At 39.9% G+C, this 72,089-nt stretch overlaps 1 protein-coding gene across 2 annotated transcripts; it reads right to left on the bottom strand.

Annotated features, from left to right (window-relative positions):
• Positions 1-237: 237 nt before the first annotated feature.
• tbc1d24 (TBC1 domain family, member 24) lies at positions 238-52,584 on the bottom strand. 2 transcript variants are annotated; one of them, XM_080747838.1, is made up of 8 exons: positions 52,516-52,575; positions 19,731-19,776; positions 17,751-18,875; positions 10,131-10,289; positions 9,074-9,137; positions 8,116-8,211; positions 4,109-4,358; positions 238-965 (listed from the first exon to the last, which is right to left on the bottom strand). In XM_080747838.1, the coding sequence occupies exons 3-8, from the start codon at positions 18,743-18,745 to the stop codon at positions 808-810; spliced, it is 1,722 nt and encodes a 573-aa protein (XP_080603964.1). In that variant the 5' UTR covers positions 18,746-18,875; positions 19,731-19,776; positions 52,516-52,575; the 3' UTR covers positions 238-807. The 2 variants fall into 2 exon arrangements, with proteins under 2 accessions (XP_080603964.1, XP_080603965.1); XM_080747839.1 differs by lacking the exon at positions 19,731-19,776 and having other exon boundaries at positions 52,516-52,584.
• Positions 52,585-72,089: the final 19,505 nt, after the last annotated feature.

Raw genomic sequence — 72,089 nt, forward strand, 5'->3', positions numbered from 1 at the left:
TGACCACCAGTCTTCACCAAATTCTACAGGAGCCCCGACACAAACCTGTATTGTCTGCATTTTAAAAGCAAGCTTCACCACACTTGACATTATTTAAACACCACCAACCATCACAAACATCACTTTATCAACATGACCTGACATGTTGTTGAGACATGAAGTCTAGATGATAAAAAGTGCCTCAGACATACTGCATTATTAGCGTCCCCCCCCCCCCCCCCCAACAAAGATGGCACAAGCTAGCTACAGTTTTGCAGACGTTTGCTGAACCAATCTGCACATTTGAACAAGTATCAGGAATTTCAAAGGTTTCCTATGGAAAGCTGATCACAATGTATGAACAGAGGACAAAGGGTTAATAGTTGAGTAGCTGAATCATGTGTATAGCGAAAAACTTGAATAGTTAAACATGAATGTACATTAGCATATCTCCTAGACCCTTACAAAGAGGCTTAACAAAAATATGAATACATAAACCACAATTAAAAATATTTAATACAAAAGAAAGATCACAAAGATATATTCAAATTATAATAAGTGCATCAATAAATAAAATACTCAACTTTAACAATTATGTTTTCAACATGACTTAACTGGATGGAAGTGGTTTTCTTTACTCGTCTTTGCTCTTTTTTTTTAATGCAGTAGATGGACGTTTCATATGGTGACGTACTGTGTACGAGTAGAACCTTATGTGTTTCAAAACTGAATGTATATTGTATGTGCAAATGTTATGTATTGCATGATTGTATGCGTTTCATGAATCTGTAATTGTTTTGCTGCATACTCCAATATTTACTTGTCCCATTATGAGGCCATGGAGTCCTGGAAGCCCCATACCTCCAGCAGAGCGACCTGGAAGGTCTCTGCACACAGCGGCGGGTTGTCAAAGGTGGTGCAGCTGGCTGTGCGCCCATGGTTCAGCTCAGCATCTATGAAGAGAGCATTGCCGTCGCCTCCCCCTCCTGGTCAGAAAGAGAACAGCATTGGTGTGTAGGTAGTGTGTGTGGCAGCAGTTGGCAAATAGGGCTACAGTACAACATGCTACAAAGATAACAAGCGTTAATGTTCATTATTGACGATGAATTAGGGTACACATTTCCTTGATGCACTCTTGCATTTTACAGTATAGTAATATCTTAACTATCTTCCAACCACAGTTGTGAACAATCAAATTTAAAAGATATCGAGTATCTTGTTCATCCAATAGACGAAAACGTCTATTGAAGTCCACTGGGTTGCTGTCCCCAGCCCCTCCCACCTGAGCGTATCCGATGGAGGTTTCACGAGGGCAGACGCTTTCTCTCTTTTTTTTCCTCTTCTTCATGGCATACTACCTATACCTCATATCACGGTAGAACACACCACTGATTTACACCCATATGGATGACAGCAACAAGACAACACTACTAGTGGATACGGTGAGTTTAATTGGTCTAGTGAGTGACAGACAGTAAAGTGAATCTCATTGGACTTTGTCACAGCTCAGTGTGTTTGGTCCGTTTACTGCATAATGTTGCAGTAAAATATGCACTGCCATCATAAAAGTGATGTGTTTATTACAGTATTTTCTGGACTATAAGGCGCACCTGACTATAAGGCGCACTGTCAATGAATGGTCTATTTTCAAACTGTTTTCATATATAAGGCGCACGGTGCGCGCACCTGACTATAAGGCGCACATAATAGACGCTACCGTTGCGTTATGCATCCAACAGATGGAGCTGTGCTAAAGGGAATGTCAATGTCAATGAATGATCCATATATAAGGCGCACTGGACTATAAGGCGCACTGTCGTTTTTTGAGAAAATTAAAGGCTTTTAAGTGCGCCTTATAGTCCGGAAAATACGGTATATACACAGCCCGTGCTTCCTTATCACGATTACCTGAGATGACTGATATAGACTAGTGGTTCTCAACCTGTGGGTCGGGACCCCCATGGGGGTCGACACAATTATTTCGGGGGGTCCCCAGATGATAGCTTAAGGTGCAACATTGTTTTCCCTCTCAACAGTAAATAAACATGCGCATTTCTAAAGTGACAATTTAAAGGGCCTACACCAGGGGTCCTCAAATACAAATCTTGAAGGTCCACAAATATGTTTTTGAAACAGGTCCGGGTCCGGGGAAAAATAAATTATATATATATATATATATATATATATATATATATATATATATATAGGTCTATATATATATATATATATATATATATATGCCCGTCTGGCAAGTACAGTTCATGTCCTACTTGCCCTCAGGTCATGGCCACTTGCCCTCATAAATTAATTAGGGATCCCTTTCATACATTATTTTACATTGGCTAATGTTTTTTTTTAGTAGTTTGTTGATGCAGTAATGGTCTTTTTCTGTTTCTTTTGTATTAAAAGGGTGTTAAGTCCTTAATTATGACTTCACTTTCATCTGGCCTGGGGACTCCTCCAAAATCATTTGGGGTCTTATTTGACCCACAAGTTGACTCACTTGACTAAAGAGTAACAACCCGTTGAAGGGAGAACAGAATGTAATAAATCAAGGTGGAGCAGAGATATTTATTTTACGAAAATGATTTGTTTGCGCCAGTATTTGTTTCTTTTAGCAAACTGGGATAATCTTCGAATGATTTATGCTTGTGTCGCAACGTGAATATCGATCCGAAAACGAGGTGTCGCGCGTCGGAGACGATGCGGAACGTGGCTCACTCCTATACCAAGTAATGCGTGTGGCTCGCAGTTGGCTTTGCTGCATGGCTCGCTGGCTGCAAATCCATGGAGAAAGAGAGAGGCAGCCATGGCTGTGGCACCTCGCGAAAACTCTCTGGAGAGAAGATTATAATCCTCATCCTGCAAACGTATTCACGTTGATGTTGTGCTTGTGCGCGAATGAAACCCACAACTAGTTTACAGTCTGCAGCTAATCGCTGCTGCTGCGTGCTCCCTGCCTCGAAAGCTTCCGCACTCCGCCGTCTGTGAAATGAACAGAGGCAGCGCGTCGTTGTCATAGAGATGACAACCCATAATAGTTTATGCCCCGGCATCAGCCAATCAGCGTGGCGTTCTCTCTCTCTCTCGCACACAGACTTCAGAGCGCATGCAATGAAGTGGAATACAATGAGAAGTGGAAACAAAACGGAGATTTCTTTTTCTTTTTTATAATTCGTCCTGGGTCCGGTCGGCGGTGCCTCGCGGTCCGGACGTGGACCGCGGTCCGCCTATTGAGGACCCCTGGCCTACACCATGCTTTTAAAACTATATTTTTTGTATAAATATATGCTCAAAATTGAGTCTTAGACAGGTTTTAACCCTCAAAAAACACTCTGACCATTCTTTTTGTTTGTTCTAGCTCTACTATAATGAGGCTCTCCAGCTGCAATACCAAAACGGCCTCTGTTTGCTCAGGGGCGCATCTAGTGGGGTTTTTCCAGAAAAAAAAAAAGTTATTTGAAAAAGAAAGTTTTTTGAAAAAAAAAAAGTTTTTGAAAAAGAAAAAGTTTTTTGAAAAAAAAGTTTTTGAAAAAAAAAAGTTTTTTGAAAATAAAGTTTTTTGAAAAAAAAGTTTTTGAAAAAAAAAATTTGAAAAAAAATTTTTTTTGAAAAAAAAGAAATTTGAAAAAAAGAAATTGAAAAAGTTTTGAAAAAAAAATTTTTTTTTTCTTTGACTGAAAAAAAAAACGGGAATCCGTGTGACGTCACACGGATCAACTCTCAGAACAGCACTGTTCTGAGAACCTGTGGAAAGCTTTTCATCTCTGTCTTCCCAAAACCAGAGAAAGACACAATGTACAGAATTAGGACTTTGTGAGGATAGAAGGTGCCAGTGGGACCCCAAAAAAAGGTTTTAAAATAGAAAAAGTGAAAATTCATGGTGTAGGTCCTTTAAGGACTTTTTAATACCTCTAAAATGGCAAATTAAACATTGGCCAAATTGTCAAATATTAGAGGCAGAAATTGTGAAAATAGCTGATCTACATGCTCACAACGCCTCGCGGCATGTAGATATTTTCACAATGGAACTGTGTTATACAAAATGTAATGCCTCACCTCTTAGCGCTCGCCAGGGTGGGGGTCCCCAGTTCAAATATGACTATTTTGGGAGTCTTTTCCCACTCACCCACTATGATGGAGTCAAAGTTGCCAGCCATGAACATGGAAGTGTTCCTGGAGTTGAGTTTGAAGTGGCGGGCAGAGAGGAAGGGGGACAGGTCTCCGGCAGGCCTCTCGGGCTGCTGCAGACTGTTGGTAGCTGGGTCTTGGCCTTCTGAGGACGCAGTGCTGTCGTCCTGGCCTTGATCCTTGATGGATGAAGCCAGCTCGGGGTGGCGAATCACCACCCACTCATAGCGCTCCATCTCTGGCTTCAGCTACAATCAGAGACAAAACGGTGTCAAAATGCCGTCAGGAGTTTGTCAATGACATTACATTATCCAGGCATTCACACTAAGGCTTGCCCACCTGCCCCCGGCAGGTAAATAAAACTGTCGGGCAGGTGAAGTTTGCTTTCAGGTTGCTCGACTGGGCAAGTGCTCATTTGAGAGGGGACGCAATCTTTTATAAATACAACACAAGATATCTGTCTAAACACCTGAACATGGCCAGCGCGCTCTGTCTTCTGGTCTGTGGAATGTAAAATAAGAGCACTGTTTACCTATAATGTGCTGTTTTTACTGTTGCTACACTTAAAAATATGGAATAACAACTGTGAAACCATATTCAATCATAGCTATGTAGGTATTTGGATTTGGAGGTAAGGAGGTAAGACTTTTTATTTATTTATCGCACAGCCCCAGAAAGTAAATAAATAATGTGTGTTAAATTGAGCTGTATTTAAAATCTTACCTATCATTTTATAATGGACAATTAAATTTCGGGCAAGTGGGCATGACCTTTGGGCAAGTAGAACATGACCTGTACTTGCCCGACGGTCAACCCCTGATTATAGTTAGGGCTGTCACAATTATGACATTTTACATGGCGATTGTTTGTCACTCAAATAATTGCGATTAACGATTTAATTGTGTTTTTGTCGTTGCACACTGCAGATACATAACCTAGTAAATATACAAAGAAATTACTGACATATTTGACAACTTTATACTGAAAAAATAACACTGATAGTGGAACTAACCGATCTATAAGCTCACAACGAGATGTGATGCGTTGTGAGCTTGTAGATCTGCTATTTCCACTACTTTTTGATAGTGTATATATTAACATTTCTCAACGTGGAAATGATTATGACGATGCAAAATAATTGTGATTACCTCAAATAATTGCGATTAGATGATTATGTAATAATTGTGTCTCATTATAGGTAGCATTAAATTAACTACATTACAGATACCAGATCCTTACAGGGCAACATATGGTACCACATTTCGTGCCTAAGACGGATCTCTGTTTTGATAAAATGTGCGGTTCCGTGCCGAGGTCGGAGATCTCCGTCTTGATATCTTTTTTAATGCAAGCATATTAATATCGCCATTGGCTACTGTAAGAGCGATCGGCGGTTGCTAAGAGACCGCATGCATGCTAAGATAACCCGGGAAATGAAAATCACATCCGGTTCAACTTCTTCTACTGCAGGGAAATGGGTTCATCTCTGGTTTTAGGTTTCCACAGTGCCCATAGTCCATTCACACGCTGTTTAGTGGACACTAGGGCATTCACGAATAGTGATTTTTAGTATTCGAATTATTCGACCTCGAAGTATTCGAATAGTCGAATATTCGACAGGACTGGCCAAACTGTCAAATATTAAGTAAGCAAGAGGCGAACATTGTGAAAATAGCCGATCTACATGCTCACAACGCATCTGCTATTTTCACAATGTTTATCTGTGGAACCGAGTCACATTAAATGTAATACCTACAATTCCAAGTGCTTGTCAGGGTGGGGGTCCCCAGTTCAAATATGTTTATTTTGGGGGTCACAGCCTAAAAAGGTTTGAGAAGCCCTGGTAAAGAGCATTAACACATTCATCCACCAGGGGCATTGACAGCTCATTCTTATGAACTTCCTATCGAGCCAAGTTTTATAAACTATATATTTTTTAAAGAGAAAAAAATAAAATAAATGAATATTTGACTTCGGTGAACAACGTTGAATAGTGACTTTGATATTCGAATGGATTCAAATGCTTATGTTATGTGCACTGTTCCCTGCAATATACAACTGTCTTGTTTACTGCAATATACAACTGTCTTGTTCACTGCTACTTCTTCATGCTCAACTCTTTCAATAAAAAAACACTATGAAACATTACCTGTTGTATCTTTCTTATTATTGCTGTGTTCAGCCCTTACTCTTTCTCTATAAACTGTTCACAATCCCGGACTTTATAACCCACCATTTCACCTGCATAAATATTCTCTGGGTCATTTCTTATTGGCTATTATGTGAATGTTTGACGGATGGTTGGGTACACTCTGACCTAAATGATCTTTGACAAGAAACAACGCCACAAAACCTTTATATTGAATATTATTCAATTCTTGTTTAAAGTAAGGGTGGGCGATATGGAAAAATACAATATCACGATATTTTCGCAAGCTGTATCACGATACACGATTTTATCAAGATTCTTTTTCACATTGGTTTTTATGGTTATTTTTCAAGTTACTTGAAAAGACTCTCTGGGTTCCTTTTGGGAGGTCTAAATTGAACTTTACAAGTATCTAACTCTGACAGTATACAAATGAAACCAAATGGACCCTTAGGTTTCAATTGTATACTGTCAGAGTTAAGTGGAGACCTTGACATTTTAAAGTTTGAGAACTACTGATTTAGACCAAAATGCAGGTTTTAATCGAATTCTGCATCTCTGTATTAACGATTAAACAGGATTTATTTTTACAAGGCTCCCTCAATTGTATCACGATATATACGATACCTCTGAAAAGGCATATCGTGAAGACATTGTATCGTCTCAACGATAATTATCACCATATCGCCCACCCCTAGTTTAAAGAGAAAACAATAAAAAAAAAAAAAAAAATGAATATTCGACTTTGGTGAACAACGTCGAATAGTGACTTTGATATTCTAATATTCTAATATTTGGTGAATGCCCTAGTAAGAGGTATAACTTGACAAAGTTCTCCATGTCAATCCACTCGTCTATGCTTATCCGATAGCCGTCAATGGCTGCTCTCAGTCTCTGTATCAGCTGGTGTCGGATGAGGCCCTAATCAGATACTATTAGGTCAGGTTACTGGAGTTTCTGATCTGTGCATTTGTGCGCGTGCCGATTTGTGTGTGTGTGTGTGTGTGTGTGTGTGTGTGTGTGTGTGTGTGTGTGTGTGCGACTGCGTGTGTGTGTGTGTGTGTGTGTGTGTGTGTGTGTGTGTGTGCGTGTGTGTGTGTGATGGCAGCAGCGTTTTCTGGTGAGTCGAGAGCTCACATCAACATGGATAGGCAGTTTAATAATTCATTCAGAAGGCATCAGAGGCCCCAGTCTGCATGCTATTTCTAGCCCAGGTGCAACAATGGATGTTACTCCTTAATGTAGCACCACCTGCCAAAACCAAGAAACATGATATGTGGTTGTTTGTCGCCAAGAAAGACATGTATATGAGGAACACCTTGTGACTTTTGCCCTGTAAATATGGGTTCTCCTTTGGGAGCAGAAAGTGGATATGAACCAGGAGAGCCATGTGAAACAGTTCTGTCACCAGCAAGTGAATGGCGCCCCCTGGTGACGATATTCTGCCACTTGTTACTAAAGTCATGGCTAGCAGAATTGAACAGAGTTCACAGATCTAACCTCAACCTAGCTCTCCAAAAATAAACACTTAAGTCAGCAGATCACAATGTCAGAATGAATTCACTCAGATAAGGCAGTGGTTCTCAATCAGGCCACGACCCAGGCCACGACCCCCAAAATAATCATATTTTAACTGACGAGCACTGAGAGTTGAGGCATTACATTTAGTAAAACACGGTTCTATTCTGAAAATCAGATCTACATGCTCACAACGCCTCCCAACGCAACAATTTCTGCCTCTGATATTTTGAACCAATGTTTAATTTGTCATGTTAGAAAATAATTTGGGGACCCAGCTAGGGGTCCCGACCCACAGGTTGAGAACCACTGAGATAAGGTATTATGAATGGACTAACTCTGAAGACGAAGCACTCCCCCGTGCCAAAGAAGCTGAGTTTGTTGCCTCCCCTCTTCCGCTCCTCCCAGTCCGTGGAGAGGAAAGCGCCGCACACCTTGACAAACATTCAGGAAAAACGGAACAGACTTTATGACAGGATATGTCAGGAAAACACTGGCCATTCTTTTTTTTTTTCTTACAAACTGTGATGGTCTTTTCTATCCTTTTCCGTGTGTGTGTGTGTGTGTGTGTGTGTGTGTGTGTGTGTGTGTGTGTGTGTGTGTGTGTGTGTGTGTGTGTAACGTGCCAAACAGAGAGTGCAACTAGGTGTTTAACGATATAACTGAATTGAAAAATCTATTTTAATTTGCAATGATCTACTTACTATATCGATATGCAAAAGCAAAATAAAAAAGGGGTCTAATTACTTTTATTTTTACTAATTCCATTCCATATAGCTACTCTTGGTCCATTGATAAATTGTGTAATCTCTGTGTTTGTGCAGGTTTGTCCATGTGTTAAAATATATTGTCCTTGTATTTTCTAGAGAATCACAGTGTTTACTTATTTATCTCCATTATAATAGATTTTCCCTTAAAAAAAAAACTGCACTATTGACATGTTTGACACATCATTTCTCTGCTAAATAGTTACTATATCGATTTTAAATCATTGAATCAAATCATATCGCCATGAATGAACCAATATCGTCCATGTATCGTATCGTGATACGTATCGTATCGTTATTAAATGTATCGTTAAAACCCCTAAGTGCAGCAGCGCACAAAGCATGTGATGAACTGCTGGGGCCTCATGGTCAACATAATCTATCCAGAAAAGAAAGGGCCTTGTCAAAGCTCTGGTGTCTATAAAGTCTTAATTCAGCCCTGTCTACTACATAACATATAATGTTCAATTAACTATATATGAAAACACAAATATAATGCATAAGACAGCGTGATGTGTATAGTGCTTACATCACCATCGGTGGTCCGGATTAGGAGAAGGGTGGGTTCATAGCCTTCACAATGGGAGTAGAACCTGGAGAAAGAAGAGGAAACCATAACACTGAGGATCACACAGTTTCTAAGACCGGGAACGCATTATTACGCATTATTGTATGCTTTAACTGTTAAAAAATAGCAGATAATATAGATTATCTGTAGATCTGCTATTTTTGAAAATGTGTGCAACTCTTTGAATATTTGGACCCGATTCTATAAGTGTCTTCTAAATCCTAAAAAAGTTTTTTTTGAAAAACCTATGTTTCTATGTCAGTGGTCGTCAAACGCTTTCATGTCAAGGATCCACAAAATTAGATGATTTTGGCCACAGACCCGCCCCCCCTCAAAATATTTATTCCAGGGACCACCCAGAAGCAAAATTTGAGTTACAAATGTTTTCTCTAAAAATGCATTATATCCAAAGATTTGCACACATTTTCACGACTTTTCAAAAATAGCAGATCTATAAGCTCGCAATATGTGCTGTGAGCTTGTATATCTGCTATTTTTTCAATAGCTAAAGGCCCCTCCACCTTGGGCCCTAGAAACTCAGTCCCACTTATCCCCCCCTTGTGACGCCCCTGATAGCAGGGTGGTAGGGCTGTCACGATATGACATTTTACATGACGATTAATTGTCACTCAAATAATTGCGATTAACGATTTAATTGTGTTTTTGTCGTTGACAATTACATTTCTGTTTGGCTTTTAGGCTTTGAAGTTGCACATGGCAGATATGACACATAACTTAAACATACAATGAAATTACTGACATATTTATCAACTTTCTACTTAAAAAATAACATTGATAGTGGAAATAGCCGATCTACAAGCTCACAACGCGTCGCGATGCGACGCGTTGTGAGCTTGTAGATCTGCTATTTCCACTATTTCTGAAAATGTTTGTCAATGTATGAACATTTTTCAACATTCACGATTATGACGATTATGACAAAATACTTGCGATTATGTCAAATAATTATGATTAGACGATTATGTAATAATTGTGACAGTCCTACAGGGTGGTGTACCTGTTGATGCTGCAGCCGTGAGTTGAGGTGGTGAAGAGGAGCTGGGGTTGGCAGAGGGCAAAGCGCTCAGGGATCCATGACCAGATGTCGTGCATCTCCTTGGCGCTGACTATCTCTGATGAGAAGGTGTCGGGATTCAGCGCCAGCTGCACGTTCCCCCTGGACACCCCCCAGAAAGGAACGTAAGGATGGGACCATATGAAAATCTCATGTCACGATTATTGTGACAAAAGAAAATGCGATTTATGATATTATTGCGATATTCAAAATCCATTATCCTGAGGCGGAACATTTGCCAACAAATAGCAGATCTACAAGCTCACAACACGTCGCAGCTTGTAGATCGGATATTCTTTTGGCAAAGACATTTGATAGAGAGTGAAAAAAATACTGTATCAAGTATGTGTATTATAAGTAACTTTTACCAGTGGTACCGGATATGCAGTTCGGCAAATAAAAGGTGAATTGATCCCAGTGCATGACAGAGGACGATATCACGATAAATAAAATCTCCACGATACAATTATCGTGAGTGTTTTTTTTATCACGATAAACGATAACATCGCTTATCGTCCCATGCCTAAAGGGACGCTCAAATAGTTAATAGTGTCTTTTAGTAGATGTCTTTTCTCCAATAAAAAAGGAGAGCAGATGTGATCGTGTGGAGAGATAGGATTGCTGATGAACTTTCTGTTCGACTTCTACGTCACAGTCTAGGGCAGTGGATCTCAACCTTTTCAGGCCGCAACCCCTCAAAATAGTCAGATTTAGGGCGGTGGGGGTCCCCAGTTCAAATGTGACTGTTTTGGAATTGTAGGAGACGAGGCATTACATTGTTTTGAGGTTGTGAGCTTGTTAGATCAATTATTTTCACAATTGTTGCCTCTTGATTATGTTATTTGACAACGTTTGACCGGTTTTCACACGTTATAGTTTAGTTTGTTGATTACTTTTGATGCAGTAATGGTCTTTTCTTCTTTTGGAGGTATTAAACACATCTTAAATGTCCTTATATTGTCACTTCACCATCATCTTAGGACCCCCCCCCCCCCCCCCAATTGGTCCTGACCCACAGGTTGAGAACCACGGGCTTGACTAAAGAACTATAAAGAACTTCTCCAACTTTATTGGAGTAGTTCACCCCCAAAATGGCTTTTGTTCTATTGATTACTTATCCCATGGAGACTTGAGTTCAATAAGATCTTTTTGTATTTGCCGCATTCCTAAGACAATAATTTGATTATAGTGAATTTACCCTCATTGATTCCGGATGGGGACCAAAATGCGTTTGGGTCCCCATCCGGAATCAATGGGGGTACATTAATTGCAATCATATTATTTTCTTAGGAATGTGACAAAAAGCCAAAATAATGATTGATCTCAATAGAAGAAAAGTCATTTTGGGGGTGAACATTAATTCACAAACGAGACTAAATGAAATAAATAAATAAAAAGAATAGACGTTGAAAAGAAAAGAGGTTTAGATGGAACAGAATAAAATGGAATGCAATAAGAAACCCACCTAATAGCACTGTAAAAGAACCAAGGCACAGGGAGTGGTGGGATGTGCATGTGTAGGAGAGCAGATGAGAAGAGACAGTGGATGGAAAAATGTGGGAAACCCAGAGAAAAGAGAAACAGAATGGTGAGACAAAAGAATGTACTTAAAAAAACAGAAACCACTGCATGCCAGAACGCATTATCTAACACAGGGGTTTTCAAAGTGGGTGACGGGGCACCCTGGGGTGCCGTGATGCCAGTCCAGGGGTGCCGCGAGATAATTTGATAATATTTGGAATTCATCAATATCATCACATCAATATCACTTCACTATGGTTAGTAAAACAGACCTGATTTGCACTGTACTTGATGAGTTATTTTTCCATCTACAACCACTCTCTTTAACAAAAATAGCAGATCTACAAGCTCACAACGCGTCACGTAACTCACGTTGTGACGCGTTGTGAGCTTGTAGATCGGCCATTTTTGGTGAACCTTCCCCCCAGAATAGGCATGCTGGGGTTCAAGTACTTAAACGTCAAGTATAAAGTTATTTTCAGTCAGTTCTGATGGAAATGGATATTTACCCAATATGATGTCAGATTCTTAAAATTAACTGTGTAATTCAGGGGTGCCGTGGATGAAAATGTTATTTACAGGGGTGCCCGAGTCAAAAAAGTTTGAAAACCCCTGATCTAACAAGACAGTCTAATAACGGCATTGCTTCTCTGCACTCTGTGGGTAGGACTGTAAGTCACTATGGTGGTCAGGTTCACCACCTTAAGCTGGTTGCGTTTTTTCATTGCAAAATGCGTTTCTCAGGGCAAGGAGAGAGAGAGAGCAAGGGACCCAGTGGTCCGAAAATAAACGAAACGGGCAGCAGTGTGCAAACACTATGATTGACATAATGTGAGGTTGATTTCTTTATTTACGTGCTCCGAAATTCGCCCCTATATTCGGCAGAAAAAACAGCAGTGTGCAACACCAACAAACTTGACACCAACTTCAAACTTAGCCTAGTTACAGCGTAAATGGAAGTTAACACTTAAGGCAACTAAATATTTACACAGGCCAGATCTGCTTCGAAAAAAATCGACAAATCCACCATGTAGCAGCAAGCGTATCAGCAATTTCACAAACTCAAGTTATATATACTAGTCCTTACCCGTTCAAAGATATGAGCTCCGAAATGATGTGCAGTGTGTGGGTTATGGGGTGTGCACTGTGCACACAGTATATGAGGGATGGAAAGTAACTTTCTGGTGCTTGCATGATAATATGTAGGAGCATCAATGTAAGAAATACCCGTTTCGTTTAAAAGCTACAGAGATACTGTGTACCGATCTACATGACAACATCTGAAAGAGGGCCAGCCAACACCCCCCCCCCCGCCCACCCCCACACACACACACACACACACACACACGCACACACACACAGAGCTGGTTAAACATGTTGCCCCATGCTAGATGCAGAATAGATATGCCTCATGCTAGATGCAGAATAGATAGTAGTTACACCATAAAAATGCTAATATACAGCATATGATTTGTGAAAGTGACAAACAGGCTTCACAGTTATGTCAGGTGTGTTCATATGCTAATGGTGATGCGATTTCAGCTCAATTGCTCCAGCCACTGAGGAGAAACGCTGCGACAGACAGACAGACAGACAGACAGACAGACAGACAGACACTCACTCAGACAGACATTCGCAAAATTATAGTATAGATAGGATATAACCTACATGACACACGGAATGAATGCATGGAGTGGTAGGGCTAGAAGTATCTGTGATGCACTTTTTCGTCTCCCATAAAGAGATAGGATAGGTACGGTTGTCGGTTGTGCTCAAAATTATTCAACCCCCCTCTGCAAATCTTGTTGGTTTATTGGCTAAATTCACAAACTGACAACTGAATGAAATAAATAAATCATACAAGAACAATGAAAATAGCTTAAAAGTAAAATGTGTGAGTGTTTATCTTTTTCAAATTCAATGCTAAATGCCACTTTCACTTTCAATTATTAATTTGTAATTACACCTGAAAACATCTGTAATCAACTGCAATCTACTAATCAAGGGCTTAAATAGTTGCATCAGATGTGCAATCTCGACCGAGTAGAAGTGTGTTGACTTGTTGACTGTGATTAGAGCAGTTAGAAACATGGCTAAGTCTAGGGAATGGTCAGAAAAGTTCAGAGAAGAGATAATTGCTTTGTAAAAAAAAAGGAAAGGGATATAAAACAATTGCAAAGACACTGAATGTTCCAAAAAGTACAGTTTTGAGCATAGTTCACAAGTTCTAAGTCAAAGGAACATTGGCTAAACTAATGAACAAATCTGTCAGAGGGGGTTGAATAATTTCGGAAACAACTGTGTGTGTGTGTGTGTGTGTGTGTGTGTGTGTGTGTGTGTGTGTGTGTGTGTGAGAGAGTGAGTGAGTGAGTGAGTGAGTGAGTGAGTGAGTGAGTGAGTGAGTGAGTGAGTGAGTGAGTGAGTGAGTGAGTGAGTGAGTGAGAGAGAGAGAGCGCGCGTGTGAGCGCACTCATGTGTGTGCTTGTGTGTTCAGCAGCACACATCAAAACATTATAGTAGTTGTGCAATGTTTGCACATAAAGCGCACTTTGTGAATCGAGCGCTCTGTTTTCTCTTTGGGTTCGGTCATTAAGCACTGGGCGATACTAGTGGTTTTAACATTTATGCCAGTATTCGGATTTGATGTCATTTTATGAGACTACACATTACTTTCACGCCAGGTTATGCCATAAATAATCAGCCTATTTGTGGTATAAGTTATAAGTTATGGCTAAGCCGTGGGTGCAACAGAATGAAGCACCAGTGCCATACTTTTGTGGGGACATGCATACAGACCAACACTATTCTATCTATACGTCTGGGCCCCTTCAGCCATACCGTAAAAAGACTGGACCCCCTGACCAATTGAAATAGCCTGCTACAGATGGACCTGCTTAAGATAGTAACGGGTCCTGTGCAATTTTAAGAAGGCATAACTGTCATTCCTAGCATACCACCTGCAATTGGATTTTACAGTCTCTCTCTTTATCGAATAATCTTTATTTATGCTAGCATTACCAGAGGAACTTTACGTGTCACAATGGCCTAAACTGCTTATCTGGAGTCTCCCTAGACTTTCTTAATTCCTGATAAGAGATACAGAATGTTATTTATGTAGTTATTTATTTGAACAAATGTAGAAATCTAGTTTCAAATTGTCCCAAAGATATAGTGTCAGGCTAGGCACCAAATACACAAACTGTACCGGGTAGGGTAGTAAAAGCTGCTCTGCACATGGCCCATAAATTGGTAATTACTTTTTGTACAGATCAATCAGCCAAAGTGCAGTTAGAAGTCATCCTGACATAAGACAGCAGTGCGAAGCATTGGGTAATGGGTATGGCAGGCATTGACACTAAGGCTTGCCCACCTGCCCCTGGCATATAAATAAAACTTTAGGGCAGGTTTGCTTTCAGGTTGCCCATCCTGGCAAGTGCTTGCTTGAGAGGGGACGCAACCGCCTACAAACACAACGCGAGATATCTGTCTAGAAATGCCTCAACGTGGCCAGAACGATCTGTCAATAAGAGCACCGTTTACCTATGATGTGCCGTTTTCACTGTTGCTACACTTGAAAATATGAAATAGGTGTATCATATTCAATCATAGATATGTAGGTATTTGGATAAAAATGTAGCTATGACATTATTTTAATCTCACAGCCCCAGAAAGTAAAAAAAAAAAAAAGTAAAGAAAAGAAAAGAAAAAAAATTGAACTGTAATTCAAATCATACCTATCATTTTATAACAGACAATTTACTTTTCGTGCCTCTGTGACCTTAGTGTCAACCCCTGGGTATGGGATATGGTCAGCAGAATTTACAGAGCAGGGGCGGTGCCACGGTTGTTTCAACATATCTGTTAACCCATTTAGACCTGAACGCAAATCTGTGTCACTTTAGATTTGAACCACTTTAACCATTATTTTATGCTTTAACTATTAAAAAATAGCAGATCAACAAGCTCGCAGCGCAGCACTCGGTGCCACGCTATGAGCTTGTAGATCTGCCATTTTTTTAAGCGATTTTTGAAAAATCGTGAACATTTGTGCATGTTTTTGAATATTTTTGACAGGATTCTATAAATGTCTTCTAAATCCTTCTTCTAAATCAGTGGTTCTCAAACCTTTTCATGTCAAGGACCCCCGAAATTACATGTATTTGGCCGCGGACCCCCATCTCAAAATATGTTGTTCCAGGGACCACCCAGAAGCAAGTATTTACTTACAAATGTTCACTTTAAAAAATATATATTCAAAGACTTGCCCAAAAAAAATAACATGATTTAAAAAAAAATAGCAGATCTACAAGCTCACAGCGTGGCACTCGGTGCTGCGCTGTGAGCTTGTATATCTGCTATTTTTCAATAGTTAAAGCATTAGATAATTCGAGGCCTAAATGTGGAAGGTCGAGGAGGCCAACACCAAGACTAATGCCTCATTCACACTACAGATATATAGTTGAACGTTTTGCTTGGTAATTCAATGTAATCTCAATGGAAACCAGCTTTAAAGGCTGGGCGTGTCGGCTGTCCTTGGAATCCAGCCTTTAAAGCTGGTTTCCATTGAGATTACATTGAATTACCAAGCAAAACGTTCAACTATATATCTGTAGTGTGAATGAGGCATTAGGCCAGATTTTGACAACACACTTTAGAAAGGAGAAAAGGGAAAAAGCTAAACCTGCCAAACAACATGGACAGCCAGTAGATATTGTTCGTTAGCGTTGCATCTCGTCATGGAGAATGTTATTTTCAGGCTACGTGACTAACATGAAACACACTGCACAACAATGCAGCTTTACAGTGTGTATGACCCCGTCAACTGAAATCATCCTGTGCAGATGATTTAACCCAACAAGGTGTGTGATGCATATATATGAACGCATGCTACACTCAGAAAATGATACGAACTATCAGCATTCTATTCTCAATCATGACCTCGGAGAGACCAGATCCCTTGCTTTGCCAGCACAGAATATAGCGCAACCTCACCCGCCATGGCGTGTACACATTAAATGACCATATGCAAGTTAAAGTGTTAGTTCACCTATTTTTGACATAAAGCTGTGTGAAATACTTGCCATTAAAACAGTGGTTAAAAATGTATTAATTGATTACCAGAGTCTCGTGGTCAGAGTTCTGGTCAGTTTCTAATGAATATTAAGTAGTTCCAATGGGGTGGGGGCCATTCGGCGTCATTGAAAATAGATGAATCCACAAAACTAGCGTAATTTGTATTGTTGGCCTATTTCTACCATATAGAGCGAGGTTTCGTTTGATCAGCTGACTGCAGTGCAAAGCACCTTGTTTTGGGGAAATACGTTGCAGCGGCGTAGTGATACTGGACACAAAAAATAGTACCATGTGACAGAGGGGTCAAAGTTGAACGAAAGTTGATCTATTTGGTAGAAATAGGTCAACAATACAAATGACGCTAGTTTTGTGGATTCATCTATTTTTAATGATTGAGCCATGAGCCCCTGCCAAATCACCGGAACTACTTTATATTCATCTAAAACTGACCAGAACTCTCACCACGGGTAATGAATTAATACATTTGTAACCACTATTTTAATGGCAAGTATTTCACACAGCTTTATGTAAAAAATAGGTGAACTAACACTTTAAGCATAAATGTCATGTTTGTGGCATCGACTAAGGAATTACTATTTCTGGAAGAAGTTCGAGAATGTGGGCTTCAAATCTTACTCAATAAACAGATGAGGCTTAAAGAGATACGAAGAATCTAAGGAGTAGTTCATCCCCAAATTGGCTTTTTTTCCCCTCTAGCAATTACTCGCACCATGGAGACTTGAATTCATGGATATTGTTTTGTTTTTGTCACATTCCTAAGCCAATAATTTGATTACCCCCAGTGGTTCCGGTAGGAGACAAAGAGTCTACTTTGTCTCTCAATGATACATTGGGGTCTTGGTCTTCATGGGGTGAGTAATCGATAGCAACAAAAGGCATTTTGGGGATGAACTACTCCTTAACAATCCTCCCAGTGCAGTGCATACAATACACATGTGAAAACCATACCGCTTCTGTTTGACAGTGATGCCCTTCTGCTGCAGGGACTTTTCGTTGGTGAGCTGCAGAAGGGTGATCTCCTTGCGGCTAAACAGGCGAATGGAGAAGGCCTTCTCCAGTAACTTCTCTGGGCTGACAGTGGAGGCGATGCCTTTGACGAAGGCCTGAATGTCTTTCCTGACTCCGCCCGAGTCCTGCTTCTCCTGCTGGCCCGCCTGGCCGCCCCCCTGAGCAGCCACCTTGTGCTTGCGGTAGAACTTGATGAGGGCCAGGGCCACCCGGAAGAGGACCTTGTAACCTTCCACCAGGTAGACGTCAAGGACTCTGGCAACATGGCTGAAGGGAAGGTCCCCCAGCACCCAGCGCTGCCAGTCTACATAGACCTCCATCACATCCTGAGCCGTGGCCACGATCAGCTTGTGGGCCGCCTGGCAATACTTGTTGGCCAGGTCGCCGAAGGTCATACAGCTGGACTCGAAGGCCAGATAGGTTTGATCCAGTAGCCGCTTGCCTGGCTCGTTGCAGGAGAGCATGCGGCCGACATGCTCAAAACACTGTGCCTCGTCTGCGCTGAAGTGCAGGAGCAACGCCGTGATGGCAGGCAGCGCCGGGCAGTAGGAAATGTCCGGAAACTGTCCGGCCACACAGGAGATGATCCGGTGAGCGGATGCTACGGCCTCGGACTTCAGGCAGTAACGTGGGACGGGGCTGCCATCCACAAAGTCGGGTAGCGGCATGGCAGAGGAGGGCTTCTTGGTGGCCGCATTTCCCATGAGGTCGCGGTAGACCTCCGCATCTGGGGTTACCGTGCGACAGGGAATGGCCTTTATGAGCTGCTGAAAGACCTGTGCACGCAGTTTGTGGTTCTTGGCCCAGTGACCCTGCCGAGCCATCTGCTTGAACTCCTTCAGGTCCTTACAGTCCACTTTGGTGGGGCCGCTGCTTTTAGCCAGCTCCCCCATCGTATCCCAGTCGACAAAGCTGCCATAGTCTTCCTCAGCCATTGTACCAGAAGCTGGAGCTATGGCCACAGTGGGAGGGGGTTCAGGGACTGGTGTATGCCAAGCCTTTCGTCCTCCACGCAATGGACTAGTTAACTAGTTATCCTTTAGCTGCCCATGATGTGGCCCGCCCCTGAAATGCAGACAAAAGAGAATGAATGATAATATATTATTCTGAAAATGTTCAGACAATTGTGCCGGCATTGTCTGTATTTCAGACTCAGATAAAAGTCTCTGGACTCAGGAAGGTCAACTTCTTGTTCTTCCTAGCTTCTCAGTTCCAATTTAATTGGCCAGCTTGGTGAACTGTATTCATTATCTAAATAGAAGACCAAGACATACAATTTGCAGGTGTGTTTACCCATATCTGTTCTGCCACTGGATTTCAGTTCATGCAAAATAAGGAGGTGGTACAGTATGTCAAGATATGGGTTTACCATATAAGTTCAAAGCAAAGTGGAGACCTGGACATTGTGTATGTCACACATCTAGAGATTAAACATTCAAGCAAAATCACTGTTGCATAGCCTTAATAGAATACTATGTGTGGTTTCCTAGTCGTGCCATGTGATAAGAAAACAGACCGCAGAAGTTGACCTTTGATGCAGAAATATGACTTACGCAGGGTTTATAGGCAGAGAGTGTCATTCATCTTTGGCCTTATGATATGCTCTAACAATCCGTAGGCCTATATAGTGTACACTCATGCTGACCTGTATGATATTTATTATGAGTACAGCATATACAGAGGTTTATAAACATGGGCTTGTCTCTTTCAGGTTGGAACTATTTAACCACATTGTTGGTTTGTGTGTGCATGCGTGCGTGCGTGCGTGCGTGTGTAAGCAGTGGAAGGATGGGGCAAGGGGCGGTACAATACTTAGTATATCTGTTTTGTTCAGAATGTGTTGTGAACTTGTGCAAAGCAGTAAAGCACACTGAAATAAGAAATGTGCTAGGCTAGGCCTAGTAAAGAGTTCAGTCTCACCAAAGCAACGCCCTCATGTAAGCTGTTGTCTTCCGGTGTAGACTATCTATAAAATGAACACATGTATGGTATGGTTTAGAAAAAGCTTTCAAGGAGGCATGCACAAAAACCCCAATGGTTTCTAAAAGTGGTTTTCAACATTTTCATATCAAGGTCCATTATTGGGCATTTGAGCCACGGACCACCATGTGATGAGATTTAGCCTCTCAGACCCAAAACGTAGAATATTTTGTTCACAATTCCAAGCTGTATTTATTTTTGGTATCATAGGAGAGATAACAGGCAAACATTGAACAAAATAGCAATTCTTCTACATTCTCGAATTGTGTAGACCTCTTGTAAATTAAGTAATGCATATGTTTAACAATAATTTAACTCTTGAGACAGGTTTCATTTTACACTCGAGATCGATAAGGGGGTCCATTGGGTTACCAACTCTCTGTCATTTAGCTGGGGACCACCTGGAACCCCCTCAAGGACCACTGGTTGAAAACCACTGGTTTATAAACAACCAGCCTCAAGCATTCACTTCAAACTTAAAGCATGAATGGAAGTTACACAACCAAACAAGTCTGTGAGCTCTCATCAAATATTGTATCTGCACAGTCAGCATTGACAAATATTAACTTAGCATGATGGCTATGGTCATGTGACAGACATTAGCATCATTTTGGACTGGAGTAGGAAAACTTATGTCCACATTGTCCACCTGGTGGCTATTTTGAATCCGTAGGAGACGCTTGTGGAAGGAGCGCTTGTTTTCGGTGGCCACGGCGGAGGCGCGCCGTCTCTGGCGACCCTGAACCACGTGAGACACCGCCGAGCAAGCGGTAGCGAGTGCGAAGGTCGCATGAGCCGACTCAGCGCCGTCCGAGTTACATATACTGGGGTACAGAATAGTAAATCTTCATAACCCCGACTTTCGGCACGTTCGCACCGTACAAGTGAACACAGCGGAGCGCTCCTGACCTCCGTTCAGCCAATCACAAGCCGCGGCTTCCAATTTATTGAGCCCCGTATCCTACGGATTCCATTATCGCCACCTGGTGAGCTAGACCAAACAGGTTCACAACAGCATGAGACCTGCACACTACACTTGTGCCCTTATGATTATGAAGGGGAAATGTGTTTACTTTAATGCACAACTTTCAAACCTATACGTTGGTCTCCTAGTACGAGCTTGTTTTGGGCCAAAACCAGCTGAGACTTCCATCATAGTTTTAATAAGATACGGTCACTCAGGCGGATGCTCATCGTAGTTGTGCTTCTTATGAATAGGGGCGTGAAGCTTATTGCCACCGCAGGCCAAGGGCTGCGTCACCGGTTAATTAGTGTAGCAGGATAATAAAGCTTGGGAGGTTTTAACTAACACAAGCTAAGCAGGGAACTCTGTCAACTCTGTCAGTGCAGGAGTAAAGAACTGAACCCAGCACAGCCATTGCAAAATAGTACAAACCAGAATATGCAGTTTACAACAGCTGTCAATGCGTGTAAGTAGTTCACAGTACACTGGGATAAGATGGGGGAGCAGTACAGCACAGTACTACTGCAGCAATCTTGTACACCGACACTTAAATGGAAAGCTTCATATTAGAGTATTGGTGTACTTTATATTATAGCGTTAAAAACTGAAGTATCCCTTTAATTCGCTTTTTCAATGTCAAAAGGACCCCCAAATTGACAAGGACCCCCATTTGAAAAGATATGCCAGGGACCCCCCATAAGAGCAGATGTTTACATCTCTAGCAATGATTCTCAACCATTTAAATTTCAAGGACCCCCAGTTTGACATGCTTGCATTAGGCTACCCCCATTTATTGGCATTTCTATCTCCAAAACCCCAATTGATATTGTAAAATCAATGTTAATGTAACTCTGAGAGTGTACACTCAGAGTTACAGACCAACAAGGGTCCATTTGGTTCCCATCTATGCTTTAGCTGGGGACCCCCTGGAACTCCCTCAAGGACCCATGGGGGTCCCCGGACCCCACTTTGAGAATCACTGCTTTAACTAACCAATGAAACCAACTGTCTAAACTGGCAAGTTATGAGCATGCCATATTTAAAACACTAGTGGTTCTCAAAGTGGATTCCAGTGACTCTGTGAGTACCTTCACATGGGGGTCTACATTGACCCATACAAGTCTAACTCTGACAGTGTACACATGGAACTAAATGAACCCGTTTAGGGGAGACCTTAACGGTGTATTTAATACACGGTGTCCAAACTAGGGAGGATGCACCAACCAGACTAGCCGTTTCCAGTCATACCTGTCATATGTACCCAAGTTAGCAAGCTAGCTAACCAAGAACAACCCATACATCAGCGCATTAAACCACACAGCAGCAAGCACACAGTCCGCACCAGCAGAGATATGTTGTTACCCGACTAAAAGTCAAGAACATGCAAAAACACATGCACACATCACCTCACACCACTTAGGTGTGTTGGCTGCAGCGACCATGTAGACTGTTAACGTAATCTCAATCTCTGCTGCTAGCTAACATAAACATGCCAACAACCACTGGAGTGAAGCCATCCGACTTTGCCAAACGGGAGGTGAAGTGAGCCGACGTCCAAAGTTCGCTGCGCATCATGTAGTAATTACCGTAGGAGCTCGCTGGGGCTGTGACGAAAGCAGGCAATGGTCCTGAAAGATACATAACGTATCTTTTGAGTCTGTTTTATCAACACAAAGCAGCTCTACGTTTTACCCTATAACTCTATGGGTTTACCCAGAGGAAAGTAACTAATTATTTACTCAAGTACTTTTAATTTACCAGAGTATTTTCTTTTTTTCTCAGCTTGTAGATCTGCTATTTTCAAACATTAGTAGGCCTATTTTTACTTTTTCTACTTTTACTTTTATTCCAATACTTTTGTACTTTTACTCAAGTACATTTTGAATTTTTACTTGTAACAGAGTATTTCTATATTGCAGTATTTATACTTTTACTCAAGTAATGAATGTGAGTACCACTGGTTTTACCTCATACTATAATCCAACAATAATAGTAGGCCTAATAATAATAATAATAATAATAATAAATTGGCTAATCATTGACAGCAACTTAAAAAAAAAATAAAAAAAAAATCAGTGACCTCATTTTGATTGAATAGTCATGATATTTGAATATTCATGATATTTGACATCTATCTATCTATCTATCTATCTATCTATCTATCTATCTATCTAACCATTACGGCCAAGACCCTTGCAAATTAATGCTGTCCTTTGCCGCAGCGTGATTCACACTTGCAAGGGAATTCCGTCCTTGTCCCTTTTATGCACATATATGAAGTACCCTGGTGTCATAAATATTAAGCCCAAATCTGGGAATGCCCATATATGGACTTATTGTGTCAATCTCATGTGGTCTATGACATCAGACATCTATGATGTGAGAACATCAGTCATCTCCATATTTAGGAAAATATGGACAGATTTTGGCCAACTTAAACAACCAACCAGGCATTGTCTGTCTGTCTGTCTGTCTGTCTGTCTGTCTGTCTGTCTGTCTGTCTGTCTGTCTGTCTGTCTGTCTGTCTGTCTGTCTGTCTGTCATATATTACTTAGACAATTTATCTGAAAATAAAATAAAAAAAGACTCCACAATAGGTTTGTTCACAATTCCAATTGGAATCAACTCACATTATCCAACTGTACATGTGATAACAATTTTTTAAGGTTTTATTGTAGAAAGTGCCTACAGGTAATATAGTAATAATATAGTAATATAGACTTTCTATGGAAAACTTCCTTCATAGGTTTGTTCACCATTCCAATGGGAATCAACTAACAATGTCCCAATATACCTCTGATAATAGTTTTGTAAGGTTTTACAGTGGAAATGTGGAGTAATATAGCTCCAAAGTGGCCTACAATTACATATTTTAGACGATTTCTCTAGACTTTGAGCATTAACCAAAAAACTTCCTTCATAGGTTTGTTCACCATTCCAATTGGATTCAACTAACAATGTCCCACTGTACCTCTGACAATAGTTTCGTAAGGTTTTACAGTAGAAAAGTGGAGAAATATAGCTTCAAAGTGGCCTACAACGCATATATTACTTTGGCTATTTCTCTGGACTTTGAGCTTTAACCAAAAACCTTCCTTCATAGGTTTGTTCACCATTCCAATTTGTATCAACTAACAATGTCCCACTCTACCTCTGATAATAGTTTTGTAAGGTTTTACAGTAGAAATGTGGAGTAATATAGCTCCAAAGTGGCCTACAACGCACATATTTTAGACACTTTCTCTGGACTTTGTGCATTAACCAAAAAACCTCCTTCATAGGTTTGTTCACCAATCCAATGGGACTCAACTAACAATGTCCCAATGTACCTCTGATAATAGTTCTGTAAGGTTTTACAGTAGAAAAGTGGAGAAATATAGCTTCAAAGTTGCCTACAACGCACATATTTTAGACACTTTCTCTGGACTTTGTGCATTAACCAAAAAACTTCCTTCATAGGTTTGTTCACCATTCCAATTTGTATCAACTAACAATGTCCCACTGTACCTCTGATAATAGTTTTGAATGGTTTTACAGTGGAAATGTGGAGTAATATAGCTCCAAAGTTGCCTACAACGCACATATTTTAGACACTTTCTCTGGACTTTGTGCATTAACCAAAAAACTTCCTTCATAGGTTTGTTCACCATTCCAATTGGTATCAACTAACAATGTCCCACTCTACCTCTGATAATAGTTTTGTAAGGTTTTACAGTGGAAATGTGGAGTAATATAGCTCCAAAGTTGCCTACAACGCACATATTTTAGACACTTTCTCTGGACTTTGTGCATTAACCAAAAAACTTCCTTCATAGGTTTGTTCACCATTCCAATTGGTATCAACTAACAATGTCCCACTCTACCTCTGATACTAGTTTTGTAAGGTTTTGCAGTGGAAATGTGGAGTAATATAGCTCCAAAGTTGCCTACAACGCACATATTTTAGACACTTTCTCTGGACTTTGTGCATTAACCAAAAACCTTCCTTCATAGGTTTGTTCACCATTCCAATTGGTATCAACTAACAATGTCCCACTCTACCTCTGACAATAGTTTTGTAAGGTTTTACAGTAGAAAAGTGGAGAAATATAGCTTCAAAGTGGCCTACAACGCATATATTACTTTGGCTATTTCTCTGGACTTTGAGCTTTAACCAAAAAACTTCCTTCATAGGTTTGTTCACCATTCCAATTTGTATCAACTAACAATGTCCCACTCTACCTCTGATAATAGTTTTGTAAGGTTTTACAGTAGAAATGTGGAGTAATATAGCTCCAAAGTTGCCTACAACGCACATATTTTAGACACTTTCTCTGGACTTTGTGCATTAACCAAAAAACTTCCTTCATAGGTTTGTTCACCATTCCAATTGGTATCAACTAACAATGTCCCACTCTACCTCTGATAATAGTTTTGTAAGGTTTTACAGTAGAAAAGTGGAGAAATATAGCTTCAAAGTGGCCTACAACGCACATATTTTAGACACTTTCTCTGGACTTTGTGCATTAACCAAAAAACCTCCTTCATAGGTTTGTTCACCAATCCAATGGGACTCAACTAACAATGTCCCAATGTACCTCTGATAATAGTTTTGTAAGGTTTTACAGTAGAAAAGTGGAGAAATATAGCTTCAAAGTGGCCTACAACGCACATATTTTAGACACTTTCTCTGGACTTTGTGCATTAACCAAAAAACTTCCTTCATAGGTTTGTTCACCATTCCAATTGGTATCAACTAACAATGTCCCACTCTACCTCTGATAATAGTTTTGTAAGGTTTTACAGTAGAAAAGTGGAGAAATATAGCTTCAAAGTGGCCTACAACGCACATATTTTAGACACTTTCTCTGGACTTTGTGCATTAACCAAAAAACCTCCTTCATAGGTTTGTTCACCAATCCAATGGGACTCAACTAACAATGTCCCAATGTACCTCTGATAATAGTTTTGTAAGGTTTTACAGTAGAAAAGTGGAGAAATATAGCTTCAAAGTTGCCTACAACGCACATATTTTAGACACTTTCTCTGGACTTTGTGCATTAACCAAAAAACTTCCTTCATAGGTTTGTTCACCATTCCCAATTGGTATCAACTAACAATGTCCCACTCTACCTCTGATAATAGCTTTGTAAGGTTTTACAGTGGAAATGTGGAGTAATATAGCTCCAAAGTGGCCTACAAGTACATATTTTAGACGATTTCTCTAGACTTTGAGCAATAAACAAAAAACTTCCTTCATAGGTTTGTTCACCATTCCAATTGGTATCAACTAACAATGTCCCACTCTACCTCTGATAATAGTTTTGTAAGGTTTTACAGTAGAAAAGTGGAGAAATATAGCTTCAAAGTTGCCTACAACGCACATATTTTAGACACTTTCTCTGGACTTTGTGCATTAACCAAAAAATTTCCTTCATAGGTTTGTTCACCATTCCAATTGGTATCAACTAACAATGTCCCACTCTACCTCTGATAATAGTTTTGTAAGGTTTTACAGTGGAAATGTGGAGTAATATAGCTCCAAAGTTGCCTACAACGCACATATTTTAGACACTTTCTCTGGACTTTGTGCATTAACCAAAAAACTTCCTTCATAGGTTTGTTCACCATTCCAATGGGACTCAACTAACAATGTCCCAATGTACCACTGATTATAGTTTTGTAAGGTTTTACAGTAGAAAAGTGGAGAAATATAGCTTCAAAGTTGCCTACAACGCACATATTTTAGACACTTTCTCTGGACTTTGTGCATTAACCAAAAAACTTCCTTCATAGGTTTGTTCACCATTCCAATTGGTATCAACTAACAATGTCCCACTCTACCTCTGACAATAGTTTTGTAAGATTTTACAGTAGAAAAGAGGAGAAATATAGCTTCAAAGTGGCCTACAACGCATATATTACTTTGGCTATTTCTCTGGACTTTGAGCTTTAACCAAAAAACTTCCTTCATAGGTTTGTTCACCATTCCAATTTGTTTCAACTAACAATGTCCCACTCTACCTCTGATAATAGTTTTGTAAGGTTTTACAGTAGAAATGTGGAGTAATATAGCTCCAAAGTTGCCTACAACGCACATATTTTAGACACTTTCTCTGGACTTTGTGCATTAACCAAAAAACTTCCTTCATAGGTTTGTTCACCATTCCAATTGGTATCAACTAACAATGTCCCACTCTACCTCTGATAATAGTTTTGTAAGGTTTTACAGTGGAAATGTGGAGTAATATAGCTCCAAAGTTGCCTACAACGCACATATTTTAGACACTTTCTCTGGACTTTGTGCATTAACCAAAAAACTTCCTTCATAGGTTTGTTCACCATTCCAATGGGACTCAACTAACAATGTCCCAATGTACCACTGATAATAGGTTTGTAAGGTTTTACAGTAGAAAAGTGGAGAAATATAGCTTCAAAGTTGCCTACAACGCACATATTTTAGACACTTTCTCTGGACTTTGTGCATTAACCAAAAAACTTCCTTCATAGGTTTGTTCACCATTCCCAATTGGTATCAACTAACAATGTCCCACTCTACCTCTGATAATAGCTTTGTAAGATTTTACAGTGGAAATGTGGAGTAATATAGCTCCAAAGTTGCCTACAACGCACATATTTTAGACACTTTCTCTGGACTTTGTGCATTAACCAAAAAACTTCCTTCATAGGTTTGTTCACCATTCCAATTTGTATCAACTAACAATGTCCCACTCTACCTCTGATAATAGTTTTGTAAGGTTTTACAGTAGAAATGTGGAGTAATATAGCTCCAAAGTTGCCTACAACGCACATATTTTAGACACTTTCTCTGGACTTTGTGCATTAACCAAAAAACTTCCTTCATAGGTTTGTTCACCATTCCAATTGGTATCAACTAACAATGTCCCACTCTACCTCTGATAATAGTTTTGTAAGGTTTTACAGTAGAAAAGTGGAGAAATATAGCTTCAAAGTGGCCTACAACGCACATATTTTAGACACTTTCTCTGGACTTTGTGCATTAACCAAAAAACCTCCTTCATAGGTTTGTTCACCAATCCAATGGGACTCAACTAACAATGTCCCAATGTACCTCTGATAATAGTTTTGTAAGGTTTTACAGTAGAAAAGTGGAGAAATATAGCTTCAAAGTGGCCTACAACGCACATATTTTAGACACTTTCTCTGGACTTTGTGCATTAACCAAAAAACTTCCTTCATAGGTTTGTTCACCATTCCAATTGGTATCAACTAACAATGTCCCACTCTACCTCTGATAATAGTTTTGTAAGGTTTTACAGTAGAAAAGTGGAGAAATATAGCTTCAAAGTGGCCTACAACGCACATATTTTAGACACTTTCTCTGGACTTTGTGCATTAACCAAAAAACCTCCTTCATAGGTTTGTTCACCAATCCAATGGGACTCAACTAACAATGTCCCAATGTACCTCTGATAATAGTTTTGTAAGGTTTTACAGTAGAAAAGTGGAGAAATATAGCTTCAAAGTGGCCTACAACGCACATATTTTAGACACTTTCTCTGGACTTTGTGCATTAACCAAAAAACTTCCTTCATAGGTTTGTTCACCATTCCAATTGGTATCAACTAACAATGTCCCACTCTACCTCTGATAATAGTTTTGTAAGGTTTTACAGTAGAAAAGTGGAGAAATATAGCTTCAAAGTGGCCTACAACGCACATATTTTAGACACTTTCTCTGGACTTTGTGCATTAACCAAAAAACCTCCTTCATAGGTTTGTTCACCAATCCAATGGGACCCAACTAACAATGTCCCAATGTACCTCTGATAATAGTTCTGTAAGGTTTTACAGTAGAAAAGTGGAGAAATATAGCTTCAAAGTTGCCTACAACGCACATATTTTAGACACTTTCTCTGGACTTTGTGCATTAACCAAAAAACTTCCTTCATAGGTTTGTTCACCATTCCAATTGGAATCAGCTAACAATGTCCCACTGTACCTCTGATAATAGTTTTGAATGGTTTTACAGTGGAAATGTGGAGTAATATAGCTCCAAAGTTGCCTACAACGCACATATTTTAGACACTTTCTCTGGACTTTGTGCATTAACCAAAAAACCTCCTTCATAGGTTTGTTCACCATTCCAATTGGTATCAACTAACAATGTCCCACTCTACCTCTGATAATAGTTTTGTAAGGTTTTACAGTGGAAATGTGGAGTAATATAGCTCCAAAGTTGCCTACAACGCACATATTTTAGACACTTTCTCTGGACTTTGTGCATTAACCAAAAAACTTCCTTCATAGGTTTGTTCACCATTCCAATGGGACTCAACTAACAATGTCCCAATGTACCACTGATTATAGTTTTGTAAGGTTTTACAGTAGAAAAGTGGAGAAATATAGCTTCAAAGTTGCCTACAACGCACATATTTTAGACACTTTCTCTGGACTTTGTGCATTAACCAAAAAACTTCCTTCATAGGTTTGTTCACCATTCCAATTGGTATCAACTAACAATGTCCCACTCTACCTCTGACAATAGTTTTGTAAGATTTTACAGTAGAAAAGAGGAGAAATATAGCTTCAAAGTGGCCTACAACGCATATATTACTTTGGCTATTTCTCTGGACTTTGAGCTTTAACCAAAAAACTTCCTTCATAGGTTTGTTCACCATTCCAATTTGTTTCAACTAACAATGTCCCACTCTACCTCTGATAATAGTTTTGTAAGGTTTTACAGTAGAAATGTGGAGTAATATAGCTCCAAAGTTGCCTACAACGCACATATTTTAGACACTTTCTCTGGACTTTGTGCATTAACCAAAAAACTTCCTTCATAGGTTTGTTCACCATTCCAATTGGTATCAACTAACAATGTCCCACTCTACCTCTGATAATAGTTTTGTAAGGTTTTACAGTGGAAATGTGGAGTAATATAGCTTCAAAGTGGCCTACAACGCATATATTACTTTGGCTATTTCTCTGGACTTTGAGCTTTAACCAAAAAACTTCCTTCATAGGTTTGTTCACCATTCCAATTTGTATCAACTAACAATGTCCCACTCTACCTCTGATAATAGTTTTGTAAGGTTTTACAGTAGAAATGTGGAGTAATATAGCTCCAAAGTTGCCTACAACGCACATATTTTAGACACTTTCTCTGGACTTTGTGCATTAACCAAAAAACTTCCTTCATAGGTTTGTTCACCATTCCAATTGGTATCAACTAACAATGTCCCACTCTACCTCTGATAATAGTTTTGTAAGGTTTTACAGTAGAAAAGTGGAGAAATATAGCTTCAAAGTGGCCTACAACGCACATATTTTAGACACTTTCTCTGGACTTTGTGCATTAACCAAAAAACCTCCTTCATAGGTTTGTTCACCAATCCAATGGGACTCAACTAACAATGTCCCAATGTACCTCTGATAATAGTTTTGTAAGGTTTTACAGTAGAAAAGTGGAGAAATATAGCTTCAAAGTGGCCTACAACGCACATATTTTAGACACTTTCTCTGGACTTTGTGCATTAACCAAAAAACTTCCTTCATAGGTTTGTTCACCATTCCAATTGGTATCAACTAACAATGTCCCACTCTACCTCTGATAATAGTTTTGTAAGGTTTTACAGTAGAAAAGTGGAGAAATATAGCTTCAAAGTGGCCTACAACGCACATATTTTAGACACTTTCTCTGGACTTTGTGCATTAACCAAAAAACCTCCTTCATAGGTTTGTTCACCATTCCAATTGGAATCAAGTAACCATGTCTCACTGTACCTCTGATAATAGTTTTGTAAGGTTTTACAGTGGAAATGTGGAGTAATATAGCTCCAAAGTTGCCTACAACGCACATATTTTAGACACTTTCTCTGGACTTTGTGCATTAACCAAAAAACTTCCTTCATAGGTTTGTTCACCATTCCAATTGGTATCAACTAACAATGTCCCACTCTACCTCTGATAATAGTTTTGTAAGGTTTTACAGTGGAAATGTGGAGTAATATAGCTCCAAAGTTGCCTACAACGCACATATTTTAGACACTTTCTCTGGACTTTGTGCATTAACCAAAAAACTTCCTTCATAGGTTTGTTCACCATTCCAATGGGACTCAACTAACAATGTCCCAATGTACCACTGATAATAGGTTTGTAAGGTTTTACAGTAGAAAAGTGGAGAAATATAGCTTCAAAGTTGCCTACAACGCACATATTTTAGACACTTTCTCTGGACTTTGTGCATTAACCAAAAAACTTCCTTCATAGGTTTGTTCACCATTCCCAATTGGTATCAACTAACAATGTCCCACTCTACCTCTGATAATAGCTTTGTAAGATTTTACAGTGGAAATGTGGAGTAATATAGCTCCAAAGTTGCCTACAACGCACATATTTTAGACACTTTCTCTGGACTTTGTGCATTAACCAAAAAACTTCCTTCATAGGTTTGTTCACCATTCCAATTTGTATCAACTAACAATGTCCCACTCTACCTCTGATAATAGTTTTGTAAGGTTTTACAGTAGAAATGTGGAGTAATATAGCTCCAAAGTTGCCTACAACGCACATATTTTAGACACTTTCTCTGGACTTTGTGCATTAACCAAAAAACTTCCTTCATAGGTTTGTTCACCATTCCAATTGGTATCAACTAACAATGTCCCACTCTACCTCTGATAATAGTTTTGTAAGGTTTTACAGTAGAAAAGTGGAGAAATATAGCTTCAAAGTGGCCTACAACGCACATATTTTAGACACTTTCTCTGGACTTTGTGCATTAACCAAAAAACCTCCTTCATAGGTTTGTTCACCAATCCAATGGGACTCAACTAACAATGTCCCAATGTACCTCTGATAATAGTTTTGTAAGGTTTTACAGTAGAAAAGTGGAGAAATATAGCTTCAAAGTGGCCTACAACGCACATATTTTAGACACTTTCTCTGGACTTTGTGCATTAACCAAAAAACTTCCTTCATAGGTTTGTTCACCATTCCAATTGGTATCAACTAACAATGTCCCACTCTACCTCTGATAATAGTTTTGTAAGGTTTTACAGTAGAAAAGTGGAGAAATATAGCTTCAAAGTGGCCTACAACGCACATATTTTAGACACTTTCTCTGGACTTTGTGCATTAACCAAAAAACCTCCTTCATAGGTTTGTTCACCAATCCAATGGGACTCAACTAACAATGTCCCAATGTACCTCTGATAATAGTTTTGTAAGGTTTTACAGTAGAAAAGTGGAGAAATATAGCTTCAAAGTGGCCTACAACGCACATATTTTAGACACTTTCTCTGGACTTTGTGCATTAACCAAAAAACTTCCTTCATAGGTTTGTTCACCATTCCAATTGGTATCAACTAACAATGTCCCACTCTACCTCTGATAATAGTTTTGTAAGGTTTTACAGTAGAAAAGTGGAGAAATATAGCTTCAAAGTGGCCTACAACGCACATATTTTAGACACTTTCTCTGGACTTTGTGCATTAACCAAAAAACCTCCTTCATAGGTTTGTTCACCAATCCAATGGGACCCAACTAACAATGTCCCAATGTACCTCTGATAATAGTTCTGTAAGGTTTTACAGTAGAAAAGTGGAGAAATATAGCTTCAAAGTTGCCTACAACGCACATATTTTAGACACTTTCTCTGGACTTTGTGCATTAACCAAAAAACTTCCTTCATAGGTTTGTTCACCATTCCAATTGGAATCAACTAACAATGTCCCACTGTACCTCTGATAATAGTTTTGAATGGTTTTACAGTGGAAATGTGGAGTAATATAGCTCCAAAGTTGCCTACAACGCACATATTTTAGACACTTTCTCTGGACTTTGTGCATTAACCAAAAAACCTCCTTCATAGGTTTGTTCACCATTCCAATTGGTATCAACTAACAATGTCCCACTCTACCTCTGATAATAGTTTTGTAAGGTTTTACAGTGGAAATGTGGAGTAATATAGCTCCAAAGTTGCCTACAACGCACATATTTTAGACACTTTCTCTGGACTTTGTGCATTAACCAAAAAACTTCCTTCATAGGTTTGTTCACCATTCCAATGGGACTCAACTAACAATGTCCCAATGTACCACTGATTATAGTTTTGTAAGGTTTTACAGTAGAAAAGTGGAGAAATATAGCTTCAAAGTTGCCTACAACGCACATATTTTAGACACTTTCTCTGGACTTTGTGCATTAACCAAAAAACTTCCTTCATAGGTTTGTTCACCATTCCAATTGGTATCAACTAACAATGTCCCACTCTACCTCTGACAATAGTTTTGTAAGATTTTACAGTAGAAAAGAGGAGAAATATAGCTTCAAAGTGGCCTACAACGCATATATTACTTTGGCTATTTCTCTGGACTTTGAGCTTTAACCAAAAAACTTCCTTCATAGGTTTGTTCACCATTCCAATTTGTTTCAACTAACAATGTCCCACTCTACCTCTGATAATAGTTTTGTAAGGTTTTACAGTAGAAATGTGGAGTAATATAGCTCCAAAGTTGCCTACAACGCACATATTTTAGACACTTTCTCTGGACTTTGTGCATTAACCAAAAAACTTCCTTCATAGGTTTGTTCACCATTCCAATTGGTATCAACTAACAATGTCCCACTCTACCTCTGATAATAGTTTTGTAAGGTTTTACAGTGGAAATGTGGAGTAATATAGCTTCAAAGTGGCCTACAACGCATATATTACTTTGGCTATTTCTCTGGACTTTGAGCTTTAACCAAAAAACTTCCTTCATAGGTTTGTTCACCATTCCAATTTGTATCAACTAACAATGTCCCACTCTACCTCTGATAATAGTTTTGTAAGGTTTTACAGTAGAAATGTGGAGTAATATAGCTCCAAAGTTGCCTACAACGCACATATTTTAGACACTTTCTCTGGACTTTGTGCATTAACCAAAAAACTTCCTTCATAGGTTTGTTCACCATTCCAATTGGTATCAACTAACAATGTCCCACTCTACCTCTGATAATAGTTTTGTAAGGTTTTACAGTAGAAAAGTGGAGAAATATAGCTTCAAAGTGGCCTACAACGCACATATTTTAGACACTTTCTCTGGACTTTGTGCATTAACCAAAAAACCTCCTTCATAGGTTTGTTCACCAATCCAATGGGACTCAACTAACAATGTCCCAATGTACCTCTGATAATAGTTTTGTAAGGTTTTACAGTAGAAAAGTGGAGAAATATAGCTTCAAAGTGGCCTACAACGCACATATTTTAGACACTTTCTCTGGACTTTGTGCATTAACCAAAAAACTTCCTTCATAGGTTTGTTCACCATTCCAATTGGTATCAACTAACAATGTCCCACTCTACCTCTGATAATAGTTTTGTAAGGTTTTACAGTAGAAAAGTGGAGAAATATAGCTTCAAAGTGGCCTACAACGCACATATTTTAGACACTTTCTCTGGACTTTGTGCATTAACCAAAAAACCTCCTTCATAGGTTTGTTCACCAATCCAATGGGACTCAACTAACAATGTCCCAATGTACCTCTGATAATAGTTTTGTAAGGTTTTACAGTAGAAAAGTGGAGAAATATAGCTTCAAAGTTGCCTACAACGCACATATTTTAGACACTTTCTCTGGACTTTGTGCATTAACCAAAAAACTTCCTTCATAGGTTTGTTCACCATTCCCAATTGGTATCAACTAACAATGTCCCACTCTACCTCTGATAATAGCTTTGTAAGGTTTTACAGTGGAAATGTGGAGTAATATAGCTCCAAAGTGGCCTACAAGTACATATTTTAGACGATTTCTCTAGACTTTGAGCAATAAACAAAAAACTTCCTTCATAGGTTTGTTCACCATTCCAATTGGTATCAACTAACAATGTCCCACTCTACCTCTGATAATAGTTTTGTAAGGTTTTACAGTAGAAAAGTGGAGAAATATAGCTTCAAAGTGGCCTACAACGCACATATTTTAGACACTTTCTCTGGACTTTGTGCATTAACCAAAAAACTTCCTTCATAGGTTTGTTCACCATTCCAATTGGTATCAACTAACAATGTCCCACTCTACCTCTGATAATAGTTTTGTAAGGTTTTACAGTAGAAAAGTGGAGAAATATAGCTTCAAAGTGGCCTACAACGCACATATTTTAGACACTTTCTCTGGACTTTGTGCATTAACCAAAAAACTTCCTTCATAGGTTTGTTCACCATTCCAATTGGTATCAACTAACAATGTCCCACTCTACCTCTGATAATAGTTTTGTAAGGTTTTACAGTAGAAAAGTGGAGAAATATAGCTTCAAAGTGGCCTACAACGCACATATTTTAGACACTTTCTCTGGACTTTGTGCATTAACCAAAAAACCTCCTTCATAGGTTTGTTCACCAATCCAATGGGACTCAACTAACAATGTCCCAATGTACCTCTGATAATAGTTTTGTAAGGTTTTACAGTAGAAAAGTGGAGAAATATAGCTTCAAAGTGGCCTACAACGCACATATTTTAGACACTTTCTCTGGACTTTGTGCATTAACCAAAAAACTTCCTTCATAGGTTTGTTCACCATTCCAATTGGTATCAACTAACAATGTCCCACTCTACCTCTGATAATAGTTTTGTAAGGTTTTACAGTAGAAAAGTGGAGAAATATAGCTTCAAAGTGGCCTACAACGCACATATTTTAGACACTTTCTCTGGACTTTGTGCATTAACCAAAAAACCTCCTTCATAGGTTTGTTCACCAATCCAATGGGACTCAACTAACAATGTCCCAATGTACCTCTGATAATAGTTTTGTAAGGTTTTACAGTAGAAAAGTGGAGAAATATAGCTTCAAAGTTGCCTACAACGCACATATTTTAGACACTTTCTCTGGACTTTGTGCATTAACCAAAAAACTTCCTTCATAGGTTTGTTCACCATTCCCAATTGGTATCAACTAACAATGTCCCACTCTACCTCTGATAATAGCTTTGTAAGGTTTTACAGTGGAAATGTGGAGTAATATAGCTCCAAAGTGGCCTACAAGTACATATTTTAGACGATTTCTCTAGACTTTGAGCAATAAACAAAAAACTTCCTTCATAGGTTTGTTCACCATTCCAATTGGTATCAACTAACAATGTCCCACTCTACCTCTGATAATAGTTTTGTAAGGTTTTACAGTAGAAAAGTGGAGAAATATAGCTTCAAAGTGGCCTACAACGCACATATTTTAGACACTTTCTCTGGACTTTGTGCATTAACCAAAAAACTTCCTTCATAGGTTTGTTCACCATTCCAATTGGTATCAACTAACAATGTCCCACTCTACCTCTGATAATAGTTTTGTAAGGTTTTACAGTAGAAAAGTGGAGAAATATAGCTTCAAAGTGGCCTACAACGCACATATTTTAGACACTTTCTCTGGACTTTGTGCATTAACCAAAAAACTTCCTTCATAGGTTTGTTCACCATTCCAATTGGTATCAACTAACAATGTCCCACTCTACCTCTGATAATAGTTTTGTAAGGTTTTACAGTAGAAAAGTGGAGAAATATAGCTTCAAAGTGGCCTACAACGCACATATTTTAGACACTTTCTCTGGACTTTGTGCATTAACCAAAAAACCTCCTTCATAGGTTTGTTCACCAATCCAATGGGACTCAACTAACAATGTCCCAATGTACCTCTGATAATAGTTTTGTAAGGTTTTACAGTAGAAAAGTGGAGAAATATAGCTTCAAAGTTGCCTACAACGCACATATTTTAGACACTTTCTCTGGACTTTGTGCATTAACCAAAAAACTTCCTTCATAGGTTTGTTCACCATTCCCAATTGGTATCAACTAACAATGTCCCACTCTACCTCTGATAATAGCTTTGTAAGATTTTACAGTGGAAATGTGGAGTAATATAGCTCCAAAGTGGCCTACAAGTACATATTTTAGACGATTTCTCTAGACTTTGAGCAATAAACAAAAAACTTCCTTCATAGGTTTGTTCACCATTCCAATTTGTATCAACTAACAATGTCCCACTCTACCTCTGATAATAGTTTTGTAAGGTTTTACAGTGGAAATGTGGAGTAATATAGCTCCAAAGTTGCCTACAACGCACATATTTTAGACACTTTCTCTGGACTTTGTGCATTAACCAAAAAACTTCCTTCATAGGTTTGTTCACCATTCCAATTGGTATCAACTAACAATGTCCCACTCTACCTCTGATAATAGTTTTGTAAGGTTTTACAGTAGAAAAGTGGAGAAATATAGCTTCAAAGTGGCCTACAACGCACATATTTTAGACACTTTCTCTGGACTTTGTGCATTAACCAAAAAACCTCCTTCATAGGTTTGTTCACCAATCCAATGGGACTCAACTAACAATGTCCCAATGTACCTCTGATAATAGTTTTGTAAGGTTTTACAGTAGAAAAGTGGAGAAATATAGCTTCAAAGTGGCCTACAACGCACATATTTTAGACACTTTCTCTGGACTTTGTGCATTAACCAAAAAACTTCCTTCATAGGTTTGTTCACCATTCCAATTGGTATCAACTAACAATGTCCCACTCTACCTCTGATAATAGTTTTGTAAGGTTTTACAGTAGAAAAGTGGAGAAATATAGCTTCAAAGTGGCCTACAACGCACATATTTTAGACACTTTCTCTGGACTTTGTGCATTAACCAAAAAACTTCCTTCATAGGTTTGTTCACCATTCCCAATTGGTATCAACTAACAATGTCCCACTCTACCTCTGATAATAGCTTTGTAAGGTTTTACAGTGGAAATGTGGAGTAATATAGCTCCAAAGTGGCCTACAAGTACATATTTTAGACGATTTCTCTAGACTTTGAGCAATAAACAAAAAACTTCCTTCATAGGTTTGTTCACCATTCCAATTGGTATCAACTAACAATGTCCCACTCTACCTCTGATAATAGTTTTGTAAGGTTTTACAGTAGAAAAGTGGAGAAATATAGCTTCAAAGTGGCCTACAACGCACATATTTTAGACACTTTCTCTGGACTTTGTGCATTAACCAAAAAACTTCCTTCATAGGTTTGTTCACCATTCCAATTGGTATCAACTAACAATGTCCCACTCTACCTCTGATAATAGTTTTGTAAGGTTTTACAGTAGAAAAGTGGAGAAATATAGCTTCAAAGTGGCCTACAACGCACATATTTTAGACACTTTCTCTGGACTTTGTGCATTAACCAAAAAACTTCCTTCATAGGTTTGTTCACCATTCCAATTGGTATCAACTAACAATGTCCCGCCAAGAGCCATGGTATAACTCAGATATTGCAGAATCAGCTAGACTCAGAGACAAAAAATACGATGAAAAACGAAAGTGCTGCAAAAAGCTCAAGAAAAAATTCAACCATGACCTCAAAAAACACATTGAGCATCTTACTGCTCAATGCAAGAGACTTAGAAACCAGACAACCGCCCTAGTTAGATCCGCCAAAAAAAACTACATCGACGACAAAATCGATGAATACAAAAACAACCCACGAGACCTATGGAAGTTGCTTAACAACCAATTAGGCTTAAAATCAAAAACCATATGCCACAACATAAACATCAAAACGGACGCCGCTCTCATTTCTGACAAAGGTGAAGTGGCTACCCATTTTAACAAAACCTTTACCACCACAGCCCGTTCACTGGTCAAAAGACTGGTCGCCCCATCTGGGCGGTATGGTGAAGAATTTGTTAATACATTCTACAAAAAACTGGGCGTCAGTAAAGACAGCTTTAAACTTTCCACAGTGACAACTGATGAAGTGTTTAAAAAATTGAGCGCCCTACCTCAACACAAGGCCACTGGCCTTGATAAAATCCCAGCTAGATTTCTCAGAGATTCAGCCGCCACCATTGCTCCAATCATTACCCACATAATTAACCTTTCCATCGAACAGGGTCATGTCCCCCAGGACTTCAAACTAGCAAAAGTAACCCCCCTGCATAAAAAAGGTAGCAAACTAGACCCTGGAAACTACCGCCCCGTTTCCATTCTTAGCTCCATATCCAAAGTCATGGAGAAAATAGTCTACGAACAGATTGCAAGATATCTCGATGAGAATAATCTGATTTACGAGTTCCAATCTGGATTCAGAAAATCCCATTCCACTGACACATGCCTTCTCTATTTGACTGACCAAATCAAACGCGAAGCGGATCAGGGCAAGTATAGTGGCATGGTCATGATGGACCTCCAGAAGGCATTTGACACCGTGGATCATGCTATTCTGATTGAGAAACTAAAAGCCATCGGTCTTGACAGCGCAGCAGTGAGCTGGATGCAATCTTACCTGGTGGGGAGGGAACAGGTGGTGGAGATTAACGGTACCCTGTCCCCCCCCCTCCCAGTAAGCTGTGGAGTTCCCCAAGGTAGCATACTGGGACCTCTGTTGTTCCTAATATACGTGAACGACATGGCATCTGCTTGCGACTGCAACCTGTTCCTGTTCGCGGATGACTCGGCTCTCCTAGTCTCGGGCAAGGACCACTTGCAGGTTGAAAAGACACTTAACTCTGAACTGAGTAAGATCTGCACATGGCTTAACGACAACAAATTATCAATTCACCTGGGCAAAACCGAGTCCATCCTCTTTGGAACAAATCATAACCTCAAAAAGGTAGAGAACTTCACAATCAAAGTGGGTGACAAGGTCATAACACGAAAAAACGAAATCTCCTACTTAGGATGTATCCTTGAAGCTAATCTTTCCAGCGAAAAGATGACTTCAAAAGTAATACAAAAAATCAACCAACGAACTCGTTTCCTACAGAGGATCGCCCCAATGGTCAACTTCAACACACTGAAGACCATAGCTGGTGCAATAATCCAGCCCCTCTTTGACTATGGAGTCCACGTATGGTATCGTGACGCCCCACAAGCCCTAAAAACTAAACTCCAAACAGCCCAAAATAAACTAATTAGGGTCCTGCTTAACCTTCCCAATCAGACTCACCTCACCGCTACTCACCAGTTAAGAGTGGGGTGGCTCAGAGTAGATGACAGAGTACAGCAACTTGCAATGGGCCTGGTGTACAAGATACACTACACCACTATGATACCCAAGTACCTGTCAAAATACTTTAAAAACGTTAAGGATGTCCATAATTACAACACCAGAGGCAGTGCCACAGATCACGTTCAACCCAGAGTCAACTCAAAGAAAGGGTCGAACTCGTTCTTCTGCTACACCACAAAAATGTGGAATGCCTTACCGAAGGCCATAAAGGAGTGTGGATCACTAGCATCCTTTAAAATTGCCCTAAAAAACCACTTACAGGCAGCAGCCGTTCACAACTGGTAAAAACCTAGCCCAACCCTACCCTCCCTGCCCCTTCCTTGTATATACTGTACATACTGATTGTTTAGACTTACTGTTACCTGCCCCTTCCTTGTATATATTGTATATACTGTACTTACTGATTGTATAGACCTACTGTTTTCTTTTTTTCTTTACATATCTACTGCATAGTACTGTGTTCTATTTGTCTGTCATTCAATGTTATATGAGATACTTTAATGGTTTCCTGTTGAAATAAGCTTAGTCTTTTCATGGATCTCCTTTTAGTAGACCTTGTACCAGTGAACTGTACCGTCATGAATCTGTACATTTTCCTATGCAAACTTCTAATAAAGCCTTCAATCAATCAATCAATGTCCCACTCTACCTCTGATAATAGTTTTGTAAGGTTTTACAGTAGAAAAGTGGAGAAATATAGCTTCAAAGTGGCCTACAACGCACATATTTTAGACACTTTCTCTGGACTTTGTGCATTAACCAAAAAACCTCCTTCATAGGTTTGTTCACCAATCCAATGGGACTCAACTAACAATGTCCCAATGTACCTCTGATAATAGTTTTGTAAGGTTTTACAGTAGAAAAGTGGAGAAATATAGCTTCAAAGTTGCCTACAACGCACATATTTTAGACACTTTCTCTGGACTTTGTGCATTAACCAAAAAACTTCCTTCATAGGTTTGTTCACCATTCCCAATTGGTATCAACTAACAATGTCCCACTCTACCTCTGATAATAGCTTTGTAAGATTTTACAGTGGAAATGTGGAGTAATATAGCTCCAAAGTGGCCTACAAGTACATATTTTAGACGATTTCTCTAGACTTTGAGCAATAAACAAAAAACTTCCTTCATAGGTTTGTTCACCATTCCAATTTGTATCAACTAACAATGTCCCACTCTACCTCTGATAATAGTTTTGTAAGGTTTTACAGTGGAAATGTGGAGTAATATAGCTCCAAAGTTGCCTACAACGCACATATTTTAGACACTTTCTCTGGACTTTGTGCATTAACCAAAAAACTTCCTTCATAGGTTTGTTCACCATTCCAATTGGTATCAACTAACAATGTCCCACTCTACCTCTGATAATAGTTTTGTAAGGTTTTACAGTAGAAAAGTGGAGAAATATAGCTTCAAAGTTGCCTACAACGCACATATTTTAGACACTTTCTCTGGACTTTGTGCATTAACCAAAAAACTTCCTTCATAGGTTTGTTCACCATTCCAATTGGTATCAACTAACAATGTCCCACTCTACCTCTGACAATAGTTTTGTAAGATTTTACAGTAGAAAAGAGGAGAAATATAGCTTCAAAGTGGCCTACAACGCATATATTACTTTGGCTATTTCTCTGGACTTTGAGCTTTAACCAAAAAACTTCCTTCATAGGTTTGTTCACCATTCCAATTTGTTTCAACTAACAATGTCCCACTCTACCTCTGATAATAGTTTTGTAAGGTTTTACAGTAGAAATGTGGAGTAATATAGCTCCAAAGTTGCCTACAACGCACATATTTTAGACACTTTCTCTGGACTTTGTGCATTAACCAAAAAACTTCCTTCATAGGTTTGTTCACCATTCCAATTGGTATCAACTAACAATGTCCCACTCTACCTCTGATAATAGTTTTGTAAGGTTTTACAGTGGAAATGTGGAGTAATATAGCTCCAAAGTTGCCTACAACGCACATATTTTAGACACTTTCTCTGGACTTTGTGCATTAACCAAAAAACTTCCTTCATAGGTTTGTTCACCATTCCAATGGGACTCAACTAACAATGTCCCAATGTACCACTGATAATAGGTTTGTAAGGTTTTACAGTAGAAAAGTGGAGAAATATAGCTTCAAAGTTGCCTACAACGCACATATTTTAGACACTTTCTCTGGACTTTGTGCATTAACCAAAAAACTTCCTTCATAGGTTTGTTCACCATTCCAATTGGTATCAACTAACAATGTCCCACTCTACCTCTGACAATAGTTTTGTAAGGTTTTACAGTAGAAAAGTGGAGAAATATAGCTTCAAAGTGGCCTACAACGCATATGTTACTTTGGCTATTTCTCTGGACTTTGAGCTTTAACCAAAAAACTTCCTTCATAGGTTTGTTCACCATTCCAATTTGTATCAACTAACAATGTCCCACTCTACCTCTGATAATAGTTTTGTAAGGTTTTACAGTAGAAATGTGGAGTAATATAGCTCCAAAGTTGCCTACAACGCACATATTTTAGACACTTTCTCTGGACTTTGTGCATTAACCAAAAAACTTCCTTCATAGGTTTGTTCACCATTCCAATTGGTATCAACTAACAATGTCCCACTCTACCTCTGATACTAGTTTTGTAAGGTTTTACAGTGGAAATGTGGAGTAATATAGCTCCAAAGTTGCCTACAACGCACATATTTTAGACACTTTCTCTGGACTTTGTGCATTAACCAAAAACCTTCCTTCATAGGTTTGTTCACCATTCCAATTGGTATCAACTAACAATGTCCCACTCTACCTCTGACAATAGTTTTGTAAGGTTTTACAGTAGAAAAGTGGAGAAATATAGCTTCAAAGTGGCCTACAACGCATATATTACTTTGGCTATTTCTCTGGACTTTGAGCTTTAACCAAAAAACTTCCTTCATAGGTTTGTTCACCATTCCAATTTGTATCAACTAACAATGTCCCACTCTACCTCTGATAATAGTTTTGTAAGGTTTTACAGTAGAAATGTGGAGTAATATAGCTCCAAAGTTGCCTACAACGCACATATTTTAGACACTTTCTCTGGACTTTGTGCATTAACCAAAAAACTTCCTTCATAGGTTTGTTCACCATTCCAATTGGTATCAACTAACAATGTCCCACTCTACCTCTGATAATAGTTTTGTAAGGTTTTACAGTAGAAAAGTGGAGAAATATAGCTTCAAAGTGGCCTACAACGCACATATTTTAGACACTTTCTCTGGACTTTGTGCATTAACCAAAAAACCTCCTTCATAGGTTTGTTCACCAATCCAATGGGACTCAACTAACAATGTCCCAATGTACCTCTGATAATAGTTTTGTAAGGTTTTACAGTAGAAAAGTGGAGAAATATAGCTTCAAAGTGGCCTACAACGCACATATTTTAGACACTTTCTCTGGACTTTGTGCATTAACCAAAAAACTTCCTTCATAGGTTTGTTCACCATTCCAATTGGTATCAACTAACAATGTCCCACTCTACCTCTGATAATAGTTTTGTAAGGTTTTACAGTAGAAAAGTGGAGAAATATAGCTTCAAAGTGGCCTACAACGCACATATTTTAGACACTTTCTCTGGACTTTGTGCATTAACCAAAAAACCTCCTTCATAGGTTTGTTCACCAATCCAATGGGACTCAACTAACAATGTCCCAATGTACCTCTGATAATAGTTTTGTAAGGTTTTACAGTAGAAAAGTGGAGAAATATAGCTTCAAAGTTGCCTACAACGCACATATTTTAGACACTTTCTCTGGACTTTGTGCATTAACCAAAAAACTTCCTTCATAGGTTTGTTCACCATTCCCAATTGGTATCAACTAACAATGTCCCACTCTACCTCTGATAATAGCTTTGTAAGGTTTTACAGTGGAAATGTGGAGTAATATAGCTCCAAAGTGGCCTACAAGTACATATTTTAGACGATTTCTCTAGACTTTGAGCAATAAACAAAAAACTTCCTTCATAGGTTTGTTCACCATTCCAATTGGTATCAACTAACAATGTCCCACTCTACCTCTGATAATAGTTTTGTAAGGTTTTACAGTAGAAAAGTGGAGAAATATAGCTTCAAAGTGGCCTACAACGCACATATTTTAGACACTTTCTCTGGACTTTGTGCATTAACCAAAAAACCTCCTTCATAGGTTTGTTCACCAATCCAATGGGACTCAACTAACAATGTCCCAATGTACCTCTGATAATAGTTTTGTAAGGTTTTACAGTAGAAAAGTGGAGAAATATAGCTTCAAAGTGGCCTACAACGCACATATTTTAGACACTTTCTCTGGACTTTGTGCATTAACCAAAAAACTTCCTTCATAGGTTTGTTCACCATTCCAATTGGTATCAACTAACAATGTCCCACTCTACCTCTGATAATAGTTTTGTAAGGTTTTACAGTAGAAAAGTGGAGAAATATAGCTTCAAAGTGGCCTACAACGCACATATTTTAGACACTTTCTCTGGACTTTGTGCATTAACCAAAAAACTTCCTTCATAGGTTTGTTCACCATTCCAATTGGTATCAACTAACAATGTCCCACTCTACCTCTGATAATAGTTTTGTAAGGTTTTACAGTAGAAAAGTGGAGAAATATAGCTTCAAAGTGGCCTACAACGCACATATTTTAGACACTTTCTCTGGACTTTGTGCATTAACCAAAAAACCTCCTTCATAGGTTTGTTCACCAATCCAATGGGACTCAACTAACAATGTCCCAATGTACCTCTGATAATAGTTTTGTAAGGTTTTACAGTAGAAAAGTGGAGAAATATAGCTTCAAAGTGGCCTACAACGCACATATTTTAGACACTTTCTCTGGACTTTGTGCATTAACCAAAAAACTTCCTTCATAGGTTTGTTCACCATTCCAATTGGTATCAACTAACAATGTCCCACTCTACCTCTGATAATAGTTTTGTAAGGTTTTACAGTAGAAAAGTGGAGAAATATAGCTTCAAAGTGGCCTACAACGCACATATTTTAGACACTTTCTCTGGACTTTGTGCATTAACCAAAAAACTTCCTTCATAGGTTTGTTCACCATTCCAATTGGTATCAACTAACAATGTCCCACTCTACCTCTGATAATAGTTTTGTAAGGTTTTACAGTAGAAAAGTGGAGAAATATAGCTTCAAAGTGGCCTACAACGCACATATTTTAGACACTTTCTCTGGACTTTGTGCATTAACCAAAAAACCTCCTTCATAGGTTTGTTCACCAATCCAATGGGACTCAACTAACAATGTCCCAATGTACCTCTGATAATAGTTTTGTAAGGTTTTACAGTAGAAAAGTGGAGAAATATAGCTTCAAAGTTGCCTACAACGCACATATTTTAGACACTTTCTCTGGACTTTGTGCATTAACCAAAAAACTTCCTTCATAGGTTTGTTCACCATTCCCAATTGGTATCAACTAACAATGTCCCACTCTACCTCTGATAATAGCTTTGTAAGGTTTTACAGTGGAAATGTGGAGTAATATAGCTCCAAAGTGGCCTACAAGTACATATTTTAGACGATTTCTCTAGACTTTGAGCAATAAACAAAAAACTTCCTTCATAGGTTTGTTCACCATTCCAATTGGTATCAACTAACAATGTCCCACTCTACCTCTGATAATAGTTTTGTAAGGTTTTACAGTGGAAATGTGGAGTAATATAGCTCCAAAGTTGCCTACAACGCACATATTTTAGACACTTTCTCTGGACTTTGTGCATTAACCAAAAAACTTCCTTCATAGGTTTGTTCACCATTCCAATTGGTATCAACTAACAATGTCCCACTCTACCTCTGACAATAGTTTTGTAAGGTTTTACAGTAGAAAAGTGGAGAAATATAGCTTCAAAGTGGCCTACAACGCATATATTACTTTGGCTATTTCTCTGGACTTTGAGCTTTAACCAAAAAACTTCCTTCATAGGTTTGTTCACCATTCCAATTTGTATCAACTAACAATGTCCCACTCTACCTCTGATAATAGTTTTGTAAGGTTTTACAGTAGAAATGTGGAGTAATATAGCTCCAAAGTTGCCTACAACGCACATATTTTAGACACTTTCTCTATCTAGGTCGTCCTCAGACGAGCCCTCCATCGTTGTTTCCAGTCATCTCGGTTCTCCATACATCTGGCCAGCTCATTGGTGTTCTGTGTCCCTACGTCTTCCTTGAGTACGTCCACGTATGTTTTTGTGGGACGTCCTCGCGACCGGTGCCCATGTGTTGGCTCCCACAGTACCAATTTGCTGGCTGGAAGCTCCTGGTGTCTTTGGCAGTGTCCTGCTAGTCTCATTCTTCTGGTGGCAATTTTCTCGCTTACCCTTGGTATACCCTCATACAGGCTCCTGTTGGTAACATGTGCACTCCTGTTGATGTTGAGTACTGCACGCAACATTCTAGTGTAGCACCCATTTAGAGACAGACTCCACTGTTGCGAAGAAGAACCTCCTTCACCTCCTGCTTTTAAAATGCCTCAGGAGTCAGGGTCACCTGGAGGGCCTGGTACCTCTGGCGGGTCCTCCTGGGGGGGAGTTGAGGGGTGAATGCTGTGACGTTCAGCGAGGGGGCCACTGTGGGCAGTTGGGGTTGCTGTGGGTGTAGAGGTTAAGAGGGGGTTTAGAAGCCCTTAACCCATCTACATTAAAAACCATTGAGGACCCAGTGTTTACACTCCACTTTTCTACAGCAAAATCTTACAAAACTCTTATCTGGAGTACAGTGGGACATTGTTAGTTGAGTCCCATTGGATTGGTGAACAAACCTATGAAGGAGGTTTTTTGGTTAATGCACAAAGTCCAGAGAAAGTGTCTAAAATATGTGCGTTGTAGGCAACTTTGGAGCTATATTACTCCACATTTCCACTGTAAAACCTTACAAAACTATTATCAGAGGTAGAGTGGGACATTGTTAGTTGATACCAATTGGAATGGTGAACAAACCTATGAAGGAAGTTTTTTGGTTAATGCACAAAGTCCAGAGAAAGTGTCTAAAATATGTGCGTTGTAGGCAACTTTGGAGCTATATTACTCCACATTTCCATTGTAAAACCTTACAAAACTATTATCAGAGGTAGAGTGGGACATTGTTAGTTGATACCAATTGGAATGGTGAACAAACCTATGAAGGAGGTTTTTTGGTTAATGCACAAAGTCCAGAGAAAGTGTCTAAAATATGTGCGTTGTAGGCAACTTTGGAGCTATATTACTCCACATTTCCACTGTAAAACCTTACAAAACTATTATCAGAGGTAGAGTGGGACATTGTTAGTTGATACCAATTGGAATGGTGAACAAACCTATGAAGGAGTTTTTTTGGTTAATGCACAAAGTCCAGAGAAAGTGTCTAAAATATGTGCGTTGTAGGCAACTTTGGAGCTATATTACTCCACATTTCCACTGTAAAACCTTACAAAACTATTATCAGAGGTAGAGTGGGACATTGTTAGTTGATACCAATTGGAATGGTGAACAAACCTATGAAGGAAGTTTTTTGGTTAATGCACAAAGTCCAGAGAAAGTGTCTAAAATATGTGCGTTGTAGGCCACTTTGGAGCTATATTACTCCACATTTCCACTGTAAAACCATTCAAAACTATTATCAGAGGTACAGTGGGACCCTGTTAGTTGATTCCAATTGGAATGGTGAACAAACCTATGAAGGAGGTTTTTTGGTTAATGCACAAAGTCCAGAGAAAGTGTCTAAAATATGTGCGTTGTAGGCAACTTTGGAGCTATATTACTCCACATTTCCACTGTAAAACCATTCAAAACTATTATCAGAGGCACAGTGGGACCTTGTTAGTTGATTCCAATTGGAATGGTGAACAAACCTATGAAGGAAGTGTTTTGGTTAAAGCTCAAAGTCCATAGAAAGTCTATATTACTGTATTATTACTATAGTAGTTGTAGGCCACTTTGAAACTATATTACTCCACATTTCTACTGTAAAACCTTACAAAACTATTATCAGAGGTACAGTGAGACATTGTTAGTTGATTCCAATTGGAATGGTGAACAAACCTATGAAGGAAGTGTTTTGGTTAATGCACAAAGTCCAGAGAAAGTGTCTAAAATATGAGCGTTGTAGGCCACTTTGGAGCTATATTACTCCACATTTCCACTGTAAAACCTTACAAAACTATTATCAGAGGTAGAGTGGGACATTGTTAGTTGATACCAATTGGAATGGTGAACAAACCTATGAAGGAGTTTTTTTGGTTAATGCACAAAGTCCTGAGAAAGTGTCTAAAATATGTGCGTTGTAGGCAACTTTGGAGCTATATTACTCCACATTTCCACTGTAAAACCTTACAAAACTATTATCAGAGGTAGAGTGGGACATTGTTAGTTGATACCAATTGGAATGGTGAACAAACCTATGAAGGAAGTTATTTGGTTAATGCACAAAGTCCAGAGAAAGTGTCTAAAATATGTGCGTTGTAGGCCACTTTGGAGCTATTACTCCACATTTCCACTGTAAAACCATTCAAAACTATTATCAGAGGTACAGTGGGACATTGTTAGTTGATTCCAATTAGAATGGTGAACAAACCTATGAAGGAAGTTTTTTGGTTAATGCACAAAGTCCAGAGAAAGTGTCTAAACTATGTGCGTTGTAGGCCACTTTGGAGCTATATTACTCCACATTTCCACTGTAAAACCATTCAAAACTATTATCAGAGGTACAGTGGGACCCTGTTAGTTGATTCCAATTGGAATGGTGAACAAACCTATGAAGGAGGTTTTTTGGTTAATGCACAAAGTCCAGAGAAAGTGTCTAAAATATGTGCGTTGTAGGCAACTTTGGAGCTATATTACTCCACATTTCCACTGTAAAACCATTCAAAACTATTATCAGAGGCACAGTGGGACCTTGTTAGTTGATTCCAATTGGAATGGTGAACAAACCTATGAAGGAAGTGTTTTGGTTAAAGCTCAAAGTCCATAGAAAGTCTATATTACTGTATTATTACTATAGTAGTTGTAGGCCACTTTGAAACTATATTACTCCACATTTCTACTGTAAAACCTTACAAAACTATTATCAGAGGTACAGTGAGACATTGTTAGTTGATTCCAATTGGAATGGTGAACAAACCTATGAAGGAAGTGTTTTGGTTAATGCACAAAGTCCAGAGAAAGTGTCTAAAATATGAGCGTTGTAGGCCACTTTGGAGCTATATTACTCCACATTTCCACTGTAAAACCATTCAAAACTATTATCAGAGGTACAGTGGGACCTTGTTAGTTGATTCCAATTGGAATGGTGAACAAACCTATGAAGGAAGTGTTTTGGTTAAAGCTCAAAGTCCATAGAAAGTCTATATTACTGTATTATTACTATAGTAGTTGTAGGCCACTTTGAAGCTATATTACTCCACATTTCTACTGTAAAACCTTACAAACCTATTATCAGAGGTACAGTGAGACATTGTTAGTTGATTCCAATTGGAATGGTGAACAAACCTATGAAGGAGGTTTTTTGGTTATTGCACAAAGTCCAGAGAAAGTGTCTAAAATATGTGCGTTGTAGGCAACTTTGAAGCTATATTTCTCCACTTTTCTACTGTAAAACCTTACAAAACTACTATTATCAGTGGTACATTGGGACATTGTTAGTTGAGTCCCATTGGATTGGTGAACAAACCTATGAAGGAGGTTTTTTGGTTAATGCACAAAGTCCAGAGAAAGTGTCTAAAATATGTGCGTTGTAGGCAACTTTGAAGCTATATTTCTCCACTTTTCTACTGTAAAACCTTACAAAACTATTATCAGTGGTACATTGGGACATTGTTAGTTGAGTCCCATTGGATTGGTGAACAAACCTATGAAGGAGGTTTTTTGGTTAATGCACAAAGTCCAGAGAAAGTGTCTAAAATATGTGCGTTGTAGGCAACTTTGAAGCTATATTTCTCCACTTTTCTACTGTAAAACCTTACAAAACTATTATCAGTGGTACATTGGGACATTGTTAGTTGAGTCCCATTGGATTGGTGAACAAACCTATGAAGGAGGTTTTTTGGTTAATGCACAAAGTCCAGAGAAAGTGTCTAAAATATGTGCGTTGTAGGCAACTTTGGAGCTATATTTCTCCACTTTTCCACTGTAAAACCATTCAAAACTATTATCAGAGGTACAGTGGGACCTTGTTAGTTGATTCCAATTGGAATGGTGAACAAACCTATGAAGGAAGTGTTTTGGTTAAAGCTCAAAGTCCATAGAAAGTCTATATTACTGTATTATTGCGACCGTCAGGTCGCACTTTACTATCAAAACCACCACAAAGTGTAACTCCCTCCGTCTGTCTGTCACACCTCACACGTCACACTCTTGCCCTGCTCATATCTCCGCAACCGTTGCCCCGATCCATGCCAAATTTGGCACACACGTTCCTTGCCTGCCAAACTACAAAAAAAACTCCAAAATGTGCAAAAATGACCAAATGACCACCCCAACCGGCCTGCTCACGGGGAATTCCCGGGGACCACCAACTCCTGCTGCTCCACAACGGATGCCAAAGTGGTGGCGCCCCCAGTGGAGGACCCCCTACACTGCAGCTCACATAAAATGCCGTAACTCCGGCTAGGAGCCACCGGGACAGCCGGGCCCGGTACCTATTCGTCCGCCTTGCCGGCGCGGAGACCCCACCCCTCATTTCTCACATGGCCCTCTTCTAGCGCCACCATGAGGCCAATTCTTGCAAAACACATTTTTGGACACTGCTCCTACAATTTTCGCCCTAAAATCACGCAAATCGGTACACAGTATGTCTACACTCATCCCATCAACATGAATCTGTCCCATATAGCGCCACCTCCAGGCCGATTTTTAAAAACACATTTTTGGACACTGCTCCTACAGATTTTGCCCTAAAATCACGAAAATCACTACACAGTATGTCTACACTCATGTCATCAACATGGATCAGGAACATTTTGGCAAAACACATTTTTGCCCTATTTGTGGAGATAAGTGACCTACGGTCGCTTATCTCCCGATTAGGGAGCCTTACTGGTTACTATAGTAGTTGTAGGCCACTTTGAAGCTATATTACTCCACATTTCTACTGTAAAACCTTACAAAACTATTATCAGAGGTACAGTGGGACATTGTTAGTTGATTCCAATTGGAATGGTGAACAAACCTATGAAGGAGGTTTTTTGGTTAATGCTCAAAGTCTAGAGAAATCGTCTAAAATATGTACTTGTAGGCCACTTTGGAGCTATATTACTCCACATTTCCACTGTAAAACCTTACAAAACTATTATCAGAGGTATATTGGGACTTTGTTAGTTGATTCCCATTGGAATGGTGAACAAACCTATGAAGGAAGTTTTCCATAGAAAGTCTATATTACTATATTATTACTATATTACCTGTAGGCACTTTCTACAATAAAACCTTAAAAAATTGTTATCACATGTACAGTTGGATAATGTGAGTTGATTCCAATTGGAATTGTGAACAAACCTATTGTGGAGTCTTTTTTTATTTTATTTTCAGATAAATTGTCTAAGTAATATATGACAGACAGACAGACAGACAGACAGACAGACAGACAGACAGACAGACAGACAGACAGCCAATGCCTGGTTGGTTGTTTAAGTTGGCCAAAATCTGGCCATATTTTCCTAAATATGGAGATGACTGATGTCTCACATCATAGATGTCTGATGTCATAGACCACATGAGATTGACACAATAAGTCCATATATGGGCATTCCCAGATTTGGGCTTAATATTTATGACACCAGGGTACTTCATATATGTGCATAAAAGAGGGACAAGGACGGAATTCCCTTGCAAGTGTGAATCACGCTGCGGCAAAGGACAGCATTAATTTGCAAGGGTCTTGGCCGTAATGGTTAGATAGATAGATAGATAGATAGATAGATAGATAGATAGATAGATAGATGTCAAATATCATGAATATTCAACTATCATGACTATTCAATCAAAATGAGGTCACTGATTTCTTTTTTTCTTTTTTTCTTAAGTTGCTGTCAATGATTAGCCAATTAATTATTATTATTATTATTATTATTATTATTAGGCCTACTATTATTGTTGGATTATAGTATGAGGTAAAACCAGTGGTACTCACATTCATTACTTGAGTAAAAGTATAAATACTGCAATATAGAAATACTCTGTTACAAGTAAAAAATCAAAATGTACTTGAGTAAAAGTACAAAAGTATTGGAATAAAAGTAAAAGTAGAAAAAGTAAAAATAGGCCTACTAATGTTTGAAAATAGCAGATCTACAAGCTGAGAAAAAAAAATACTCTGGTAAATTAAAAGTACTTGAGTAAATAATTAGTTACTTTCCTCTGGGTAAACCCATAGAGTTATAGGGTAAACCGTAGAGCTGCTTTGTGTTGATAAAACACTCAAAAGATACATTATGTATCTTTCAGGACCATTGCCTGCTTTCGTCACAGCCCCAGCGAGCTCCTACGGTAATTACACTACATGATGCGCAGCGAACTTTGATCGTCGGCTCACTTCACCTCCCGTTTTGCAAAGTCGGATGGCTTCACTCCAGTCCAACAACCCCAAATGAAATGGTCCCACCTACAGGGCTTTCGCCCAGTTTGCTCTCGTGTGGAGTTGACTTGCTGCAAGCCAACGCATATAACAATGGCACCGAAAGACAGACAGGGCCAACGGGGTTTTGTTTGCACAGAAATAAAAGTCCGAAGACGACATAAGACGCGAAATATGGCTGTGAAGACAGTAGACAGTCCTACCTGGGCTGGGAGATGTCTTGGAGACGTGCGGAGCTGCAGCAGCGTTCATATTATCGAGTTGGCTCGCGCATGCGCAGTGAGCGACTGGGTACACTGACTAGAGCGTCGTTTCCCAAACGCTGGGTCAGGGCCCGTTTGTTGGTCGCGGACACCTTTTTTAATTTAGTTTGTAATCATTATTTCAAAACATTAAAAAAAAAAAAAGAAAAAACATTCCTCAAAAACTAACATTTTTATGAAAAAAAAGACTTACAATGTTTTTTTCTAAGTTCTAAGAATTCTAAATTCTAATTTAGTTTTTTCCTAAGATCTACTATTTTCACTGTTTGTTTGGGTCCCCGCCTCCCGGGCAAACGTAATTTCTCTTTTGGGTCTTGAGCTAAAACGTTTTCCAATGCACTACAGAGGATCCTTGTGGTGGAACAGACAAGATAGTTCAGGTGTTTAAATCATCCGTGGACGTGGTAATTATTACCACGTCATAGCATATATACAGTCACAGTTACACCAACTTGTATGCTTACACGGAATACTTCATACATGATTCCAGTGGGCCTATAGATAGCTTCAAACTTTTCTCACACCTAAAAGGAACACTATGTTATACACACACACGTCACACACGCACGCACACAAACACACACACGCACGCACGCACACACACACACACACACACACACACACACACACACACACACACACACACACACACACACACACACACACACTCATGATTTTATTATCTTGCACTTTTCAAACTCCTTCAATGTAGGCCATTATTACTGCTGCCAGACTGTTAACATCACTCCAGTCCTGGGTTCGGTTCAAGGTCCTAGTGCTCCCATAGAGCTCTGCATGGTAGCATATCTAACTGACCTGCTAGAACGGTGTGTGCCGAGCAGTACCCTAAGGTCAGGGTCAGCCGGCCAGGGTCTATTCGTAAATGGATAAATGCTGCATTCTCTACCACTTGTTGTGGTTACATGTTCAGATACTGGATTCTGATTGGCTTAAAACAGTGGTAAATCAGTCAAAAACCTTGAGTTGGCTCATGGACCCCGCCCACTGTTGTGTTGCAGTTGTAACATTTGCAATTTACAACTGTGTGTTTTCTTTCATTTATATGGTAGAAGTGGTAGAAAAGCAATTTACCATTCGAGGGTCGTGGGTTGTGGCACGAGGCGAAGCCAAGTGCCAAACAACCCTGAAACAGTGGTAAATCAGCAAACAACCCACTCCCTCTCATGGTAAATGGCTTACTTATACTTTGTATAGCGCCTTTATCCAAGGCGCTTTACATTCACCCATACATTCATACACCGATGGCGGTGGAAACCATGCAAGGCATCAACTAACTCACCGGGGGGCGGGAGCAACCAGGGGTTCAGAGTCCAGGCGGCAGGACTCAATGGCTAATGGGGCCGTTTGTGAGCTTAAGGTTGCGATCACTATGCAAATGAGTGTTTCGCCTTTGTTTTAGAGTATTTGCCGGTTTCACTGATGGGGACAGGCGGTCCGAGTGAGGGGGTGGGCCCCAGGAGTCCCCCTTGTGCCGCCGGCGCTGGTCTTGCTCAAGGACTCTTCAGCATATGGACAGGAGGAGCAGGGATTTGAACTGTGTCCCCCAGTCACTGGAAAGTCACTACGAGCTGCAGCGTCGGTGGGTATTTTTATAAAAACACTTCTGTTTCAACAAGCATTTGGGGAATGTCCTTGACTTTATCTTCTCTGTGTGAAATATGTCTGCTGTTTTCGTATCTGAGTTATATTGTACAGTTTGTGTTTTTGTAGATTTGTATTGTATGTAAAGCACTTTGTGAGTTGTGCTATATAAAATTATTATGGTAAAGAATAGGATACAGTCAATGTATTCTGCCATGACTAGCAGCTTTGGCATCTAACCAACTGTGTTGTAGGGCCTATCTCTAAAGCAGGGGTTCCCAAACGTTTTTGTCTCAGGGCACCCCATAAATATTTTTTAATCCGAGGCACCCCTACATTGTAATTTTCACTCCCAGCACCTTATATTTATAGCATATTGTCGTTGTCGGGTGAAACCTTGTATGTCCAAAACCGTTCGTTTTGTATTTATCATCTATATATGAACAGGTGGCTAAATATCTTGAAGAGAATAAACTGATCTACGAGTTCCAGTCTGGCTTCAGAGAGTCCCATTCCACAGATACATGCCTCATCTATTTGAATGATTACATCAAACGTGAAATTCACGATGGCAAATATTGCGGCATGGTCATGCTGGACCTCCAGAAGGCATTTGACACCGTCGATCATTCTATTCTGATTGAAAAACTCAAAGCTATTGGTCTCTTGATAGCACAGCATTGAGATGGATGCACTCTTACTTGGTGGGGAGGGAACAGATGGTGGAAGTCAACGGAACCCTGCCCCCCCCCCCTCCCAGTAAACTGTGGAGTACCTCAAGGGAGTATACTAGGACCTCTGTTGTTCTTAATATACGTAAACGACATGTCATCTGCTTGTGACTGCAATCTGTTTCTGTTCGCGGATGACTCTGCTCTCCTAGTCTCAGGCAGAGACATATCGCAGGTTGAAAAGGCCCTTAACTGTGAACTTAACAAGATCTGCACCTGGCTCAATGACAACAGACTCTCAATTCACCTAGGCAAAACTGAATGTATCCTCTTTGGATCTAGTCAGAAACTTAGCCTAGTTGAGAACTTCACAATTAAAGTAGGTGACACTGTGATAGAAAGAAAAAACTACATCTGCTACCTGGGTTGCATCCTGGAGGCTAACCATCCAGTGAAAAAATGACCACCAAGGTAATCAATAAAGTCAACCAACGAATTCGCTTCTTGCAAAGGGTTGCCCAAAACAAACTAATTAGGGTTGTGCTTGGTCTCCCTCCTCTGACCCACCTTACCGATCATCACCACGAAAGCGTGGGATGGCTCAAAGTAGCTGACAGAGTACAGCATCTTGCAATGGGCCTGGTGTACAAGATACACTACACCTCCAAGATTCCCATGTACCTGACAAACTACTTCTTAAAGGTCAAGGATGTTCACGATCACAACACCAGAGGCAGCTCCACTAATCATCATCAAGGTAGATTTAACACTAAACAAGGCTCTAACTCGTTCTCCTGCTACACCATCAACATGTGGAACGCCCTTCCTCAAGCCCTAAAGGAGAGCAAATCCCTAGCCTCCTTCAAAATTGGTATGAAAAGTCACCTTCAGACAGCTGCTACCCGTGACTTGTAAATAGATTAAGCCCCCATGCTCCCCCCCCTCCCCCTTTTTTTCCTTTTTTCTGCCTTTGTATTTGATGTTATGCTTTTGAAACTGATATTATCCTAGATAAAGTACTATGTTCTATCCGTCTGTCTTTCAGTGTTATATGAGATACTTAAAGTGTGGTTCCTGTGGAAATAAGCCTCGGCTTTCTAGGATCTCCTTTTAGTTGACCTTGTACCAGTGATTTGTACTGTCATGAAACTGTACTTTTTTCTATTGCAATCTTCTAATAAATTCTTCAATCAATCAATCAATTCTTCAATAGAATGTACAGGGCAAAAGACATGAGGAGATACGAGGTTTCTGCCCGACAGTGACGATATTTTAGTGATTATGTTGCAAGGAAAACGTTGAGATAATAGCCATTTTGGTTAGAACTGACTGAAAATAACTTTGTACTTTAAGTAAGTGTCCAAATAAATTCCAAATATTATCAAATGATCTCGCGGCATCCCTGGACTGCTGTCACGGCACCCCAGGGTGCCCCGTCACCCACTTTGAAAACCCCTGCTCTAAAGACCTTGCTTTGGTTGCATGTGAAATTTGTCTTGTTTACTGGCAACCCTGCCCAGGTAATGGCAGGCACTGAATAGGTCAGGAAGTACCCAACCTAAGGCAACAACACCCTGCTTTGTCCACTTCTCAAAGCACCCGCCAGAACATGGCGATGCAACACATGACAGTTATTACTGTTAATTCAATAATATGGCACAATAATTGCCTCTCAGTATGACTTGGGCTAAAAGGTTGTTTGTCCTTCCTGTGTTTTCCCTCTGCTCCACTTGAATGCAACTGATGTTTTTCATGTCTTTATGTTGTGTTTCCCTGACATGTTTAGAGTTGTTGGTGGTTAAACGTGTGTGCCTCGGCCTCAGTGAACATAAGGAACAGTGGGAGAAATCAAATCTTAGTTTTTTTCCCCACTTTGGACTTGAGAAAGGAAACAAATGTTTGTTTTTCTGCAAGCCACAGTGGTTTGTGGGTTACACAGCCACAAAGACAGAGCAACAGATAATTCTGAATGATGGAAACTCAAATAATGTGAGGAACAGTAGGCCTACCTATGTTTATGATTTGGCATACTCATGAATAAATATACATTTTGGAAAGCTGTGTTTGAACAGCTAAACCTGCTAAACCAGTTTTAGGTAGGAGTCAAGCAGCTTTTCGAGCCATAGACACTGGTTTAGGAGAGCAGGCTGCTGTTGCTATCAGTGGTGGAAAATAGCCTGGCAGCTTAAGTCAATTCTTTTAGAAGAATTGTTCACTTTGTGATACAAGCACCGAATGTTGCACAACGTTTCCTCTGGACCTATACTTTTTCCAAAAAGCAAGTTAGCCACTCAATTAAAAAGTAAAAATCACACCCGTGTGAACTGAGCGGTGGTTCTCCCCCCCCCCCCCGTGTGTGTGTGTGTGTGTGTGTGTGTGTGTGTGTGTGTGTGTGTGTGTGTGTGTGTGTGTGTGTGTGGCCTGGACAACAGCGCCCCTCCCTTAACATGTGTGGTCAGAAAAGGTACTACACAGGCTTGAGGCTACATACAGACCCACCCACCCACATACAAACAAACTAACTAACAAACAAACATACCTACACACACGGCCACGCTATGGAGACGGTGTGACCACCGCTCAAAAACCAATAGGGATGGGTCCCATTGACTTTCTATAAAATAATACAAATAAATAAATATGCTTTAAGTAATATGTGAGGGGTCAAAATAGGGGTTTTTCATGATTCTGAATCCATTGCAAGCATTTGTTTTGTATTATTTTACTGTATAGAAAGTCAATGGGACCCCAACCCCATTTGTTTTTAATTGAGTGGCTAACTTGCTTTTATGGAAAAAGTAGGTCCAGAGGAAACGTTGTGCAAAATTCGTTGCTTGTATCACAAAGTGAACAATTTCTCAGTCAGTAAGAGTCCGGTCTAAAAAGTACTCACCTTTCTTGCTTAAGTAAAAGTATCAATAATGCAATGTAGAAATACTCTGCCACAAGTCTGGAATTCTACAAGCGCACAATGCGTTGCATGCCTAAAATAATATGGCTGAAGTGGCTAATTTATCTTTAGTAACAAAAATATATATCAAGAAAGTAACTAGTAGCTAAAGTTGTCAAATAAATGTAGTTGTGTAAAAGTACAATATTTGGATCCGAGATGTAGCCTATACTAGTGGAGCAGAAGCAAAAGGAGGCCAAATGGAACATGGAAATACTCAAGTACAAATACCTCATAATTGTACTGAGTACAGTACTTAACCCATTCAGAACGGGTACACATCATTATTTTATGCTTTAACTATTGAAAAATAGCAGATCTACAAGCTCGCAGCGCGGCACTCTCTTTGAATCCTTCTAAGATTTTTTGAAAAACCTATGTTTCTATGTCAGCAATCTGGCCAGCCATCGTCAAAGAAAAGGTCCTTTTCACTTAACTGGAGCTCAGTTAGTCTGTTCTTGAGAGACTACTATGTCAGTGGTTCTCAAACCTTTTCATGTGAAGGACCCCCAAAATGATATGCATTTGGCCACGGACCCGCATCTCAAAATATCTAGTTCCAGGGACCACCCAGAAGCAAAATTTGAGTTACAAACGTTCGCTTTGAAAATGTATTCAAAGATTTGCACACATTTTTACGACTTTTTTCAAAAATAGCAGATCTACAAGCTCGCAGCGCGGCGCAGTGAGCTTGTATATCTGCTATTTTTCACTGGTTAAAGCATTCAATAATTGTAGGCCTGAAAGTAAATGTACTTTGTTACTTTCCACCAATGGTTGCTATGAGCTGGGGGCTGATGGTAATGACCCGGCCAGCAGACATTGAAGAGTGCTGGTCTGCAGACAACTGTCATGTCACATGAGGCCAGTGGGCCACCCTGTTCCCCTGGGACATCACATCGTGTTCAGGATATGCATATTGGTGGCGTGTAATGGGAATCTGGAGACATTTTAACTCCTGAATTGGATACAGTACAGATGGACTGTGTGTGCATGCGTGTGCGTGTGCGTGTGGGGCAAAGAGAGAGAGAGAGAGAGAGAGAGAGAGTCAGAGAGACAGAGAGAGACAGAGAGAGAGCAAGAGAGCGAGAGAGAGAGAGAGACAGATGGCATGGAGCCAGTAAGCCTTAGGTCCTAGCTTATGGGGGTTTATGCTTATCAAATCCTTCCGCTTATGCACGCAGCAGGACATAGCAGATAACACCATTGATACACGCACGCACGCACACACACATGCACGCACGCACGCACACATGCACACAGTCATCATCATCATCATCACTATGGGCTGTATTGTATTAATCTCTGCGGCTGCACATGAAATAAGCCCGACAATAACATGACAATAACATTCAGTTGTTGTTGTTATACCTCCCTCCCGCTCACTCTCTCTGACCCTTTTTCTCGTGGACTACTGTGATTTACACTATCATCAAAATTTGAGGCCTGCTTAGGCTATTGTTTTAGCATCGATCATAGATCGCTATCCTCATTATTGTAGATTGACTGTAGCGTACATAGCCTATTATCCATATTCCCAGTGTAGCAATGTTCAAATAGTCTGTATATGTTGTGACCATAGGTCGCTACTTAGTATGAAAACCTCCAGCTCATGTCTGTCCATCCGTCTGTCACACCTCATACTTTTCTGACATTACAATGATGTTGCAAGTGAATGGCCACGACAGAATTCATTTGCACTGACCTGTTCTGACATCACAATGATGACTTCAATATTAAAGCTATCCTGTGTAAGTTGCTCAACAAGTGGTCAGTAGCGGTATTGCTTTTTTCGGCCGTTCTTCGCCCGGAGTCGCCGCGGACCACCGGAGCGTGGCCGCAAACCACCGCGACCGATACGAATCCGTAGAGGAGTAGAACGTAATTTGCTGAACAGGATTTGGGGAGTAAGAGGTTAAGAATCCTTCACCATCGTAAACACTGTTGCTGAGGGAGGCTACTTCCTGAAGAGACGTCAAGCACGCTGTGATTGGCGGGTAGTGTATCATGTGTGTATGATCCGCGATGTGATTGGCCAACGTATACACAACGTATACAGATGATGCAGATGACGTAATTTTGCCGCGGAATTCTCCCCCCCCCCCCCCCCCTCACGACTCATAGAAAACATATGAAGAGAAGGCTTTAGAAGCTGAAATTAACGGAGTGGGTGTTGTAAAACTTTAGCGATTTAACAGTTAGGACAATTTTAAGATTTGTTTTATAAAAAAAGTTACATGGTATAACTTTAAGTTCATATATGGGCATTCCCAGATGATGCCCTGTTAGGGCAACCATACAAATACACTCCCTTTTATGACCATATATGGAGATCCCTGAAATATTGAATGCCATCAAACTCAGAAACAAAACAAAACCACCGGCCTTGACAACATACCCACCAGATTCCTTAAGCCCTTTGCACACAGGACAGTTGGTTTTTTTTCGTTTGCGGCATGAATAAAACGCATTGGATTTGGTGTGCAAGGCTGTGCGGAATCGGCGCTGCGGATCCAAAAAGTTGTCATAAAAGGAGTGATTCGTTTTTTATCGCATGCGACAAGACGCACGAATCGAACTGGGTTCGATCGAGAAAAAAACGCACGGCAGCAGCCACTCGTCGCACGGCTAATTCGGAGCCGGTGTGCATGAGGTCATAGAGAATCATTGTTTTCTTTTAAAAAAATTATATTGTCCGTTTTATCCGCACGGATAAACGCGCCTGTGTGCAAAGGGCTTTAGAGACGCAGCTGTCTCTATTGCTCCCATATAGTAGCCCACATTACAAACACATCCATCAGACAGTGTCACGTCCCACAAGAATTCAAGATGGCGAGAGTTCCCTCTACATAAAAAAGGAAGCAAATTAGAACCTGGCAACTACCGCCCTGTTTCATCCTTAGTTCCATCTCAAAGGTTATGGAGGGAGCAAATCCAAGAGCAAATCAACAGCTATCTCGCCGAGCATAAACTGCTGTTTGAATTCCAATCTGGCTTCAGAAAATCCCACTCCACTGACACATGCCATCTGTATCTGACCGACTACATCAAATGTGAAGTAGACTCAGGCAAATACTGCGGCATGGTCATGCTGGACCTCCAAAAGGCGTTCGACACAGTAAACCATTCAATGCTACTGAATAAACTAAGGGCGATTGGTTTTGATAGCACATCTGTAAACTGGGTGAAATCCTACATGTACCTTGAGGGAAGATAACAAATGGTTGACATCAATGGAACCATGTCCTCGTCCTTCCCGGTGAGCTGCGGTGTTCCTCAAGGAAGCATTCTAGGGCCGTTACTGTTTCTCCTTTACATTAACGACAGGAATGCTGCCAATAACTGCAAACGGTAGTTTGCTGGCCTCCTTCAAAACTGCCCTGAAAACTCACCTTTCAGGAGGCCAGAGGCGGAGGTAGTTATCACTTCTCCCATAGACAGGCGAGAAGTGAGCAGAGCACCCCCCCCCCTCTTACCTTAGCCCACCCCCTTGTTTCCCCTACCTTGTACATATAGCGTTTTTATAACTGCGATGATTTTTGAATGGGTTTTTTTGCTTGTTATTTGTTATGTCCATGAATTGAATACCAAGGACTTCCGACGCAAAAAAAAACAAAACGTAAAAGGACCTATTTGGGATGCTCCTTTTAGGCAAGGTGTTTAACTGTACTTGTACTACATTTTCTTTGTTGTATTGACTATACGTGTACTGTTCTCCATTTTTGTCTCATAAAATAATCAATCAATCAATCAATCAATCAATCAATCCATATTAAGCCCTATTAAGCCCATATCTGAGAAGGCCCATACATATACATAGCCCATAGGAATGCCCATATATGGACATATTGTGTCAGTCTCATGTGGTCTATGATATCAGACGTTATAGTCATCTCCATATTTGGCCACATTTTGTCCAACTTAACCAACCAGGTCTGTGTATTTTTTTGGGTGTCAAAGTTCATCCCATGCCAAAGCGCCAGTGCTCGCCCAGCAGTCTCCTGTCACCCAGGCGGATGCGACCATGTGTGCAACCAACCTCGCCCTAAATGGCGAATGTCTTACAGTTTACAGTTTACAGTTTAGGCATTTAGCAGACGCTTTTAATCCAAAGCGACTTACAATAAGCAAATACACATCACAATAATAAACAAGATTAAGTGTCAGTACATCAACAGCAATATAACAAATGTGAATGAATATATATCTAGAAAAAAAAACTATATAATCCGTAAAAAAAAAGGTTTCTAAAAAACCTAAAAACAAATGCTAACTAGCTTCGTGTATGGTCATTGATTTTTCCAGTAGTGCTAAGGGTTTAGGTGGAGTCTGAAAAGGTGAGTCTTCAGTCCTCGGCGAAAGCTAGCGAGTGAGTCCGTTTTTCTAAGTGCGACAGGGAGTTTATTCCACAACTTGGGGGCCAGGAGGGCAAACTGTCTCGGACGAGTGGATTTTTGCCCTGGGGTTTTTAGCGAGGGTTCTGTCAACATCCCTGTGTTGGTTGATCTAAGTCCACTGGTGGGGGTGTAGGGGTTGATCAGGTTTTGGAGGTATGGAGGAGCCATACCTTTGGCTGCTTTGAAGGTCAGCATCAGAGTTTTGTATTCCGTGCGGGCCGCAACCGGAAGCCAGTGGAGGCTGCGGAGAAGGGGAGAGACATGTGACTTAGACTTATACCTTATACCTTACTTATATCTTAGACTTATACTGACTACTGTATATTCCCATATTACTGGAGATAGATTGCATTATATCTATTTATACCTTATACATTATGCTAACTCGGTCAGTCCTAGATGGCCAGAACAGAGTATAGGCTATATTTATATTTGTACTGTTTGTTCTTATTTTTGTATTCTAGAATCTTAGATCTACTAATACCTTACCTGTGTTTCATGACTGCTGCAGTGCTGCTCTGACATCTGAATTTCCCTTAGTTGTTTGTGTGTCAGTCAGTCAGTCAGTCAGTCAGTCAGTCAGTCAGTCAGTCATCTAAGTATCTATGTATCTAGCAAGCCTTGTACGTTGTCATTTAAGTGGACTTAGGGCGCCCTCTCCTGGCACCTAGGAGAAGTTGGGCTCATTTAGAGTCAATCCACTGATAATCTCTCAAAACAGATTCTGCTAACAGCAGGGAAAACATATTTGGTGAAAAGAAAATATATCTAAATGTATATTATTTTCCTTTTTAACAAAATGGGTCCCCAGATTGATCCACTGCAGACCAAAACATAAGATATAGGGGAAGAACAGGGTAAGATGAACCACTTCGCGCTTCACTTCCCAATGTATGAATGAATGAAACATTGTAAAGCGCTTTGAGCACTTGGAAAAGCGCTGTAAAAATGCAAATGCAATTCATTATGTTGCCCTGGAAGCAAGAAAGAGTGAGATGGCAGTAAATTCAAAACATATAGACATATTTCAGGATGTCTGCTATCATTTGAAATTATAAGTAAGTGTCTATGACAAAGGACCATAAAAATATGACTTATTAAAAAAAGTGGTCATTTGGTTCAACTTGCCCCAGGTGAGGGGTAAGTTGATCCAAGTAAAGGGGTACGTTAACCCATGTGATATTCTAAACTTTAACAGTTTAAACTTGAACAAAGAATGTATGTACTTATCAGAAATATTTTAATAACACATTTCCCTTTTGCAAATAGTCTTATTTCGTTTCTTACGGTTATTTAAACCGTGAGAAAAAAATAAATGAAGTTTGTTATTCAGAACCTTTTAATATTTGCAATTATTAATATAATATTAAAGACTTCTCTTAAATTAGTGTATTCATCAAAATGAAAGATGATATGAATGGTGATTCACATGTAAGCCATTTACCATGAGAGGGAGTGGGTTGTTGGCTGATTTAACACTGTTTCAGGGTTGTGGCACGAGGCGAAGCTGAGTGCCAAACAACCCTCGAAAGGTAAATTACTTTTCTACCACTTCTACCATATAAATGAAAGAAAACACAGTTGTAACTTGCAAGGTTATTTAGTTATACAACTGCAACACAACAGTGGGCGGGGTCCATGAGCCAACTCAAGGTTGTTGACTGATTTACCACTGTTTTAAGCCAATCAAAATCCAGTATCTGAACATGTGACCACAAAAAGTGGTAGAAGGTTCAATTTACCCCATGGCATTTGGTTCATCTTGCCCCACGGCCACCATTTTGACAAAACCTGGCTAGCTTAATGCTTAAGGCTCATCTTTAGAGCCAGTTGCTGACCCCCGAGTTAGTACTTTGTCCAGCGCTGCTAATAGAGTCTATCATATGAATGTTCTTCACAATGGAGACACTGAAATGACTGCACCAGTAAACACATGGATATATTTAATGTACTTTTATTATGGAGAACCATAGAGTACAAGTCAGTGGGTTGAATCAGACAATCCACTGGTTAGGGAGAGACTGTACGAAGCTCACACACAGACGCTAAAGATACAGAACATGACATGTCATTCCATTGATGATTGTATTGGTCTGTATTCACACAGTTTTCTCTTCTACCACCATTTGGCTCTCCATGATCCCACCAGGTGTAGGAGACTCTGGACCCATCAGACCACATCCATCTGCCCTCCAACTGAGTGTCGGTCAGTCCTATCCAGGTCGATCTCTCCTGTGGGTCAAAGTTCTTGATCAGGGCTCGGACAAAGTCTTGCTCCCCCTGGCTGTGGATGGACACCAGGTTGGTGTCTTGGCCCACGCAGTTCAGCTCTGCTTCAGGCCAGCTCATGGGTGAAGCTACGTACTTGTAGCAGCGACCGTCGTGGTTGTACCAGAACTCTGGGCAGGGTCCACCTCCAACGTCTAACTTCACCTCAGCAGAGGGAGCAGCGTGCACGGTGCCTGCACAGTGCACACACACACACACACACACGCACGCGCACACACACACGCACGCGCACACACACACACACACACACACACACACACACACACACACACACACACACACACACACACACAGAAACATAAAGATATGAAATGGAACTGAAACTGATTCGTCGGAGTGATGCCACAGTTCTTGAATGAACCACTGATTAATAACTCTACGAAAATATGATTGATTAGATCCTTTCCAGTTCAGGGGCGTCAATTAGGTATGGCAGGGGTATGCAGCTGCCATACCCTGGGTCCAGGGCGGAAAATAAAAGTTACTTTTAAATATAAATCCACAAATGTCTCTTTGTCTATCTGTGCTGGTTATTATGTTGTTAAATTACAGTAAAATAACTACAAATGCAAAATTTAACAAATGGTCACTTTAACAAGGTATTATAATTATATTCTCCACACTTTTATTCTCCCCATCTTGAAAAAATGGTATATTCCCAGGTTCCGCAGGTCAGCTGCACAGGTGCAATGCATTATTGTTAATTGTGGCACGTTTACTAACATGCCAAGTTTAGCTGCACTTAGGCTGCCATATCCAGCCCAAGAAACCGTAGAAACGGGGGGAAAAATAAAATGTATCATGCCTGTTGCTAAGGTGTATGGCAACATGACTGGTGTCTTCGCACGCGTGCAAGACACCAGTCATGTTGCCATACCTTAGCTTTTTCTGAACTGACGCCACTGACCCAGTTCAAAGTGTGGGCCTAGCTAGGGTAGGGTAAGGTGTTGTCCTGTGGAGTGCACATACAGTAGGGCACACGTTTTGCCTGTGAAATGGGACAGCACTGCTAACTAAGTGCGGAGCCGAGCCGAGGAATCTTACGAATGGAAACGAATTAAGCCGAACGGTGGCCATTGGTATTTACACCGTGGTGTTTTAAACCTTCTCAAACTTCTTTTTTGTGGCACGGCCACCACGTTGGAGGATAATTGAGAGAACGCTGTGGGGCAGGCATTGATCCTCATGCAAGCGGCTAAAGCGCCTTGTTGTCGGCCCGTCCCCGTTGCTCCTACAGTAGGCCTACGTAACGTTGCTCTGTGGAACCAACTTGATGAAATACATGACTGTCTGAGAGATGGTCTGTTTGTTGTGGCTATAATATGTACTCTGTGTATTTTTAGCCTAGTTGTTAGATAGAACAGGTTTCCAAAACATGAATGTATAATACCTCCAATCCGTGGCTTCGGCTCTTCCCCAGCTTTCTCATGGTAAGTCCGCATCATGTCCAAGAACAGCGCATCAAGTTTGGCTGAAATCAGCACAGCATTAACATCAAGTCAATCATAAATACTTCTGATGCTCAACCTCTCCTATCCACACTGTTAGAAAGGAACTAAGTACATTTGCACTTTAGTACAATTTTGAGGTATTTGTATTTACTTGAGTATTTACAATTTCCAATACTTTTACTCCACTACACCTCAGATATTGTATTTTAGTAACTAGTTACTTTGATTTGGATTTTGATTATTAAAAAAAAAAGAAAAAAGAAAAACACATTAACCACTCCAGCTCTACAGTATGCCACTCATAGTGAGCTTGTAGATCTGCTATTTCTCAAAAGATTTGCATGCATTTGAATTTTTTAAATGGGACATTCTGCCTAATGAGTACCTTCATTTCTGGTACTTTATGTACATTTTGATGCCAATACTTTTTTACTTCTACTCAAGAACATTTTGAATTCCGGAATTTTACTTGAAATAAGAGTATTTCTACAGCGCAGTATTGATACTAACATTTTAGTAATTTTTCCATACTGCATATCCACATATAATATATAATCAAATATAAATGACATGATCAAAACACTTCCTGTTCACTAAGCGTGCCTCAAAACATTTTTGCAACATTTTAATCAATTTAAGATGCCATGAAACAGCTTGAGTGCTTACTGGAGAGGCGGCTGCAGAGTCGCACCGTATTACAGATAGTGGAAGGAGGAAGTTTCTGTTCCAGTAGTTCAATGAGCTCTCCGGCGAACGTATTAACCAGCCATTGACACGCTGTGCTTCCAGGCCAGGGGATCAAGTCGCACACCACTTTCAGTGCATACTCTACCGCGTGCTGCGAGACAGTTTGAAATCAAAACAATCCAACAGTTACAACAGTGTCTATAACGGTAGGCCTATATACTGTATTTTATCACACAGCAGTGACAGCTAACACACATCACTTATTTGTGGTGCTGGGTCAGAAATGATCGTGAAGAGAAAGAATAAAAGCTGCACACTTCACTCATATGTCACACGTTCACATCACGACATCACAACATACCCCTTCTCCCATGATGTCGTAGACGGCCTCGATGACTTTCTCACAGCTTCCACAGACTGAGGGCCAGTCCAGATGAGCAGTGAGATCTAAATTAAATACAATAGTAATTTAATTTTACAATTAATTTACAATATTAGTCTGATAAAATGAATATCAGATATTCTAAACACTGAATGAAGCAACTTTAAAACGTGGGTGTTCGCAAAAGCCTGAGTAGACGATAAAATGACCCAACAAGGGATATTTCACCCCAAAAGGACTTGTTTGATTTCAAATACAAATACTACATGATTGAATGTAAATGTGGTATGTGATGTGTAATGAATTGTGAGCGAATTATATTGTATTCACTAATGAGACACAGCTGACAGTTTACTATGGCTTAGCTATACTGTATATGTCATATACTGCACTAACTAACACACAGTTGTGCATTCATTCACTTAATTGGTCAGATCTACTACAAATAATAATAATAGGAATAGAACACATTTCCAAATGATGAAGATATAATACCTCCAATCTGTGCAGGCTTCAGTTCTTCCCCAGCTTTCTCATGGTAAGTCCGCATCATGTCCAAGAACAGCTCATCAAGGTTGGCTGAAATCAGCACAGCATTAACATCAAGTCAATCATAAATACTTCTGATGCTCAACCTCTCCTATCCACACTGTTGGAAAGGAACTAAGTATAAGTACTGTACTTTAGTACAATTTTGAGGTATTTGTATTTACTTGAGTATTTCCAATTTCCAATACTTTTACATTTATTCCACTAGACCTCGGATAGACATATCTTGGATTTTGATTATTATTACAAAAAAGCACATGAACCACTCCAGCCCTAAATACATTTTGGCCATTTGTAAATAGCTGATAGGCTCACAATGCATCACACAATGCCACTCATAGTGAGCTTGTAGATCTGCTATTTTTCAAAAGATTTGCATACATTTGAAAACTTGAAATGGGACATTCTGCCTAATGAGTACTTTTATATTTGGTACTGTGAGTAGGCCTACATGTTGATGCCAATACCTTTTGACTTTTACTCAAGTACATTTTGAATTCTGGAATTTTACTTGTAACAGAGTATCTCTACAGCGCAATTTTGATACTTTTACTTCCTCGAAAAGAATTGTAGTACTTTTTTTCCACTACTACGTATCCACATATAATATATAATCAAATATATAAATTACATGATCAAAACACTTCCTGTTCACTGGGCTTGCCTCATAACAGTTTTGCAACATTTTAATCAATTTAAGATGCCATGAAATCAGCTTGAGTGCTTACTGGAGAGGAGGCTGCAGAGTCCCACCTTATTACAGACAGTGGAAGGAGGAAGTTTCTCTTCCAGTAGTGGAAGGAGCTCTTCAACAATCTCTTTAACAATCCATTTACACGCTGTGCTCCCAGGCCAGGGGATCAAGTTGCACACTGCACCCAGTGCACGCTCTACCGTTTGCTGCGAGACAGTTTGAAATCATAACAATCCAACCGTTACAACAGTGTCGATACCGGTATATATTTTATCACACAGCAGTGACAGCTAACACACATCACTTATTTGTGGCGCTGGGTCAGAAATGATCATGAAGAGAATGAATAAAAGCTGCACACTTCACTCATATATCACACACATCAGTTAAGGAAACTGTACCTTTTCCTATGCAAACTTCTAATAAAGTCTTCAATCAATCAAAGATTGCATATCACACGTTCACGTCATGCCATCACAACATAGGCCTACCCCTTGTTCCATGAGGTCATAGATGACCTCGATGACTTTCTCACAGGTACCACAGACATCAGGCCAGTCCAGATGAGCAGTGAGATCTAATATGAATTACAATAGTGATTTAATTTTGCAATAATTCGATTATATTAAAAACATTTCAGTTTACAGTTTGAAGTCAAAATTGGTTTGTAAAGGAAGGGGTATGTCTGATAAAAAATATATATCTAAACACTGAATGAAGCAACTTAAAAACAGGGGTGTTCGCAAAAGCCTGAGTAGACGATAAAATGACTCAACAAGGGAAATTTCACCCCAAAATGACTTTTCTTTTTCACCCCATGGAGATGATGCATTGAATGTAAATTTGATGTGATGTGTAATGAATTGTGAGTGAATTGCATTCACTAATGAGACAGATGTTTCTACAGATAGACTGCTGCTGCTGCTGCTGTGCAAACCTATTCATAAAAGAAGATCAGAAACTACTCAGGACAGTGCAGATGACCCTTTCTTTATATCACTCTTAACTTACCATCTCTCGTGAGGTTTCCCCGTGTTGCAAGGTGAGTCACTTTAGACGTGAGATCTGTGAACACATCAAGACATATCCAGTAAAAAATGTGTTGAAGCCCCACTGGCTCAGTAAGCACAAAATGGTCCACAGCTTAGCTTTAAAAATAAAACGATAATACCCTGACATATTGTATCACTAGCATTTTAGAGGTATCGAATTGAATGCTTAATGTCAGGTTGTGTTTCTTTATGGGGAACTGCCAATTAAAGGACAACTATGTTTTTTTACAACAAGGGTTCATATTTTAGATTGTAATTAGAGAAAAGAAAAAGTGAGTTCTAAAATCTTTTCATTTGCTTCGTTCTATTGTTTTATCGCCTTTACCGTGCTAAAATGTGGGGCATGCGTACAAGTGGCTAAATATGTCTTTTTTAGACTCAATAAGCCAGCAGTTTCTTTCTTTATTCTTTCTGCTATTTACTGTAACACTTCTAGCCCCCATAAGTCACATCCAACCATGAAAGGTTTCGTTGTATCTTGGGAATGGGCTTATTCTGTGTAAAATGACATATTTAGCCACTTGTACGCATGCCCCCAACCACTGAAATAAGAATCTCTAAAACAATAGAAAGAAGTAAATTAAATAATTTTAACACTCATCTTTTATATTCTTTAATTACAAACTAAAATATGAACCCTTGTTGTAAAAAACTAACGTTGTCCTTTAAATCAAGCTGTCTGATTGACAGAGCGTACCTGCAGTCTGCTTGGCCAGCGAGTCCAGTGCAGCCTGGAGCTGGGTCAGCTTCTTGTCCATCTTGGATTCCAGAGATCTGATGTTTTCTACGTCGTTTCTCGGCCTGGCGCAGGTGTCGGCGGTGTCGCACATGCCGACAGCCAGCAGAAGTGTCCAGGTAAAGAGGATCAGGATGTGAGCCTTTGCCATCGTGAAGATGTCTTTGTTCTCAATGCACCTGTTGCACTGCTCACACTGGCACAGAGATGGCCTTTTTATAAGGAGAGACACTCCTTGCTGCGGTTTGGAACCCCTTTGAAGTTCAAAGGGAGCAATTGATTGAGACATACAAGTGTCAATAGCTCGTTAGTGTTCTCTCTAATCAATGAAACATCAAAGACAACTACTACCTCTTTGATGCCTTTCACACCTCACACATAAAATAATTTCAAAAGCAAAGGGGAAAAAAATCGAGAGCAAAAACTTAGAATCTGAGCGAGAAGAGTTTGAGAGAGAGAAGACTATTGCAATCACAAAAAAGGACTAACTCACACACTAGAAAAACATATTCAAACAATTTGTAGTAGCACAACACAAGTATTTTGTTGAAGTTTAAAAAGATTTTGCTTGATTTATTTTTACATTTTTAAATTGCTTATTTTTATTTTTTTTACTCTCGAGTTCTAAAAGTTTTGTTTAAAATATACATATTTTTTGCTTGCTTTTTATTTTGCTTGGATACATTTTTTTTATCTCTCGATTCTTTTTTTTTTTTTTGCTTGGATAATTTTGATACAATAATCCCTCCATACCCCCCCCCCCCCCCCCCCCCCCAACACACACACACACACACACACACACACACACACACACACACACACACACACACACACACACACACACACACACACACACACACACACACACACCAACACCAACACAACAGTGGTCCCCAGGTGAGGGGAGGAGCAGTGCCTCGCCCATGGTCCCCGTGGAGGACCAGCAAACTCAGCAGGGACCCTCTCATGGCCAAAAGGTTCTCTTTTTAGTTGACCTTTTACCAGTTATTTGTACTGTCATGAAACTCTACCTTTATGCCACCTTCTAATACATTCCTCACTCAATCAATCAATCAATCAATCAATCAATCAATCAAAATCCTTGAGTCGCCCACCGGCGAAAGATCACAGCCGCCCGTCACAGCTCTGCCGTGGTTTGTTGCCAGCAGCTCACTCGGGGACTGGGAGCGACCCATGGCCTTGTGGCCGTGCCTGCCGTGGCTGTTGTCGGCAGTTACTGGCTTATCATTAACTCTTATACTGCTTTGAACGTTCCTGTTCGCCCCAATTCTTGAGGTCGAGTAGGGCCAATACGGCCGTTCGTTCGTTTGATGTTTTTTATGGATTATGATAAAAGACGTCCTTGCGCAACTTTTGAATGCATAATTGGTCGTGGTGTCGTTTTGAGGACAGCCGGAAACAGTTCATAAAAAAAAAAAGTAAACAGACTGTCCTGGCTCCGCCTGCCCAGAGCGACTCTGCGCCTGCCTAGCTGCCAGGGGCGTCAATTGGGTATGGCAGGGGTATGCAGCTGCCATACCTTGACAGGGGGAAATAATAAAAATGTACTTTTCATCGTGCCTGTTGCTAAGGTATGGCAACATGACTGGTGTCTTCACCAGACACCAGTCATGTTGCCATACCTTAGCTTGTTCTGAACTGACGCCACTGCTAGCTGCTAGCAGCCTTGAGGGACTATATTGTTTTATGCATCGGGCTGTTAGTAGAGAAAGAGAGAGAGAAACGTTGGTAAAAGCGATCATTTTGTCGGAAATCAGTTGTTTTATAGTATTAGTAGTATAGTAATTGTAGTAGGTAGTAGTATTTAGCAGTACTAGAATATTGAGATGTATTAGGCCAACTCAGCCTCAACTTGCTGGTATCATTCCGCCGAAGTGCGACCCTCCCCCCCTGGCCGGAGCAGCAGCCAGCAGCAGAGCAGATCCACGGATAGAAACAAACTTTGTTAGAATTAGGATTACAAACCTACCCGCGTTGGTGACTCAGGACCAGGCAGCGCCCACGAATGGTGGTGGTGGTCGTGATGATGATCA

Source organism: Nannobrachium achirus, assembly GCF_963921795.1.
Source record: "Nannobrachium achirus genome assembly, chromosome: 18".
In the NCBI taxonomy this organism is placed as follows: Eukaryota; Metazoa; Chordata; class Actinopteri; order Myctophiformes; family Myctophidae; genus Nannobrachium; species Nannobrachium achirus.

Coding starts and splice junctions, on each gene's coding strand:
- tbc1d24 (XM_080747839.1), bottom strand. CDS start 18,745: ATGGCTGAGGAAGACTATGGCAGCTTTGTCGACTGGGATACGATGGGG. Junction 10,290..17,750: donor ATCACTGTCAAACAGAAGCG/GTATGGTTTTCA, acceptor GGGGGTGTCCAG/GGGGAACGTGCAGCTGGCGC. Junction 9,138..10,130: donor CACGGCTGCAGCATCAACAG/GTACACCACCCT, acceptor TTCTTTCTCCAG/GTTCTACTCCCATTGTGAAG.